Source organism: Artibeus jamaicensis, unplaced genomic scaffold (genome assembly GCF_021234435.1).
Source record: "Artibeus jamaicensis isolate MK-2021 breed Jamaican fruit bat unplaced genomic scaffold, CSHL_Jam_final scaffold_1964, whole genome shotgun sequence".
Taxonomy (NCBI): domain Eukaryota; kingdom Metazoa; phylum Chordata; class Mammalia; order Chiroptera; family Phyllostomidae; genus Artibeus; species Artibeus jamaicensis.
The window spans coordinates 11,857,300-11,929,242 of NW_026522030.1; the positions used below are offsets into that span (position 1 = coordinate 11,857,300).

Here is a 71,943-nt window from a genome sequence, read left to right on the forward strand (position 1 = left end):
GCTATACATTTTTTCTATACGGTTTCCCTTATTTTTAAAAATTTAAATCACTTGGAGTTTCTCTTACATGAGGTGTGAGGAAGGACTCCAATTTTGTGTGTGTGTGTGAAGTATTTTTTTTTTTACCTGAATGGTAGTCAGCTGTTCCAGCACCGTTTATTGAAGAATGTAGATGTCCCCTACTTCTCTGTGTGTTTTTAGATGATGTCGTTGAATAATGAGTTTTGGTATCAGAAAGATCTCTCTGGCTGTCTGGGTTGGTAGGTCGACCTCGAGTGGCCAGAGTGGACTGACAGAAGGTTCAGCTGTTGCAGCCGTGGAGGAGGAAAGGTGAATGCCTGAATTGCAACAGGCACATGGAGGCAAGGAGCGAGGACCGACAGCCCTCCTCTCTCTTCTCTGCTCCGCTGTACTCACCTCATCCAGCTTCCTTTCCTGAGTCTGTAAACTTTATCTCCTCTCAAGGTAGGGAATGAAGCCCAGTAGTTAACCTGGGAGAATCTGGAGATCAGGTTACCGTATTTATATCCTGACTTCACTCTTGACATCAACCTCATGATCTCAAGCCAGTGTCTTGATATTTCTGGTCCTCAGTTCTCCCACTTGTGAAGTGGTGATCATCGTGACATCTACGGCAGAGCAGGCACTGAGGGAGCTTGAGTCTCTTACCTGGTGCCTGGCACAGACTGATGTGTTAGTCAACAGTGTATCAGTTGGTTTAGAAGGAAAGTTTGAACCACTGCTTTTCTCAATAAAACAAAACTCGAGTGCTTCCTTTGGGTGGGCGTGGAGGTCTGAGCCTGCAACACAGCTGCGAAAGGAGTAGAAAAAAAAGAGCTGGGCCATGGGGAAGGACCATCCAAGTCAAACGTTGAAGGCGCTGGTCTAGAAAATGCTTTACTTAGGGAGCCTCTATTCTTTAAGGTATAGTACTTACACAATCAAGCCCAGGAATGAAGAACTACCATTGGTAAAACAAATGAGCTATTAATTAATGATGGTCTGTACTCCTCCCATCCTCATTCCACTTTGAAACATAACTGATTTTTGTTTATGAAAAGCTTTGGTCAAAAGTAGAGCCACAGGTGTCTTTCTTCCCTTCCTTCATATTTTGGGGAGAATGAGATAATAGCTACAGTTGATTAACTCCATCATAGGCACAGTGCGGAGCCCTCTAAATATCAGCTCATATAATATGCTGTGTGTAATCATGTCCAGGTTCTTATTATCACCCTCGATGCACCGATGAGGAAAGAGAGTCCCCCCAGAAACGAAGACGTGACTTGCATGCAGCCACCATTACTAGGACCAAGATTCAAACTCAGGTTTCCAAGACTCCAACATCTGACCTCTACACCCAATGATGAACACATGGATGTCGAGCCGGAATTTTGGAGGCTGGCAAGTCCAGCTTGGCAGATGGGAGAAACTACTTTCTGAAGGATTTAGCACCTTCTATGTATTTGTAAAACAGTCAAGCCTGGAAGGACTTCAGAAGTCCTCTAACCAGCTTCCTCACTGCACAGATGGAGAACTGGAGCCCAGAACAAAGACATGCCCAAAGTGACAACCTTCTTTCCAGAACTCTCAAAACCCTCTTGACCCTTCGTGACTCACTTTCTACACAGAGAAAACTCACTTTCTACACAGAGAAAGTGTAGAAAGTGCACTTTCTGCACAGGTGTCAGAGTTCCTGATTCTAATGTGGCAACTACCTACTCAACCAGGCCAGTCACGGGACTAGAGTCAGAGGTGACAGGGTGATGCCCAGAAGCATTAAGCCAAAGATATGCAAAGCTGAAAAGAGATAGAATAGATCTTCTAGAACAAAGCCAAACTGGATTTAGGATTAAGGTATCTAAAGAAAGGATGTGTCGATCAAAAGTGGCCTGGGGCAGGAAGGGAAGGAGTGTCCGTCTCCAGAGGTACAGAAAAAGCAGAGTCTTTTTTTTCATTCATTCATTCAACAAATAGTTACTACGTCTTAACCACATGCTAGGCACTGTTCTAGGTATGAGGATGTAGGGTGAACAAAACAAAAGATTCCTGTTTTGGGGATGTTCATGTTCTAGGGAGGAAGTCAGACTGTAAAAAAGATAACTTGGAAAAATAAATGACACCTCAATGGGTGACAAGTAATAGACAGAAAATAAAGTCAGCAAGAGGAATGAAGATTTCCAGGTTTGGGGAGGATTGCAGGGTTGGGTTTTTTTTTTAAGATTTTATGTTTTTATTTATAGAGAGAGAGGATTGGAGGGAGAGAAGCATCAATGTGTGGTTGCCTCTCACGAGCCCCCTACTGGGTACCCAGCCCTCAACCCAGGCATGTACCCCGACTGGGAATTAAACCGGTGACCCTTTGGTTCGCAGGCCAGCACTCAATCCACTGAGCCACACCAGCCAGGGAGGATTGCAGTATTTTAAAGGATGCTTATGCCAAGAAGTTGGTACTTGAGCAAGGACTTGCAATGAGCAAATCTGCTGTTTGGATGTCTAAGGAAGAGGATCCGAGGGAGGAGAAACTGCAGATAAAAAAGACCAGAGCTGGGAGACCCAGGCGTGCTGAAGGAGCCACAAGAAGCCCAGGACTAGAAGGGGGTTTGCAAGCGGGGAGCAGGAGATGAGTTAGGAGGGACGTGGGGAGCTAGCTGTCTAGGGCCTTATAGACCACGGCAAAGACATAGTGAAACAAACACTGTTCAGGGGAAGGGGGTCCTTCCCATGGAGACTGGGCCTTCCCCTCCCAGTGGCAGAAATGGGAGCACCAGGCTGTCAGGGGCTGAATCACTTAAAGGGTAAAGGACGGTAACTGACCTCCTGCTTGGATTCCAGGCCCACGAAGTAACCTGCTGGTCATACCCTGGCTTCCCAGGGACAGATCTCCTGGAGGCAGAGAATGCTGGAAACCAGGGCATTGTCCTCACTGCCTCACTTCTACTTTTTATTGTAAATCAATGTATAATGTGATATCATATGGTATAAACCAATACAATAAAACGCAATATAAATATCCATATCTCAGAGACTGTGTAATGTGACTCTGGCCCCACAGCTGAAGCGGCCCTGTGGGGGTGGGGCACAGACAAGCCTAGTCTCTAAACCCACTAGCCCCCCGGACTAGGCCCCAAGGCCATGGTGTCTTCTCTGTAGCTCTGCCACTAGGAGAGGCCGTTCGAAAACCAGTCAGCTGCCCATCCCTTGGCACCATTCTGACTTCACCACTCAAGTTTTTGTTCAAACCACTGTGACTCCCCCAGCCTCAGGTTACTGAACCATGAAATGGTCACTCTACTTCCAACCTCCAACAGTGGCTGTGGGAGCCAGCTGAGATAAAACATCAGACAGACAGCAGGCTCAAAGTCTCCTGTCTCGCCCTTCTTCCCCTGAGAGAGACCCTCAGCCCACCTTTGTTGGACCACCCCCAGCAGGGTCTCCCCAGCCTCCTGACAATTATCCTCACGCCGCAGTAGGCAGATGCCATTCTAAAGCACAGGCCTGACCGTGTCTCTTCCCCGAAGGAAACCCAGCCCCTTCCGTGTGTTCCCAGGAGCCCTCAGTCTCCAGCCCTGACCCAGAAAGCAGACACTCATCCTTCCCCCTCGGGCTGTGCACCCTTCCCTTTGCACATCTCTCTCTGATTAGAATGTGCTTCCTCTTCTCTTCCTGGTAAACTGACAGGCATCCTTTTTCTCTTTTTTTAACAGTATACAATTTTTAGATTTAGAATTATCCAGCTGGACTCCATTTAGATGATCTCAATTTTGTTGCCAACATCCAAAGCATCATAGTCGGGAGTCAGGTGAGCACACGCCCTCTTCTCTCCATCAGGCCTGAGCAGGGTGTGGGCCTTGGCCACGTCCATGTCCTAGAGCTCCCTCACAGCCTGTTTGGCCTGGTGCTTGTTGACCTTGACACCCATAGTGAACACAAGTGTGCCGCTGTCTTCCACCTTCTTCACGGCCCCCTCGGGGGGTCAGGCGGATGTGATGATGCATTGTGGTCAAGCTTGTGTCTCCTGGCGGCACACCTCCAAGAACAGGTGGGCTGCCTTTGCAGCCGCGGTGTCTTTGGCCATCTAAAGGTGGCTGATGTGCAGATCTTTGTGTGTGTGTGTGTTTGTGTGTGTGTAGACGCCTTTCAGCACTGCTTTCGTGGCCTCCAAAGCCTTTGCCCTGGCTTCAGCTTTGGGAGGGGCAGGGGCTTCCTTCTTTGCTTCAAGTGCCAGCTTCGTGAAAAGGGTTTTGCCAGGCACCTGTCACGCGCCACAGTCTCCTCCCCGTCAAAGCCTTTCCAGGCCCTTCTGCTGGGCCAGTTTTCTCTCCCGTTGGCACCAGAGGCGGCTTCCTTCTGTCTATTGTTAAACTGTAACAACCAGGGTGTATTTTCCCCACTAAAACTGCTCGAGGACAAAGGGGCACCATCTTCTCAAATACAACGTTTCATCATTTTATGAACCTTTAAGAAAGAAAAAATGCTGCCAATTACACTGTGACCCACTGCTTTCTATCACAGGGGATTTCTACTTTACACTTGGTGAAAGAACTCCTCTGAACTTAGAGCTTGAGATCATTTACGACTTTTATGCATATTATGTCCATTTACATATGAAATCAATTGATAAGGGATGAGCGTGTCACAGCCAGCACCTGCCCAATAGCGATTACAAGAGCCATTGATTATAATGCCTATCCCAGTTTTAAAGATGTTAAAAGGGGGGGAGGGGGAGTGTCTGAAACTCAAGAAAACTCAGACTATCCCTTTCTCCTAGATGAGTGTTTGGCATACAAAAGATGCTCAATCAAAAAAATATATATGCTCAATCAACGTCTGGCTTGCTATTAGGTCGTGACATGCCCCAGGCGATTTCTACATCGCCCTGGCTGTTTCAGGTGTCCAAGACTTCCGGGAGGACAGGCTGGCACCAAGGCTGTGCTGTAGAAGCTCATTCAGGAGTTCTCCTGAAGGCAGGGGAACAGGGTGGGGCCTCTGGGCAGGTCCTGGTGTCCTGATGGGCGAGAGAACCAGGAATGGGGTGGTGTGGGGCAGGTAGGAGGCAGATGTGAAGTCCCTCAGATCTCCGGATGTTCAGGTGATGGGCGGAGTCAGGCTGACACCAGGAGCTTCAGAGCACAAAGACTTATTAGCCCCGAGAAGGATGGTTTTATGTGCAAACTTTTGGAGCCCGTGTCAGGAAACAGCAATGAATATTGTGCTCTGTGCTCTGTCTCCAGCTGCCCCACTGTCCTCAGCAGGAGCTGAAAAAGGAACTCTGTATTTTTGGATAGTGAGAGACAGGGAAACAGTTATAACCTAAGGAAAATAATTACGCGTTCAGGCCCAGAAACGCCCCACTGTGTCTCCAAGTGAATGTAATTTTGTCTGAACAAGTTGAACTAAATTTAATTTGGCTGATCTTGAATTTACAACACACACACACACATACACAGATCTTTATGTGTGTGGGGGGGGGTGGCACAAAGAAACACCCCCATCACTTGGATTTATATTTTAAGCTTAAATAAATTGGGAAGACCATTCTCCAGCCTCTGACATCGGGCTACCCCAAGCCTCACTCTGTGCACAGAGGAGCTTGTCAAAACTCAAGTGGCTTCAGCTGCCCAGATGCTTGACAACACACAGAGTGGGCAGGGCAGGAGCAGGAGGCTTGGTTGTGTCCTGGGAAGAGCCTGGACTCAGGCAGAAGCCCCACCTGCCTGCTGTGCAACCTCCCCTGGGCCAGTGCACCTTTAACAGCCCACGTGGCCGGGAAACACCAGGTTCCTGGTCCCCCAACAGCGCTTGCAGCTAACCCTTTGGTTGCTGGATCAAAGGGAGAACCAGAGGACTCCAGGGGAAGAACTAGTGTGGTGGGGTGGGGGTGGGGCACATAGGAGAGCTGCTGTTTACTTACCAACCTGTAAAGTAGTGATATAATAACAATCAATTTGACTATATCAGTGTCCATGATGTGAATGGCACCCTGCCTGAGCTTCTGCAAAGACTGACTGAGATCATACCGATGAATGAATGAGGGAATGGGCATCTTGGACTGTGTGCAGGAGTGGTGAATACGCTCGTCCAGTAAACAGTTTTCTTTCTTTTTTTATCCAGTAAATATTTATGAAACACCTAAAATGTGCCCCTTTTTAGGTCAGGTGCTGAGGAGGAAAGGCCGATTCTGAAGGAAACGTCTTCAAAGAGTCCCCAGTGGGGTACTAAGGGATGGGTGGGAAGGGCATCCCCAGTGGAGAGAAACAGTCTGAGCAAAGGAGAAGAGGCAAAAACAAAAGAAAGCAAAAGCAAGCCAATGAAACAACACAAGCCAGCCAGCAAATGAGAAGAAGCTTATCTAGTTCTGGAAGCTACAAGCTGTCCATTGGGGTCAGTGCAAAGTTGAAGGTTGGAAGCAACAGGAGACAGAGTCCGCGGAAGCCCAGATGATGGCCAGTCTTGTGAGAGCGGAAACTGCCATGGAGGGCAGTGAAGGATGGGCAGTGGCAGGTCATTTTCACCTAAAACCATCACTCCAGTCACAGTGTGGAGGATGCTTTCCAAGGCCAAGAGCGGATAGCCCCGACCAGCGTGGCTCAGTTCGATTCCTAGTCGGACGCACGCCTGGGTTATAGGTTTGGTCCCTGGAGTCCCCGGTCAGGGCGCGTAGGAGAGGCAACCAATCGATGTTTCCCTTCCACACTGATGCTTCTCTCCCTTTCTTTCTCCCTCCCTTCCTTTCTTTCTCTCCAAAAATAAACAAAATCTTAAAGAAAAAAAGAGTAGACACAGAGAGGCCATATAAGGAGTTATTGTAACTATTTATCTATTTAATCTTTATTGTATTTTTTCATTCCAGTTTAGTCCCCTTGTACCCTCCTTCCCCTCAGCAATCACCACACTGTTGTCCTTGTCCGTGAGTCTTGTTTCGGTTTTGCTCAGTCCCTCCACCCCCAGTCTCCACACTCCCCAGCTGTCATGCTGCTCTCCCATGAGTCTGTCCCCATTTTCCTTGTTAGTTCAGTCTGCTCATTAGATTCCACATACGAGTGAGATCATATGGTCCTTGTCCTTCTCCGACTTCCTTATTTCATATTGCAATAATTAAAAATATGAAATGGGTTGTTTGTTTGTTTGAAGTGGCAGAGTGAGAAGGAGACGAATAGGAACAAAACCAGATCGTGAACCTAGGGCTGAAGAGAAAGTGACATACTAAAGAAATAAGTAGAAGGTGAGGTTGGTAGGACTGGGAAGTTACCTAAATAAGAGTGGTAAGGGAGAGTAGTCATGAGGGACTCTGAGGTGATGGTGTCACTAAAGACCAGGGACTGCGGAACAAGAGTGTGTTTGGGGGGGTGAGGGTGCTGTTAGGGATGTGTTCAAATGGAGGAGTCTCCAGAACATCCAGGCAGAGACCTTTAGCAGACAGGTTTTCTTTACAGTCCCACTGGTTTTCCCAAGGTTGGCTTTGGGTCACACTCTCTGAGCCCTGGGACAAGAAACACAATTCTGTGGGTTCCAATGATCTTACCATAATCTTTGTTTTAATGAGCTGACGCCTTGTAGTTTAAAAAGTTTAAGAAAATCTTACCTTTTACAACACAGATGGACCTGGAGATTATTATGCTAAATGAAATAAGCCAAACAGAGAAAGACAAATACCATATGATCTCACTTATATGCAGAATCTAGGGAACAAAATAAACTGGAGAAGAAAACTGGAAACAGAGACAGCGACACATGGAACAGACCGACAGCTATTCAAGGGGAGGGGGTGGAGGGGCTGGATGAGAGCAGGGGAAGGGATCAAGCCGGAGGGAAAGGGTGGTGTGGGGGTAGGTGAAGGTGGGCAAGGGGGGGAAATGTGGACGGAAAAAGACTTTGCTTGGGGCAAAGGGCACGCGATGCACTGTGTGGATGATGTTTTGTTGAGTTGTACCCTTGCAACCTGTTTGGTTTTGTGAACCAGTCACCCCAATACATTCAATGAAAAAATAAAAATAAACAGTTGGTAAAGGACCTGCCTGGTATTTCATTTATATCCTTTGCTACTGAGGCGTAGCCTATAGACAGAAAAGTACATGAATCCTAAGTGTACAGCCCCACGAGCATGCCGTTTTGATGGTGTTAAAGACCTTGAAAATTCTCACAGGTGCCACTACTGCTACTCTGCTACTACTTAGAAATAACAATAATGACTAAAGGGCCCTGGCTGGTGTAGCTCAGTGAATTGAGCGCGGGCATGAACCAAAGGGTCGCAGTTCAATTCCCAGTCAGGGCACATGCCTGGGTTGCAGCCCAGTTCCCGGCAGGGGATGCACGAGAGGCAACCATACATTGATATTTCTCTCCCTCTCTCCTTCCCTTCCCCTCTAAAGATAAATAAATTAAAAATAAGAATAATAATGACTAAAGCATGTAAAAATGTAAGTCAGAACCCCCTTTAAGAACTGTCACTGCAGGAGGATAGACTTTGAGCAGTCACGGGTTTGACAGCACCGCCAAGCCTGACCACCCTACTTTACATGCAGTACAAGACCCTTTGAGGGTGACCCCTGCCCGCTTCTTCTCCCTCATCTAGTGCCCACACCACCACCGTCCCCTTCCCAAATCCAGCCCAGCCTCATGAGCCTCAGTGTCTCAGATCCTCCGTGCTCACCCACCTATCCACACCCTTCATGCTTCTCATGCCTTCACCCCCTCCCTCACCAGTCCATCCAGGAAACTGCCTTTTAGGCTTCAAGGCCCGTTCCAATGCTTCCTTTTCTGTGCAGCCTACTCCTGCACCACCTGCATCTCAGTGGTGGCTTCTCTTTTGATTTCAGAACTCTGTAACAGCACAGTTACATGGCAGCTTCTCCAGATGGACTTTGAGTCTTAACTATCTTTTGAGCCCATTGCCATCACTGAGCACTCAAAAAATGTCTGTATCAAAGGATGCATGGATGGAAGAAGGGAAGGAAGGAAAGAAGGGAGGCAGGGAGGGAGGAAGGAAGGAAAGAATATATGAGAGAATTCACTTCTATTCTCAGTTCCTGAGGCTGACAAAATTGTGTGTGCTATGCAGCAACAGGAATCAGAGACCCAGTCTTGCTTGTGTCTGAATTCCACCATTAATTAACCGTGGACCACGGACAAGTCAGTTAACCTCTCTGGAACCGATTCCTTCCACTTTTCACATGTCCTTAATCCCCAAGCCAAGAATTTAGAATTATAATAAATAGAATGCTAACGATCTTGTTCTTCTATTTCCACCATCTCTCATTTGGTCTCCACTCATGTGAATAAAGACTGATGCAAAACATGTTTCTTTTCCTTTTTGCACTCTGAAATATAAATCTGAGAGACAGCAAGGAAGAGAAATAAGAGATGCTAAATTCCTTCTACACATGATACAATTTAAATAATATGGGATTTTAATTGTTCTACGAGAAAGCAAGATCAATAACTTGGTTAGCAACTCTACCTTGGCCCTCTCTCTTCCTCTTCAGGACGAGATGTGCACAGTCTCAAGGGCAAGCTGGCTAACCGCCCTGCATCAGTCATTCTCCTTAATGAGGCCCCTCCATTCAGACCCCGTTTGCTTGTACACAATTCATTTCATTAAACGGTTGCAGCTGCAATTAGGAGTGGGAGAATCCAGGCATGTGTTTGGGTTCGAGATGTGTCTTGTGTGATTTTTCAAATACTTTGGGTTTGGCAGAAGCCAAGACACATTCTGTCAAGTTCTTGTTCCCCTGCGTTTTTAAGCCCATGTGTATGCAAGAGAAATGTGGTCCATCTGATTCTCATTCATTTTCGCTTAACTCAACAAAAAGTTGTCTCAAAATTGTCTCGGAAGAGCTAGAAAACATCCAAGCAGCAAATCCAGCCTCTTTAATGGAAGGCTTATTAGACTCTCTTTCTCTCAACCCCTCGACAGTTTGACCGTCTCCAAGCAGGCCAAGCATTTCATTTTCTTTGTGCCTTTGCATTGCTCTCTAAGCCTGGAATGCCCCTTCCCTTCTACCCCTGTCTCTGACTTGGACTCCTTTTCCCTATGGTCTAACTTGCAAGCACAGTCATGCTCCCCATCTACGGTTCCAGTTACCTGCAGCCAACTATTGTCCGAAAATATTAAGTGGGAAATTACAGGGATAAACACTTCCTAAATTTTAAACTGCATACACTCTGAGCGGTGTGATGAAATCTCACGATGCCGCGCTGCTTGCGTGAAAGATGTGACTCACCCCTTTCTCCGACATCACACTGCTCATTGGTCAATAGCCAGTAGCAGTCTTGGTTATCGGAGCCACATGGTGTCTCCACACTTGTGTTTAAGTCACCCTTATTTTACTTCATAATGGCCACAGAGCTCAAGAGTAGTGATGCTGGGCCCTGGCTGGGTAGCTCAGGTGGTTCCAACATCATCCTGATACACCAGGGTTGAGAGTTCGATCTCTGGTCATGGTACATACAGGAAGCAATCAATAAATAAGTGGAACATACGAATCAACGTATCTCTCCACCTGCCTTGTGCTAACATGGATGGACCTTGAGAATGCTACTTAAAATAAGACAGTCAGAAAAAGCTAAGAACTACGTGATTCCACTCACATGTGAGATATGAAACTGAACCTTGTGGACACAGACCGCAATGTGGTGATTGCCAGAGGGAAGGGGGTGGCAGTGGAGGGACCTAACGTATGGCAATGGAAATGGGTTGGTGTTGGGTGGTGGGCACACAGTGCAATGCACAGATCACGCATCATAGAGATGTACACTTGAACCCTATCTGATCCAATCAACGAATGCCACCCTAATACATTTAATAAAAATTAAAACATAAATCAATAAAATCAATAAATAAAATAATTAAAAAACCAACAGTGATATGGGAAATTCAGATGTGCCAAAGAGAAGCAGCAAAGCGCTTCCGCGACGTGAGGAGGTGAAAGTTTCACTTAAAGGAAGGTGCTAAGATCTACAGGAAGAATGAATCTTCTGTCCGTGAAACTGTGAAGAAGGAAGAAGAACCCCAGGCTTGCTCTGCCGTACCTCAGACTGCAGAGGTTACAGCCACATGCGTGATGAGCGCTTGGAGAGGAGAAAAGGCCTGACATTGGCAGGTGGAGGATGTGAACTAAGAATGTGGTCCGAGGGGGATCTGTTGCACCAGACAGCAATGAGCCTATGTGGAGACTCAGCATGGAATTCCCTGGAACAGATGACACCAAGCTGTTCACTGCAAGCAGGCAGTGGTTACGCGGATGGGAGAATAGGTTTGGATGGGAAGATATAAAAATTACTGGAGAGGCTGCGCCTGCCAGTGAAGAAGCTGCTGTCACATCTCCGCAGAACTGAAGAAGTCGACGAGGGCTTGGTGCTGTCTGTGGTCTCAGGCATCCGCGGGGGCTTTGGAGCGGGTCCCTGTGTGTAGTCCCACAGCCTTCTGAGCTCCCACTGTACTTCACCTGTAACCCCCGCTAGCCTTTATTCTGCTCTGCCTGGGTCACAGTCATTTGTTGAGCCTGGTTAGCCAAGCCCTCCCTGCTGCCTGCTTCAGCGTTAAGCCTTTGACCTTCATTAAAGGTCTTTATAAGAAATAACAAAATTTGGTATTTGTGGTAAAGCTGTTGCCTAAAATATTAATTATTGTGTTTATCTATCAATGTCCCTATGTGGGCTTCCAGGTGAGGAGTGAAGGTGAGGTGTGAGCACCCAAAATCGCAAAGGGCTTCTTCCTCTATGAGGATGAGAGCTATGGGACTCAGCCTGTTCCCTTTTTGTCTCGGCTGCCAGGAAGCTAAGGGGCAGTTCATGTTCAGCGATAGCAGCGATATTGCAAGCCAGCTTCCTTCTTTTTTTTTTCAGGGACTTGGATTTCTATTTCACCGCCAGTCACTTCAAAGTCTTTGCAGAATGGCAGAGAAAAGTAAAAATAATAAGAAGGTATTCAAGATACTTTCATCTGTAGAACAGGTCTAGTATTTAGGAATAGTAAGTTTTGCTTTTAATCTTACATTTTTCATAAACTGTTTGAATCTTTTGCCCTGTGCAAAAGGTATGAGTTAATACAAAATAATTTAATTTTTTTAACTTAAAAATTAGCCCTAGCTGGTGTAGTTCAGTGGATTGAGCGCGGGCTGCGAACCAAAGGGTCATAGTTCAATTCCTGGTCGGCGCATATGCCTGGGCTGCGGGTCCGGTCCCCAGTGGGGGCCATGTGAGAGGCAACCACACATTGATGTTTTTCTTCCTCTCTTTCTCCTTCCCTTCCCTTCTCTCTAAAAATAAAAAAAGAGAAATATTTTAAAAAATTAATTACATATAATAGTTAAAAAGGAAATAATTCTTTATAATTCTGACTGTCCCAGGAACACAGCTTCTGAATCTCCCTTCACAGAACAGAGCACTTTGTGCATAACTGGAATTCAGTACCTGTCTGTTAAGTGGATGAGGGAGTTCACCCAAGTGAATCAAGAAACCAAATTGTGGGGGCCCTTGGCCTTGGCACCTCTAGGCAATCCTGGACTTAAAGCCCAGCTCTGGTTGGCCACGCAGCCCTGAGACCCAGTTTCATCACAGCCCCAGTTTCTTCATCTATAAACAGAGTTTTAATCATGACTGTTTTAGGGTTGTTTTGAGGATTAACTCAGAGACAAGATGCTTAACATTACAAATTCCCTTCTTTTTACTTATGAGTGTTCCCGGGCAAATAAAATACACTGTAAGTTTAAATTTTTTCTTACTGATTTTGGGGGTAGAGAGAGAAATATTGATTTGTTATTCTACTTATTTATGTATTCGTTGGTTGATTCTTGTGTGTGCCCTGACCAGGGTTTGAACCCACAACCTTGGCATGTAGGGAAGATGCTCTAACCAACTGAGCTCCCCAGCCAGGGCCTACACTGTAAATTGTAACTGGGCAACTGCCCACCAGAAGCTGCACTGCTGGGGAGCATAAGAGGAGGGCATGCATGTTCTTTAGAACCACAGAAATAAGAGAAAAATAAGTTAGAAAAGAAAATCCAAGCCCAAAGCCTTCTTCTAAGGAACACAGTAAGCCTTACTTGCTAGTCATGGAAATCTCAGCAGTTTAGGTAGAAGAGATTCTGCTCAATCCCTGAATGTAACACAAGTGATGGAAGAAATAAGTAAACCTCGGGTTTTCACGTCTAAATGGCCCTAGAACTGTGGCAGAATGATTCTTGTCAAAGTGGAATATGAGTACCATGGGACGCAAGATGATTTTATATGGCACATGGAGAAACGTTATTTTCAGTTATGCATTTATTGGATTATGGGTTGAGCCAGCACATCAAAATTGCGTTATGACACATTATTATTTAAAGGTTTTACAGTTTTAAAAGTGGTAGATTAAAAGGAAACTATTCATCACATGAGGACTGGTACAACACACTCATGTCAAAAAATTGAACGTGGCTCTAGAATCATTTGACGTGTTGGAAGTACAACTTGAACATGTGGGTCTTGAGCAACTATTTGTTGCAAGGGAAGCCATGACCCTGAGCCCCTCAGTTTTGGTCCCTAAATGACTTTTCCAAAGATTCAGTGCTCTCACCTACACATTTTCCTCTGGTCGCACTTGGTTTTGCACCAGGTCCCCTACACAGCTTGCCCTCTCCACCTCATGCCTTCCCTCTTTGCTCCCTTAAGAAGAGTCAACCTTTCACCCTTTGGGGCTCTTTGTGTACCTCACTTGCTATGATGACCCTTGTTCCCTTGCATTACAATTTTTGCAGGGCTGTGTCTCCTATGCAATGCAATGCAATGCAAATGTTCATCTCTGTGCCCCGAGTCCCTAGCCTAAAGCATTAACTAATTTTAAAACATTAAGTAACTTTTAAAGCCACTGAGGCCATGCTAGGTTTAGAAATTCAAGGACATGAATACTTATCTTACTCATTTACTGGGGATCAGAGGTCACAAAGAAAACATGACTTTTCTCTCCCCACTGCATTTCTAGTACACCCGAACAAGGCCAGCTGCCCCTGTTATAGGCTTTCCTAGACTATGCACCTTCTTTCATAGCAGTTTTTACAGTTTGCAGTTTTTTGTGATTGTTTGTTTAATGTCTTTCTCCTGGCAATAGACTGTCCAGTCCTTGTGGGTAAGATAACACCTGTCTTTGCTCACCTTTGGTGCTCCTGATGCTGAGCACAGAGCCAGACACACAGCTGGCGCTCCCAAAACATCAGCTCTATAAACAAGTACTTTTTTCTCCCTATATACACACACAGACACACACACACACATACGGTTGGTCTTCTCGCACTTACACTGTTATATAGATCATTGAGTGGGCAGATGGTTGACACAGAGACCAGTGTAAACTCTCCTGTTTGTTTTTCAGGCAGATTACAGCAGAGCACGATGCTTGCCAACCAGAAGAGGAGAAACTCAAAATGGTAAAAGGCGTTTTCTCACTCACAGGGCTCAAAGAGGTCTTGACAAACAACACGGAGCCAAAATAAATTTTTTCAAAGTATACTCCAGCAAAAGAGTATTGACCATGTCCTTTCAAGAATTTTCCCAGCCATCAAGAAAAACTCTAAGGACTAGAACTTGACGAGAACTAAGGCAATCAGAGAATATATTACATACGCTGACAGCTCAGAATTGGGAGAACACCAGACCACAGACAGAAAGAAGAGTCAGTGTTAATAATGAAGGCCAAGCCACTCTGCTTTTGCCTTGCCAGACAACAGGTTTTTTAAAGGATCAAATCTACTTTAAGAGCTCAATTTTTAGCAGAGTCGCAGGGAGAATCAGGAAGAAATGTCTCAGCATTGAGAGCCAGGAGGTTCATTGCTCTTTTCATTTCATAAGTTGAGAATATCTAGGCTGAGGCCATACAGACCGAGTCAAGAACAGATCTGGCCATCCACATGGATCCTGATACTGTACTTCTGAATAACAAGCAACTTGCTCTACTCCCTCCTTCATGTTGGGGCTAAAGAGCCTGACATGCAGACAAAGCAAGTGACTAACCCAAGTTCATGAGTGTTTTTTAGGAGCGCCCAGTCTAGAGGCCAAGCCTTCCAACTGTGTGGAAGGGCTCACATCTGTCCCCATCCTGCTCAGTGGCTACACAAGACCAAACAGCAAGCCTCTGCCTCCCCTCAGCCAGCATTACCAAAGCCGATTAGAAGCCAGCTTTGCCTCTAGATCAGCCATTTGGTGCCACATTCTAGCTCATCTATGGTCTGTATCTCTCAGTGCTTCTCTATCTCTCAGGCACTCCTGAGGCATTTGCGGATGGTGCCAATTTGGGAAAACGTGCGGCGAGCTTCTTGGTACTCTCTTCTTTTAAAAAGTCTCCTGGCTTCTGGCAACGTCAGACGAGAGTCACTGGCTGGTCCCCGAGCTCCTGAAAGGCAGGAACCAATTTTCATTTAGCTGTGGGGCCCCAGTGCCAAGGCTCATGTCTAGTTCACAGTAGGACAGCAAAAAGGGAGGGTGCACAAAAATTACACAGAATCCGAAGTTAAAGCCAGAAAGAAATGTGCTAGAATCCTTGGCCAGGATCTTACAAAGGTACCAACCTCTGTGGGCTTTAATATTCCCAACTGCAAAATAACACGAATACGAACCACCTCATAAAATTTTTTTTTCATCCTCACCTGAGGACACTTTTCTTATTGTTTTAGAGAGAGATGGAGGGAGAGAGAGAAACATCGATCTGAGTGAGAAGCATTGATTAGTTGCCTCTCGTACGCACCAGAACAGTGATTGAACCTGCAACCTTTCAGTTATGGGACAACGCTCCAACCGAGTCGCACTGGCCAATGCTCAACCACCTTACAGCATGGCTCTGAGGACAGATGCAATAACAATGAGTATAGAACCCTAGGCCCACAAGATGCTCCCTTCACCACAGTCTTTACAATGACCAGGTCCTTCATCAAAGCCGAGGCAAGGAAAGGATGAAGAAAGTCAAAGTTCAAATTGGTTCCTTTCTTAGGAGACAAGCAAGAAATAGTGAAAAGGGAACAAATGTGATTACCCATCCTGGGAGCGGTCAGACTTTCCTTTGCTATTTATTGTCAGTGCTTGGAGCCCTGTTTTAAAGCCAGCCCTGCCTCGTCCCAACTTCTGCTTCATCTCCCAGTGAAGTCATTATGCTGGGCTAACTCCCTGTCTATTGACACAGAGAGCCTGTGAGTCACAAATTCAACAGAATGACTTTGCTGCAGTGTGATTGACTGGAAAATGTTCCCTCATCTAAAAACTTTTTTTCAAGCAAATGGACATGCTTATTTTTGCAACATGGAGTGCAGGCTCTTTATTTATTTGACGTTGGTCTCTGCGACATTCCAGCTGGCCCAGGGAGGGCTCACAACATTCAGGACTTGCCTTCTGAAGTTACATACACTTTTCCCCCTCCTGTTCCTTCTCCCTTCCTGCTGACTATTATATCTAAAGCAAACAGTCCCTGCACAATGGTTAGATTGCACTTGAATTCGGTGTTTACTTGACATTTACACACTGGCCGTGCTGGACAGCTCAGTCATTCCAGAACACGAGCTCAGCCAGCGAGCACTGTGTTCGACTTGTGCTCAACCCCAAGCAACACAGGTCCTGAAGCTGCCAGGTGGTGTCTTGAGAAGTTGTTTGTGCTGTTAGGTTTTACTGTGATGCCCGAATTAGTGCATGTTAGTAGGGAGGAGGCATCAGAGTGTCTTCCATGTCCCCAGGAAACATCTTCCTTCACCGCACAGGGCAGATTGGCTTTGCTGACACCGTACTTTCTCCCTTTAAATCCGACCCACGCACTGCCACAGTATTCATTCTAAAACAAACCTCATCAAGTCCTGGTGCTACATCTCCTTAGCACAGATCACTAATTTGATGAACTGAATCTCCAGTTCTTCCATTTCCTCCTCTGTATAACAGAACTGATAATCCCTACCACACAGGATCCTTGCAGGTGGAGCATAGGCAAAGAACCTAGAAAAGGTTGACAGTGCTCTGACAATGTGGGTCTTCCTCCCCTCCTGAGGCCCATGACTCTGGCTTCAGGAGGAAGAGAGGCTCAGGGGTTAGTGTCAGTTTAATGCAGGGGAGGAGGCTTGAACTTGGTGGGGGGGCCAGGACATGTATTTCTTAATCCCAGCTTGCCAGTCTGTGGCAGAGAGAAGCCACCTCCACTCCTGAGGCCTCTCTTTCCATATGTGTGAAGTGGAAGCCTCCAATTACAAGCTAACATTGTACAACTTCCATATCTTCAGGGTCTAGAGTCCATGAAAGACTGGCTAGCCTCGAAGCTGATGTATGTAAAAACCAGTATTTAAAAGGCCTACCAAAGAACATGATCGTAATCCTCAGTGCTGGGCAGCATGTAAGGAAACCAGTATCTTCATACCTTGCTGATGGGAATACAAGTTTTTTGAGTAACACGTTAATGGTTGGTAATGTTGACCAAGTAAATCAACTTCTATAATTTGAGCCTAAAGAAATAAGCAAATATGTCTAAGGGTACACATAAAAATTTTGTAATAGTGAAAACTTAGAAAGTCTAAATGTCCATCAAAAGATTGATTAAATACCAATAGAAAATACTATGACGTTTAAATATATAAGATATATGTATGTATTAACATGAATAGATGTCAGTGGTACATGGCTGCGTAAATATAAAAGCAAATTTATAAAACTGCGCAAATGATAATTGGCGTTTTAAAAACAAATTTTAATATTTTTATATATGCATATATATAAATTCTGAAAATTTATACACCAAAATGTCCTACCTGGATTGGTAAGATCTGGATTATTTACTTGAAACACAAATTTATTGACCGATTTGTTAAAATAAGCAAGTATTAATTTTTGAAATTATAAAAAATTAACTTTATAAAAAGTAAAATAAAAAAGAAATACTGGATTTTGGCAAGACCATGTTGTATTAAACAATGTGTTTTCTTTTTTTACTTACTGATTTTAGAGAGAGAGAAACATCGGTTTGCTGTTCCATTTGTCTGTGAGTGCCTTGGTTTCTTCTTGTATGTGCCCTGACTAGAGATCAAACCCACAACCCTGGCATATCCGGATGCTGCTCTAAACAAATAAGCCGTCCAGCCAGGGCACAGATGTGTTTCCTGATGCTCCTCCTGAAATTTCATTCAAGTGACGGTAAAGAATATGAAAAGACAAAACTGACCAGGACAGAGCGTGGGAGCTGGGAAGCAGATGAGCAAATTGGCCATAAACTCAGGTCAGAGGAAGTGGAAAATGAAGCAACTGACTTTAAGGTGCAGGGTCCTTGGAAGTCCTAGGAAGTAGAGACACCACCTTTCTCAGTAAGTAAGGTACATGTGGGAATGAAAACAGGATTATTGATTGAAAGCCTATATAAGCAGCAGTTGGAAAATCCACCCATCCATCCAAGCAGTTAGGCACTAAAATTCTTCCCCAGCCTGGGGCATCTGAGGGACTACTTTTCCCCTCAACTTGGGCAGAAGATCAGAGATTTAATCTCTGGAGAATGGGATGGAGGGTCTCTGGAGTCAGGGAAGCCTCGCAGAACTGACGGGAGCAAAGAAAGACAACTGAAAAGCAGGCTGCAGGAGGGGTGGTGATGCCTCCTCCGCTGTGTGGGTTCCCTTGCTTACTTTGCTGCACGACCCCAGCTAGCCCGTCAACCACTCTACACTGTAGTTTTCAACTGTAACTAACATAGGGTCCACTGGCTAAACAAAGATGTATTATACACCGGCTGTAGACTGGCAAACCACGTTAAGTTCTGGAATGAGAGGAAGTCAGGCAGGGTCTTCACCCCTTGAAGTCTGCATTCTAGGGCAACAATGAATGAGAGCACCAACCGCAGAGGGGAAATAACTTCATGTATATAAAGTGCTTAGCACACTATTTAGTTCACTGTCTGATAATCGTGGCATTAATTATTAATTCAAATGTCCACGCTTCTTCTGATTCCCCAAGGGAGAACACAGCAGATCCTTCCAATGCTCTTCCAGGAAAGACAAGGTTAGAACTTGGCCCACGTCGTCAACCAGCATATAATTCTTCAATGATGAACTTGACTTTGAAGTGCCCCTCTGTCCAACCTAACTCTTGACTGGATCATATATTTTCCTAGGCTTGACACAACCTAAAAAAAGGCCTTTGCAAGTCACAGCACAAAACTAGAAAGTGTGAGTCCCATGTCAGTTTATACCTGGCCCTACTTTAAAGTATCCCTGTGAGGTTTTAGGTGAACTTGGTCCTTAGTTGTTGCATCTGCAGGGACTCTGGGTTATTAAGGGGAAAAGAAAACACTATGAAAAAGCATTTTAGTCTTCAAGAGATATTGCATCATCTCCCAATATTTTGGAACATTTCAAGTTTATCAAACTGGGACATCCAGGGCAGGTTTCATGGCTAGAGGGGAGAAACTAACAACAGTCGCTCTCATATCCATTATCTCACCTCATCCTCAGAACAGGTAGGTGAGGCAGGCACATTCGTAGCCCCATTTCACAGACAAGGACAGTGAAGAGCAGCTAGATGACAGAACTGGCAGAGGGCCTGGAATCCAAATTTTGGGGCGGCAGTCTCAGCCACTTCCCCCCAGTCTCTGCACTGCTCTTCCCAAGTCAGTCCCTCCTCTCCCAGAGCCCATGAACTCTGACAACACCCCCCCCCCTTCACTGAGGTACAGTTAGAGGGCGCCAAGAATTAAACTCAGACAATGGCATTCTAATCTGCACGCAGCTCAAAGACAGTGTCTTGTTAAAGAACCCAAAAGGAGTTTCTATTTTTATGGAAAACCAAGTTTGCTGAATGAAATACAGAACCCTGAAATTCAATAGTTCAGTGTTTCTCATTAAACACTTCATTCCAAGAGCTCTGCTGGGTGAACGTAGCAACCAGAAAAATTCATCAGTAACTGAAGGTATAGGCTGAGTACAGTCTTTGCATGTATTATCTCCCTGAATCTCTGCTATAATGCTAGGAATTCCAACAAGATTAGGAAACTATTTCAGGGCTTCCTCTTCTAAGAAGCTTCTGATCATCCATTGATATAAGAACTATGCTTGGCTTTATCAGCTTTTAAAAAATGCATTAAGCCCAGTATGAGACATTTGAGCGCTGCCTGAATTTTTTTTTTTTTGCTTTTTCCTTCAGTATCGACACTGGCCACCCCTCCCAGCACTCCCCCCACCAGCCTGCGTGTTCGAATTGATTCACAAACGCAGTGTTTGTGAAGGAGTCAGCCACAGGGTAATCAAATGCATTGTTATTATTAGTTTTTTAATCATTTCCCTGGCTCAAAGTACATAATGTCAAACTGGCAAAAATACCCTATCCTCTTGTCCTGCCCACAAACTGAGAAGAAAATTAAACACAGAATTGTTTGTTTCTTGTTTGCATTTCTCAGGGTGTGAAGCATTCATTTTCAAACCCCAAAATCCCTACACTTTCCATAGTGCGAAAATTTCACCTCCACTCTGACTGCAGCCAAGGAACAGTTTTTCTCAGGAGGGCAAGGCTGGCCTGGTCTAAGAATCCGAGGGGCAGAGGACGCTAAATTCAGCAAATAGAATCCGTGGGAGTATAATGTCTTAGCTTTCCTTCTGATGCTAGTTCTCCTGAAGAGTTTCCTCAGGCCAGGAAAATCAAGGAGAAAATTCTAGCACCGGGTTTTGTCTGCCGACTTGCCATCTTGGCCAGGTCATTTACTTTTTAAAGCTGTATTGATTTTCAAATGCATACAGTATGCAGTATTCTTCTTGTGGTCTTAAAAACAATCATAGAAAAAGGAAAAAAAAAACCATACTAGATAAAGATGGTAAATACCAGACCCTAAGTTCTTTAAGAAAACTATCACTACTATGTATCTTATTCTTAAAAGATATTACTATGTACTATGTTACATTTAAAAATAAACAACCCGAGAAGAGGGGTTTTGTTGTTGTTATTTTTTGTCTTGGGGTTTTGTTTTTTTTAAATCTTTTTAACATCTCAGAACAAGCTGAGGACACTGGAGAGTTGAATTTAACACAATACTGTTGGAACAGTTCAGAAACCTTTAAGATAATCCCATTAAGTTTATACTTTTAAGTGGCTTAAACAATGTATTAGGCCTAAATCTGGGGGGCTAAGAAGATAGTGATCAAACCTAAAGGTTCACAAAAAAGATTTCGTGTTTGAGAACTGATTTTCCAATGTCTGAGATTCATTTTCTGCTCCAAAAACTCAAATACCCAATGTTTGGGTTTTGAAAGGCAATGGATTTGGCCAGCAAGAAGAGTTGACTTGTTCTCCACTCGGCTTTAGTTTGGCTTTGGGTTATTTTTGTTTGTGTTTTCTAGTCAGTTTTATTACAATGCCCTGGCCAGGCTGTTCTCCTGCTTTCTGTCCAAATGTTCTGAGAGGCCGGAGTTACAAAGGACTTTTATCTTCAGTCTCATTCACAGAGCTTTTCGAAGAAGGAAAAATCGGATGGAGGAAGGAAAGGGATGGAGAACAATACCAAGCCAGCGAACTGGCAAGCAGAGAGAGGTGTTATGGACGACCAGGGTTCCCCGACGAGTCGTTCCATCCAGGCAGTTCTGCTCACTCCCTTCACTCTACAATGAACATGTACTGGGCGTTTATTCCAAAGACGCTACAGTGGAACACAAGCCACAGATGAGGACCCAGATTAAGTGGTCCACTGGGCAAATGGCACAGCGGAGTCACCACACAGATTTATTAGAGCTCAGAGGAAACAGGACCAACCTGGGTGGAACGAACAGACCAAGGGACAGTTCAGAGGGCTCCCGAGGGGAGAGAAAGCATTTCAGACGGTAAAAAACAGCCAGTGAAAATACACATTGTGTACTGAGAGACTCGAGAGAAGAGTCATCCAGTGAAAGTTTAGGGAGGGTGGGGTCCGTCTCTAGAGATCATCCTGTAAAGTTTGTCTACAGCCAGAGTAGGAGGAGATCTAGGTCCTGCTCCCTCAGGCTATGGGTTGCCGGTGGGGAGGAGGTGAGCAGAAGTGAACCTTGGTGATCTGTGAGCAACATGGATTGGATCTGGATCTCTAGATCCAATAGTCCCTCAGGGAAATTCCTGAGGGACTATTAGGAGGGAGGGGGAGGAGGGGAGGAGGGAGAGGAGGAGAAGGAGGAGGAGGAGGGAGACAAAAAAAAGTTTGGAGCTTAGGGCAGTAACTAAAAGTTCTAAGTGAGGAGTGCTTGAAACAAGGCAGCTCAACTTATAGTAGGAAAAAGAAAGTAGAGATATTTAGGGGTGAAACTTGTTGAACTCCATGGATGCTTGGGTGCCCAGATCAAAGAAAATGAGGAATTGAGGGAAATCTAGGTTTCTAGCTTGGGAAGCTGGGGAAGAGTGATAAAATAACGTGGGGAAAATGACGAGAACAGTCTGGGTGAACTGAGCTTCCTGACAAATATGAGGATTAATGAGGGTTGAAAGGAAAGACAGGCTTCCTGCTAACAGACTGCTCAAAAAAGGAAAGGTACTATTCAAAGTACCTTTTTTTTCCCCCAAAAAAGGAGAGGTATTATTCATTCAACAAACACTGAGCATTACCTTGAGCTGGGCAGGCTTCCCTACTAGGACTTGGGGATATAACAGTGAATAAAACAATAGCTGCTGTCCTCGTGAAGCTTATGGTCCCCTGGATAGTACTGGTGACAGTAATATATATATCATGTATTGACTGTCACACCCTGTGCTAAACACTTTACTTGGGAGACCCCATCTATAATCCTCATCGCTTTAAGAAGTAGGTTCTATGGAGACACTGCAGCAAAGAGGGTTGCCTTGCCCTGGTGAATACCCAAGGCCCCTCCCCCTTATAACCTAACAGGTGTGCTGAGACAAAGAAATGGGGCCCAAATGAAAGAACAGAGCAAAACTCCAGAAAGAGAGCTAAGTGATGAGATAGCCAACCTTTCTGATGGAGAAGTTAAAGCCCTGGTAATCAAAATGCTCACGGATCTGACTGAGCTTGGTTGAAAAAAATCAAAGAACAAATGAAGGATACCCAAAGTGAATTAAAGCAAAATATTCAGGGAACCAACAGTGACAGGAAGGAAACCAGGACTCAAAGCAACAATTTGGAACAAAAGATCCAAAATTGGTGGATCTTTTGTACCTACTATTGCAGTGTTTCAATAGAACCTACTTCTTAAAGCGATGAGGATTATAGATGGGGTCTCCCAAGTAAAGTGTTTAGCACAGGGTGTGACAGTCAATACATGATATATATATTACTATCACCAGTATTGTCCAGGGGACCATAAGCTTCACGAGGACACCATCTGTTGTTTTATTCACTGTTATATCCCCAAGTCCTAGTAGGGAGCCTGCCCAGCTCAAGGTAATGCTCTGTGTTTGTTGAATGAATAATGTACCTTTCCTTTTTGAGGAAAAGTACATCAGCAGGAAGCCTGTCTTCCCTCTCAGCCCTCAAAACATCCAACCAGAACAGAATGAAGAAACGAGAATTCAAAAAAGGGAAGAGAGACTTATAAACCTCTGGGACAACCTGAAATGTTCCAATATCCAAATTATAGGGGTGCCAGAGGGAGAACAAGAGCGAGAAATTGAAAACTTATTTGAACAAATAACAAAGAAAAACTTCCACAGTCTGGCGAAGGAAATAGATTTCCAGGAAGTCCAGGAAGCCCAGAGAGTCCCAAAGAAGTTGAACCCAAAGAGGAATACACCAAGGCACATCATCATTAAGTTATCCAAGATTGAAGATAAGGAGAGAATCCTAAAAGCAGCAAGAAGAAAGGAGAGAATTACTTACAAAGGAATTCCCATAAGACTGTCAGCTGATTTCTCAAAAGAAACCCTGCAGGCAAAAAGGGGCTAGAAAGAAGTATTCCAAGTCATGAAAGGCAAGCACCTACATCCAAATTGCTCTATCCAGTAAAGCTTTCATTTAGAATGGGAGGGCAGATAAAGTTCTTCCCAGATAGGGTCATCATCACCAAGCCCTTACTATATGAAATGTTAAAGGGACTTACCTAAGAAACTGAAGAAGATCAAAAACTATGAACAGTGAAATGACAACAAATTCACAACTATCAATGACTGAACCTTAAAAAAAAAAGGAAAAACAATGAAAACAAAAACTAAGCAAACAACTAGAATAGGAACAGAATCAGAGAAATGGACATCACATGGAAGGTTTTCAGTGGGGAGGGGGAAGGGAGGAATGGGAGTGGAAGGTACAAGGAATAAGAAGCATAATTGGTAGGCATAAAATACACTAGGAGAGGCTAAGACTGGTATAGGAAACAGAGAATTGAAGGAACTTATATGTACAACCTATGAACATGAACTAAGGAGGGGGGGTTGGGAAAACTGTAATAGCATAATCAATAAAATATACTTAAAATACAGTTTATAAAAGTGAAATAAGTGAAAACTTATAAATAAAATATACAAAGAAGTAGGTACTATTAATATCCTCCATTTTACAGAAGAAACAGGAAAAGCGAGATCATATAACCTGCCCAGGTAGAAAGCAGCAGAGCCAGAACCCAGACCCAGGAAATCTAGAGCTAATTCCCACTTTCTCAACCTCTGTGCAAGACTGAGGTTAAAAAGAGGCTGGAGTTTACAATGAGATGTAAGTGGAAGAGAAGTTTTGCTACCTCGTGAAAGCCCCTCTCACAGTTATTCATCAGTAGGTATTTCATTTCAAACAATTTGTATATGTAAAATTATCTGTTACTTTTCCCTCTTTAAAGGCAGCTCTTCTTAAAACACACACACTCACATTACCAAAAAAATAAATAAAATAAAAGCAGGTCTTCCTAAGTCCCCTGCAGCCAGGTGCTTGGATCCAGCTGCCAGTTCTGGGTGCAGAGTCCCCCACTGAAACCTTTATGCGGCCTTCTCAATCTATCACACCCTCCACCGCTCCATAGTAATCCCTTAGCGCTAATGGTTTCCATCACGTCTTATGCCAACAAATGCAGTTTGTACTGAAAAAAAAAAATCTGTAATTTCAAGGATGTTAATAATTAACTTCCCTTCCACAAAACTTGTAATATCAGTTTGCTGAAATAAAGTCACCAGTAAGTGTTTAATTCTTCTTTAAAGGGTGTCTTCTGTTATTATTAGAGTACAATTTAGTCATCAAAGGTTTACTCATCCTCATGTTTATAAATTATATAGGGCAGGGATTTAACTCTTCTGGACCTACCTGTTCTGAAAAGAGGGAGGGTCATAACCCTGTTGCCACAGCAGGCACCTGCGGTGAAAGATGATTTGTGAAGAGCTCCCTACCTCTTTTAGAAATGAGGCAAATACAGAGATTTCCCTCTGTGATGCAACCAGAGGAACAACCAGATAGTTGCCTGCCACGAAGCGGCACTGGCTTTCTTCCTCCAGCAGATCTATTGGGAAACTCAAGTTCATCTTTTTAAATGGAGTTTCAGAATCCTGTCTTGATTATATGACATAATAATAGCAGCTTTCCCATTCATCTGCCTAATATTGTATTTCATTGTGGTGGTTACTTTTATTAAGGGGCAAAGGTTACTGCCTTAGAAAACTTAAAACAAAGCAGAAAAACACCTCATACACTGGCTACCTAAGTTGGAAACTCCAAATCCTGCCTTACATGTTTACATTCTGAGGGTGATGGCTGCTAATCCAGGGCTCATGCAACTTCCCTGAGGTTTAGGAACCCTGGCCTTAATGGAAAGTTGGTAACTTTTCCATGTAATCCTCAAATCCTAGCATCCCGAGACATTTTGGCATCACATAGACGGTGTGTGTGTGTGTGTGGGGGGTGTTAACAGGTGTTTTCCTTTCTTGATCCCTGTTTTTGAAAACAGAATTATCTTCTGAGTTAAAGTAACTGGCCTGCTCCTATGGGGTGGGGTGGAACCCCTCTAGGCCGAGGGAGGGTGGGTCATGGTTTTCATGCCAAAGCACGCCCCTCCCCCCAGCTGCGGGCCTTTACAGCCCTTGGCTTATGCCGAGTGTAAGGATGGAAGTCATCTATAAGCGAGTCCAATTCCCTGTTTAGCGTTGGCAGGGTGGGCGTGAATTCATTCGGAGAGAGATGCATTCCAAGAATGCTTCTGTGGTCGGTAAGAATTGGAAAAATCAGGGATAACAAATATTCTTAGGAATCCTAAAAGGTACCATAATCTCAAGATTCAAACAAGTGACAACAACTTGAAGTACTAAGCAGGTATACTTCAAAGAAGGTGAGTCACACTCTGCCCAGGGCTGGAGCTGGCCCCTTTTCCAAGACCCTCTCCTCCCTTTTTCCCCCTCTGGACTGACACCCGGCGTGAGTTGCAGCATTTACTAGCGAGGGATATCGGTGGAAAGAGCGGGCGGAGCCCTCGGCACGCCTGAATCCAAACTAAACACCTCGCAGGCGGACGTTTAGCAAGCGATACCGAACACCGCGCTCACGTTTTTAAAAAAGGCACTGTTTGCAGAGAAGACATTGGACGAAAACATTTCCCGGCTGGAAAATTACTGATCACAAACTAAACGGGGAGTGGGGGTGGGGAAGCAGAGTTATAAGCCTGAAATGACGATCACCGTTTCCTCTTCACTTCCCGGTGGACGGAGACGGCAGCCGCCAGCTCGGCGGGCCCCGCGCGAGAACCGGAGTCCTAATGTATCGCTCCGCTTCCTGGCTAAGTCCCTTTCAGTGAGGTTGACCGCTCGGAGCCTCAGTCAGGGGAGCGAGTCGCCGTTTGACCTTTATCTCGCCATTTCACCTCTTTATGAGTCAGTCTGCTCATCCATAAAGTGGAAAGGTGAGTGAGTGGCTGACAAAATGCTTGAGATTCCCTGGTCGAAAGGTGTCAATCCCCGCGCCGCGCAGGCCCTGTGGCCCGCCCCCACCCCCACCCCCCACAGTAAATCTTGAACCCTTTCACTCGCTTCCCCGCTCCCTTAAATGTCAAAACCTTTACTCCTTTCCCCCATGCGGTCTCTCCACGCCCTTCCCAGGCGCGGAACAAGCGCCCCCCACCACCACTCGAGTTTTCTCAAGCTTCCAGTCTTCGTTACACGGTGCTGGGCACCCGCCGCCTCTCGATACACTTTCCCTCACCCGCCAGAAGAGCCCGCGAAGAACCACGCGAGGCCAGGCCAAGCGCCCGCATTGGCGCTGGGGACCAGAGCCCGACTCCCGCGTACGGGAGGGAGGGACGGAGGGCTGCATGAGTCACTCGAGTAATCGCGCTTTTCTCTAGTGCGCAGTGTCCAGCGTGTTCACCAACCCCTCCGACCCACCGGCCTTCTGAGCCCCGGCCTTCGAACCTAGTAACTACCCTGGCCGCACCGGGACGGGACCTGCGCCGGGGACTCAGAGCCCCGCGCCAGGACCGCCGCCGTCACCGCCGCCGCCGGCGTCAGAGCGGCTCCCGCCCGCCAGCTGCCGGGCTGGCGTCACCGCGGGAGTGGGCCCCGCCCGCGCCCCTCCTTCCCCTCCAGTGTCCCTCCCTCCCCCCGCCCCCACGTGCGCCAAGTTTGTTTATTTAGCTGTCATGGCAACGCGAGTGGGGCTGGGGGGAGGGGAAAAGAAAGAGAGAGGCGGGGCCTAGAGGCGCGCCGCAGCGAACAGCCGGTAGGAGGCGGGGGAAACGGACGGAGCCAAAGTTATAAGTAAGGAGTGCGCGTCGGCTGCCGGCAGTTCCCCTGCCGGAGAGAACGACCGCCGCTGCGGGCGCGCGGGGAGCAGAGGCGGTGGCGGGCGGCGGCGGCGGCACCGGGAGCCGCCAAGTGCCCCTCCCCGCCCCTCTGGCCCCCCACCCATCCACCCACCCGCCTGCGGCCAGCGCCCATGGCCGCGCGCGCCTCGTTCAGCCCCCCGGACTCTACGCCGTGCGCCGCCGCCCAGTCCTCAGATCCGCGCCACCGCGGCCAGTCTCACCTGGCGGCGCCGCCCGCCCGCCACCCCGGCCACAGCCCCAGCTCTCACAGCGACAGCCGCGGCGACCGCGACAGCGGTGGGGGACGCTGCTGAGTCGAAGACAGCAACCCGGCCACCGGACTTACTCGCCTTGCTAATTGTCTTATTTTTATAAGAATTTACGGCTTTTCTAAGAACTTTTGTATACAAAGGAACTTTTCTAAAAAAGAGACATTTCCCACTTATATTTAATCTAAAGAAGGATCTTGGGCAACTTGAGGTTTTGGTTTTGGCTTCGTCGTTTTTTCCCTCTTTGTTGACTTTGGGGTTCGCGTACCCCCACATTAATGAGGTAGGTGGAACGCAGGGCGAAAGGAGGGGTGAGGGCTGGTGGGGCACACCGGAATGGCGATCGGGAGTGGGTCCCTTACTCCTGCCTTCCTTTGCGCCCCACCCGGCCCACAGGCAGCCACCTGGCGAGTCTGACATGGCTGTCAGCGACGCGCTGCTCCCGTCCTTCTCCACGTTCGCGTCTGGCCCGGCGGGAAGAGAGAAGACACTGCGTCCAGCAGGTGCCCCGAATAACGTGAGTGTTGCCCTGGGTCGTGGGGAGCGTCCGGTGGGCTTCTGTGGGTAGGGTGGGGATGGGCGGAGCCCTGGAGTCACCGAGAACCCTAGGGCCAGGGGAAAGAGTTCATAGGGCTCCGCAGCATTCCCGGGATGGCTTCTGCGCTCTTGGCTCAGCTGTACATGCGTGTGGTCTGGACAGCGCGAAGCCTCCGGGGGCGTACACTGGGTCCGCACAAGTCCCCTATCGCGCAGGCGGCAGGGCAGGCGCGCGGGCCACCAGGCGGGTCTGAGAGCTTGGCGCGTAGGCGTCTCCGTGGCGAGGGCACACCGGGAGAACCTCAGTGTCCCAATTCCGGGGACGGCGGGAGCGTCCCAGGATCTGGCGGGGGAGGGACCCAGGCTGGCGAGCCGCGGCGCTCGCTCACACGCAATCGGGCAGACACAACTTATCACTGTTGTTGCCGACGCACCGCCTCTCCTCGGACCCGGGTGTGGGCCGAGATTGGAGCACTGGCACTGGAGTTCCGGGCGCTGCCTGCCCATTCCCCAGGATTTGGCGGTGAGGTCCTCCGGGCCAGCCAGTATGTCGGGTGGCAGCTGGAGACTACCACTGACGGTCTCTCTCTCGCCCTGTCCCTGCAGCGCTGGCGGGAGGAGCTCTCCCACATGAAGCGACTTCCTCCTCTGCTTCCCGGCCGCCCGTACGACCTGGCGGCTGCCACCGTCGCCACCGACCTGGAGAGTGGCGGGGTCGTTTGTGGTGGCAGCAATCCGGCACTCCTACCCCGGAGAGAGACGGAGGAGTTCAACGATCTCCTGGACCTGGACTTTATCCTCTCCAACTCGCTGTCTCATCAGGAGTCCGTGGGCGCCACCGTGTCCTCATCGGCATCAGCCTCATCCTCGTCCTCCCCATCGAGCAGCGGTCCTGTCAGTGCGCCCTCCACCTGCAGCTTCAGCTATCCGATCCGGGCCGAACCGGGTGTGGCACCCGGCAGCACGAGTGGCGGTCTCCTCTATACCCGGGAGTCAGCGCCCCCTCCCACAGCTCCTTTCAACCTGGCGGACATCAACGACGTCAGCCCCTCGGGCGGCTTCGTGGCCGAACTCCTTCGGCCCGAATTGGACCCAGTTTACATTCCGCCGCAGCAGCAGCAGCAACAGCAGCCGCAGCCGCAGGCGCCGCCGCCGCCAGGTGGCGGGCTAATGGGCAAGTTTGTGTTGAAGGCGTCGTTGAGTGCCCCTGGCAGTGAGTACGGCAGCCCGTCGGTCATCAGTGTTAGCAAAGGCAGCCCGAACGGCAGCCACCCGGTGGTGGTGGCGCCCTACAGCGGCGGGCCCCCGCGCATGTGCCCTAAAATCAAGCAGGAGGCCGTCTCCTCCTGCACCGTCGGTCGGCCCCTGGAGGCCCACTTGGGCACCGGACCCCCTCTCAGCAATGGCCACCGGCCGCCAGCGCATGATTTCCCTCTGGGGCGGCAACTCCCCAACAGGACTACCCCGGCCCTGGGTGCCGAAGAACTGCTGACCAGCAGGGACTGTCATCCTGCCCTGCCGCTTCCCCCAGGCTTCCATTCCCACCCGGGGCCCAGCTACCCACCTTTCCTGCCCGACCAGATGCAGCCGCAGGTCCCACCACTCCATTACCAAGGTCAGTCCCGGGGATTCATAGTTCGGGCTGGGGAGCCCTCCGTGTGCCGGCCCTCTGGGGCCCACTGGATGTCGCTCACCCCACCACCTTCTTCACCCCTAGAGCTCATGCCACCCGGGTCCTGCATGCCTGAGGAGCCCAAACCTAAGAGGGGGAGAAGGTCGTGGCCCCGGAAACGGACAGCCACTCACACTTGCGATTATGCGGGCTGCGGCAAAACCTACACGAAGAGTTCTCATCTCAAGGCGCACCTGCGAACTCACACAGGTAGGAATACAGAAGGGGCAGAAAGGAGAGGAGGGTGGGTTGGTGGCCAGCCCCACTCGCTAACTATGGCTACTCCTTGGGGGCCTCCCTTGGGATGTGGGGTGCAGTCTATCTCTTCCATCTGGATCACGGGAGAGAGCTGCAAACGGCGCCGACTTTTTTGCCCAGGAGCCTTTTGCCTTTTGGATGGTATCAGTGCTTAAATGTGCAGTTTTGTCAGGCCTTTGAAGGGCAGGGAGATTCCAGGCTGAACCTGGGCCTCTGTCCTAGTTTAAGGAAAGCACTGTCCTTGTAATCAAGAAATTATACTTTGCTGTGGAAATGCATGATGGGTTTTTTAAATCCATTTTTAACTTTCTAGACCATTTGCATTGGCTGATTCCTTCCTAGATTCACTCTATTTTTAATTTTAGTCTTAAGTTAAGCTTTATTTAATTTCAAGAATTTAATGGTTCTGATTGCTGAGATGCTGATTTAGGATTCTCAGCTGCAGAGAATTTCCATATCAGTTGAAGTAGTAGGTACCCAAGGTCATGTGGGTGTAGCATTTAGTGAAATAACAGAAATTGGATACAGGAAAAGTAGTCTCCTGTGGCTTTTTTAGACTCAATTTAGTGGGGTAGAAAATTATGACTTGGTTTAGGCCAAGAAGAAACACACTAGCAGGCATAACTTTTCATTTTATTTCTATCACTGTGATATCTTGATTCAAAGGAATGAAAATGTTAGTCCTGTAGAGGTGTAGGCTAGGTGGTATTTGTGTTTTCGGTGCTCAACTCTTAATGCCCCTCTAAAAGAGAATGTGCATGATGTATTCTTATGAACTAGTATTCAATATGGCCTTCAGGAGTATTAAGAAATTCCTAGATCCTTTCAGAGTGGGATACTTGGAGAGTTTGTTTTAATATTGGGGCTCATGTTTTTTGGGGACAGACTCCAATTTTTTTTAATGGCCAATTCTTAGTATTTCTTAAACTTTGTATTTTTATTATTGAGGTGAAATTCTCATAAAATGAAATCCTAACCTTTTTGAAGTGTACAATTCAGTAGAATTAAGTACATTCATAATGTTTGACTATAACCCTCTAGTTCCAAGACATTTCACCACCCCAAAGTAAACCTCAAAGGAGCTGAGGCAGTCTACCCCCAGCTCCTAGCAACCACTAGTCTGCTTTCTGTTTCATTGGACTTAATCTATTCTGTATTACCATGTTTTCTTGGATAATTGACTCGCTTATCATTATGTAATACCCCTCTTTATACCTGATAATTAACCCTCGTTCGGAGTTTTTCTGATTTTCTTCCCTGTTCTGAAAATACTCCAGCTTGCTTTCAGCTAGTATCAGCATTTCTATAGGCCTTTTGGCATTTCATTTGTTTTAGAAATCTCATTTTTTATTGAGTTTCTGGAGGTGATGTTGGTTAATCAAATTATGTAGGTTTCAGGTGTACCGTTCTGTAATACATCATCTGTATGTTTATTTGGCGATGGCTTCAAGGGCTTTATTTTCCTGTTACAGGTGAGAAGCCTTACCACTGTGACTGGGACGGCTGTGGGTGGAAGTTTGCTCGCTCAGATGAACTGACCAGGCACTACCGAAAACATACCGGGCATCGCCCCTTCCAGTGCCAGAAGTGCGACCGGGCATTCTCCAGGTCGGACCACCTTGCCTTACACATGAAGAGGCACTTTTAAACCCCGAGAAAGTGGATATGACCCACACTGCCAGAAGAGAATTCAGTATTTTTTCCCCGTGAGGGAAGGAGCCCAGCTGGAAAGCACTACAATCATGGTCAAGTTCCCAGCAAGTCTTGTGGACAGATAATCAGGAGACAGGAGGAAACCCAAAGACAAATCAAAGAACAGAGGAGGGGGTCTGTGACTGGATCTTCTAAACATTCCAATTCTAAGCCCAACTTGAATATTCCTGGACTTACAAAAACACCGAGGGGGTGACTGGAAGCTGTGGATGTCAGGGTATAAATTAGATCCGTGAGTTGGGGGCGGGGGGGTGGGGGGGAGACCAGAATTCCCTTGAATTGTGTTTCCATGCAATATACCTATAAAGATCACTTTGTATTCTCTTTGCCTTCTAAAAGCCATTATTATGATATTAGAAGAAGAAGTAAGTAAAAATTCAGGTACAGAAAATAGACTAAATGATGGTGCTTGGTGAGTGGTGAGTCTTGGTTCTAAAGGTACCAAATGAGGAAGCCAAAGTTCTCACACTGCTGCATACTTTGACAAGGAAAATCTATTTTTGTCTTCCGATCTACATGTATGACCTAAGTCAGGTAAATAGACCTGGTTTACTTTAACCTTTTTATGCAGACAGTCTGTTATGCACTGTGGTTTCAGATGTGCAATAATTTGTACAATGGTTTATTCCCAAGTATGCCTTAAGCAGAACAAATATTTTTTTTCTATATAGTTCCTTGCCTTAATAAATATGTAATATAAATTTAAGCAAACTTCTATTTTGTATATTTGTAAACTACAAAGTAAAATGAACATTTTGTGGAGTTTGTATTTTGCATACGCAAGGTGAGAATTAAGTTTTAAATAAACCTATAATATTTTATCTGAACTCTGTTTTCGTTCTGTTCTGTTTACCCCTGAAAAAGTACGTAGCAGAAATGTCCATTTAAACACAATGGGTAGGGCTCAGCAGATTAAAAGAAAGCTTTAAAAGGCTACTTAGTTTTACTATGGCTACCACCAATGCGGTGGGGCTGAACAGTGGGTGCTGGAGATCACAGATTTAAATTTACCTGTCTCAGGTTGCTCTTTCCAATGTACTTGAGTTTTCCTTACCTGAGTATGAACTGACCGGTAGAAAAAGCTCAATCAATCATTCTTCAGTTTGCTCAGTTTAATATGAAAGTATTCATAAAATAAATATACACATTCCAGTTTCGCATTTTAAAAGATCCTTATGGTTTCTTAAAATTAAATGAAAATTTAAAATATAAAAATCTGTCTCTTGGAAGCCTGGCCTTGCATTCAGAACAATTTGTGTAACAAAAGAAACTTCCCCCAGCTGGGAACCCTAAGAAGTAGTTCCACAGTGCCCTCCTGAGGATTAAAGTACTCATTTATGCATTTATCCTTAGTGTGTGTTACACATAATAGTTACAGCCATAAACCCTACTCAGGTCAGAAGCAAAGTTTCTAGCAGATTGTTTTTAAACTTCAGTTCTCTGAAGACGGCCAGCCCTATTGTTTCAACAAACTGAAATCAAAGAATTAAATTATTCAAAGTCACAAAACTTAAGTGTACATTTACGTTGTAAATGATGTTTTTGCAAGCTCGTGGCATATTTCTGAATTACTAAAGTGTAAAACTGCACTGAGACTTTCTTGAGGTAGGTCTAAGTCTGACACTAGTCTGTGGCAGTCACAAAAATGGAGAAGAAAAGCATGTGTGACAGTTGTTGACGCTGTTTGTGTAATGGGGATGTGGGTGACTAATTAACATTGTCAAGTGGACAGAAGCTGACTGGCATTTTCTTTAGATGCTTATTAACCATCCATTATATCTACAGTCCAGAGGTACTTGCACTGTGGGTGTATTTTACACATGGAATAAAAAATAGCAATTCATAAGAGGCTCATGGTGGACCAACACAAGGTATTTTCCTTGGCTTTTAAGAGTACCGGTATGGCTCAGCTGATTGGCCAAGAGGCCATTACTGGTCAGGGCACATTCCTGGGTCGAGGGCTCTGTGCTCTGTCCCCAGTTGGGGGGTGCTTGCCGAGGGCGACCAGTCACTGTTTCTCACATCCATGCTTCCCTCCTCTTCCTTCTCCTCTCTCTAAAATAAAAATATTTTTAAAAAGACTCTAACATAACAGGAAAACATGGCATGTGTCTTAGCTTAAAACAAAACAGGTGCACCAATAGGGTGGAATTTTATGTGGCCTAGAACATATTCAAAGCATTCTTAATGACATGGAAAAATGCTCATGGTATGTTAAGTGGAAAAAGTAGGATATAAGACTATAAACAGTATGATTCCAATTGTATAACTTGCCGCGTGTGTGCATTGAAGGAGAGAGAAGCAATAGAAAAGGGGAAAGACTGGACCAAAATGTCAAAATATAAACGCTAGTCTTCTCAGTTTAAGCTTTCTGTAGTTCTCAAATATTCTAAAACAAGTATTTAAAGTGGAGAAACTTTTTAAAGAATGCACATCTAAGTATTTAGGCTTTAATTTAAAAAGAGCAATGAAAGCTGCTTAAACAAGGAGGCTATATTTGAACACATTTTTCTTCGTATTAAATTATGGTTGTAGTTCTTATACTCTGCCTTTATCTTATCAAAGCCTTCTGGTAGACAGTGGGTGTATGAAAAGTATTTATTGGATGGTTGTTGCCATCTTCAGATTGTCTAAGTGCCTATTACCTCAACTAGAAGAGACATAAAAATCTCAAGACATTTTAAATTTATTCACATCTTTATAATATGATGGGGGTCTGTAACTTGCATTAGCTTTTTCTAACCTGCAAGAGAGCTTAAATATTCAAAATAAGTGAGGAAGATTTTCCAAAAATATAACAGGACAAACCTTTCAGCATGCACAAATAGCTAAAACTATTTAGTACCAATCAGTTCCGAGCTCCTGAGTATATACACTGTCATTACTGCATTACAGAGCCGTTTATCCTGTGTAATAAAGAGCACCTAATAATTGAGCTGCCTGCTTATTACATTTTCCTTATAAGATTTAATTTTATATGTCCTCCATTTTAACTTGTGTGCACACACAAACAATTAACAGTGTTTTCTATGCATCAGCAGACTTTCCGTCTATCTCTCTTCCGACAAAATGCCTTCTTCAGAACAATGTTCTTTCTACCTGAAACCCTGTTTGACTCAGACAACCCTGTCTGGGTTTGTTAAAATGGGAACTGTCATGGTCTCCAGCAGAATGGTCAGGGGAATAAGTTTTTTCCTTTCTCAACTTGTTCTAACTTTTAGAAGGCAATATTATTTTACATTTGGAGGTTAACAATTTTTACATATAATTTGGTTACATATTACAAAGCCCAGATGAGACAGTCCTTAGGCTATGAAAGCAAGTCCACAGGGAAAATAGTAAAATAAGCAGTGATGGTACCTGGTGTCCTTTGATCCGTGGGAGTATCTAAATTTAGCAGCCTATGTCAGCCACCTGTTCTGTGTTCTGGCTTCAGAAACTTTATTCAGCACAACACCGCACCTACGTGAGGGAGTTTACAGTCCACAGTCTCTCTCCTTCTCCTCCCTCCCCACTTCTCTCTCTCTCATACACCCATAAGCACCATCAAGTCCCACACAAAGCTTTTTGTGTATTCTATTATTTATCAGCTTATTTACTGTGTACTTTATTTTATGTCATTTCATTTTCTCGTATTTTCTCAGCACCTTCCAGAGGCCATTCTGTAGTGGCATGTTTGCTAAACTGAAGCTGAGTCTGCCTCCTAAAGTTTGTTTATGAAACTGTGGCTCATGCGCAGTCATTCAATAAGATTTCATAGAAAACCACCACGAACTCTACACAATGAATGCTGTGGAATAGAGTTCTTTTTGTGCAAACGCAAAGAACCTACTGTTATAATCACAGTGCTGTATGAACATAGTTTCTTTTTTTTCTTCACATTAAGTGAAACTAAAATGAGAGTTGAGAACAATACCTTTTGGAAGTGTTTACCTTAAGCAGGACAGAAATGTACATTTCTCGTCATCTCCTGAAAAACAAAATTTTAAACCCTTAGGAAGTACCTAAAGCTTCAATGTCTGGTCATGGTCAAAACGTGGGGGAAATCAACTGCTAAAATAGCATAAACACGGATCCTTTCAGGCCGGTCTCCGGGCTGCCAGGTAACTGGGGGAGAGAGGAGGGCCCATGGGGTAGGGACATCAATCGAATTGCTTCTCTGGAATCTTGCATGTCGGGAGTTTATCTCTTAAATGCCGTTGATAGAATCACTTTTTCGAATCGCTTCAGTCTTCTAGGCACCCAAGATGAGTCAGCATGTTGCAACCGGTCCTCCCAAGTGTCCTTCACCACTTGTTCTTAAAGGAAAAGGAGGAAATAAATAGAGATCTAACTTAATAATGACTACAAAAAGTACATCCACATTTTCAGGATCCCTTTGACATTTACACCTAACAGAACAGATTTCACTGGCACAATACAATAATTATAATGACAGCCAACAATGTGAGGACCATTTGCCATCCTTTTGTGTTTCTCTTCATGTCTATGTTGCATGCTATTACCTAAACAGAGTAAGAGACAAGCAAAGTAGCTCTTTATGGAAAAATAGGTAGGTAGGTAGGTAAGTAGACAGGTAGATAAATAGATAGATAGATAGGTAGATAGATGAAAAGAGTCAACTTCAGGTAGAGGTTTGACAGTCTAAACTCAATTAGGGCAGCCCTGGCCAGGTAGGTCGGTTGGCTAGAGCATCGTCCCGATCAGCCAAGGTTGCAGGTTCAATCCCCATTCAGGACACATATAAGAAGCAACCAATACATACACAACTAAGTGGAACAATAAATCAATGTTTCTCTCTCTCCCTTTCTCTTCCTTCTCACTTCCTCTCTCTCCCTCTAAAATCAATAAATAAAATTCACCTTGACCCATGTGACTTAGTTGTTTGGACATTGTTCCTCAAAGCAAAAGGTGTCCAGTTCAATTCCCAGTCAGAATCCATACCTGGGTTGCAGGTTGGATCCCGGTCTGGGCACAATAGGTAACTGATCCGTGTTCTCGGTCACACTGATGTTTCTCTCCCTCTGTCTTCTTCCCTTTCCCCCATCTAAAAATAAACAAATCTTAAAAAAAATAAATAAATAAAATAAATAAGTAAAATTTAAGAAAAATAAAATTAATTGGGGCAAACCATCAAATCTGTCCAATTCAGAATGTCTGGAGCTGGGAGAGTGAGTGTGATTTTAACGCCTGTCTCACTTGTGACACCTGGCCCCGCACTCACTGGTACTGGGTCAGCCTCTGACTGAACGGCACCCAGGCCGCCATGACACCCAGCCAATGCACTCAGACGCTGTACTTGCATACCCACTTACAAGCTAAAATGGGTAAATAACTTTACAGGGAAATTGAAGGCATCTAGTCACACTCACTGAAAGCCAGAGAGATAAGTGAATCGTTGCAAACCACGAAGCAGAGCCTCTGAGACAGGACAAAATTGGAAGGGAAAATTTTCAGTGAGGACAAGCATGCCATTTGTCAGACCCGAGCCCCTTACTTCTACGCAACTCTTCGAGGTCTATGAAACATTCATTGCAATTAATCCTCGCAGCAAAAGGTAAGGGTGGGATTTCTCTCTCATCCCCATTTTACAGATGACTGAACTGAGGTTCCCTGTGTAGGTCTGCATTTGTTTCGTCCTCGTTTCTCATCTTGTTGACATACTCAAAGCTCCTCTAATGCTTTTGTCATCAGTCTGCTGGGCAGGTAGGGCTGCAGGCAAAGTAAATACACCCCAATTCAAAAGGATTTGCTAATATCCAGGTTCTTCCAGTAAACCTGTTCGAGAGTCAAAAGACGCAGACTTTCTGTCTCCCGTTCTGCGTGCTATTTCTTTTGTCTATGCAGACTGACAGGGAGTGTCCTTCAGATATTTCTTGAGCTGGTCACTATGTAACGTACTGATCTATGCTTTCAGTGTTTATTTTTTGTTTTTGGTTTTTTAATCCTCACCTGAGGACATGTTCATTGATTTTAGAGAGAGAGGGAGAGAGGAAGGGAAAATGAAAAAAAACATCAACGTGAGATAGAAATGGCAATTGCTTGCCTCATGTATGCAACCTGACCAGGATGGGACCCGCAACCTGGGTACGTGCCCTGACCAGGAATTGAACTTGCAGCCTTTTGGTGTACGGGACAATGCTCCAACCAACTGAGCCACCCAGCCAGGGCGAAATGCACTTTTAGTTAAGAAAAAGCTCTTGTTTCTGTCCTCACCTCTGGCTGAGCACATAATCCGCCAGGTCAAACAGATCTGGTCAAGCCCCTACCCTACTTCCCCAGGGTCCCTGGGGCCTAGTGGATGAAGATTTAACATGGTTACCCCTCTGCTTTTGGCCCCCAGCTCCTTGTCTGGTTCCTCAAGCAGCGGACCATTCCTTAAAGGGACGGGCCCTACTGCATTACTCTTGACCCCCAACACATTATGCCTGTTTCAGCCTTTGAGCTTTTGCTTATAAATGTTGGCCTCTGCTGCTTCCGGAAAGACCCATAGTCCTCTCACAAGCTCCTCTATAACCTTCAAAGCCCATCTCCTAAATAGCCCCCTCCATTTCACTTGATTTAGATCTTTTGTTAAACTCTTAGCTTTCTATATTACAAGATTTTATAGGTCTGGATCCTCCAAATGGCACGTGCTCCTGGGAGGCCCAGGGAGCTTTTCTTTTCTTATTCTCCTTTCTTTTTATCTATAGATTTGAGAGAGAGAGAGATACAGACAGACAGACATAAATTTGTTGTCCCACTTATTTATGTCTTTATTGCTTGACACTTGTGTGTGCCCTGACAGGGGATCGAACCTGCAACCTTGGCATATTAGGACAGTGCTTGAGCCAACTAAGCTAACCTGCAAGGCCTCCAGGGGAGCTTTTCGTATATTTTCTCGAACTCTCATAGTTACTGAATTTAATTGAATTAATCACTTATTTAGCTCGAAATCCTGGAATCTATTTTAGGTGATTCTCTGCATTAATTCTGGAAAGAATTTTATTTGGGTTTTTTTTTCTATATTGGGGGAGGGAGAGAGGTGTCAGTTGACTCACAGGAAGCAGTTAGGGAACCACTGGGCATGGCGGTCAGGAAGCCAGACTTCAGAAAAAGGAAATATTTTATTCTTCTCCTTAGATAACTCATGTGCCTTTCAAGAGCAAAACTGTAAGTGTACTGTGAACATATGACAAATAATTAAGATTTTTTTTTTTAAATCACTTTAAAAGCTTACATAAAGGCATTTCCCACTCTAGAATTCTGGGTAGGCTGGTCCGCCCGAATGAGGAAGGGTCATCCATCAGCCCAAGGTCACATCAAGTCAGGATCTGAATACACCAACCAGTGCCTACATCTCACTTAACTGGCCAATAGTGGATGGCCAAGGGAAGCTTAAAAGGAAATAAAAAAAAAATTAAAAACACCGTGCAAACAAGGGTCGTCTAAAAGGAAAATACTATATTCAGTGAGACATTGTGCTCTGATGTCCAAAAACGCATTGCTCTGTTCTCTACAGTCCTTCTGTAGTGTGGTGTTACCAGCCACTCATGACGGGTACTGTTCATTCACTATCGTGTCCCTCTGTAAAGAACATAGGAACCACTCCAGAAAAGAGTTAAAATATAATCCTGGCTTTGTTCTGCTTTCTTTTGTCATGAACTTTCATTCAAACATATATAATCTGCTCAAGGGCCTATGCTACCAGCCTGTGTACAAAGGGGAGGGGGGAAACCAAAGATGAGTGTTTATAAATATGTGTGTCCACAGATATTCTTTCCTGGGACAATTGTTCCAGGAAAATCTGCATCCTAGCCCTAGTAAAAACTGTTTACCTCTTTTGGAAAAATGATGGTATAATTGTTGGAGAGACTCACCCACATTAACTACAATCCTATATGCCATTTTTTTCTCCCTACAATTTTCTTGATTGCTTATTATTTTAGATACATCCAACTTGTTTATCAGGTACAGGTTAAAGCATGTAAAACACGCTATTCAGGTTTAGCATGAAGGTTCTGGCCTTATTCAACAAAATATCACAAACTTCTGTTGGAATGAAAGATTCTGGCAAAACAGAGCTCCACCCACAAACCAAGTCCCCTTCGGTTTTTATGATTCCAAGATTGCACACCTAGCTAGACCAGGGGAACAACCCGATTTTGTTTCAGGCAAAATGAACTTTATAACTAGGGAGCAAGACTGACTTCTCGAGAATCTCCGGGTACCAAGCTTCTAGAAACAGAGGAGATTTTGCCTAAGGGATTCTTTGCATTAAAGACTTTGTTAGGCAAAGCCACTCTGGCCTCAGAGTCTGATTTGCAATTTGTGCCTTTGTAAAAGGATTAGAAGATGACTATTGTTTCATGTTTGGATCACAATTTGCATTTGGAAACATGTGACCTCTTCCAGCTTTGGAGTTCTCCTTTATTTTCACTTTCTTGTCCTGATATACAATCTACAATGTGTGTTAAAATTTGATAAAACTGCTTGGCCTAATGTTTGCACTGATTAAGGGGCTGGGATAGATTGGTTTTCACTATCAGTGCTGGAGTCTGCTTGGGCTCCTGCAATACTAAGCCTGTCAGTAATCTTTTTAGCAACTGACAAGTAATCTTTTTAGCAACTGACAAATAACATCTAGGTATAGGGACACGCATGTCTCACTTCCTTAATTAGAACACTTGGCACTTAAAAAAAATATATAAAAACTCCTCTACCTCAGTACATATTTGAACTCTTCTGTCAAATGTCTTTCTTCATAAAAAAAAAAAGTCTGGGAAAAATTATTTGAGGTTTCTAATAACAAAACTCTCAGCTGTAGGTGCTATTTAACTACCTGTCCCACGGTAAACAATTTTTAACATTCACTTTGACCACACTCCCAGGCTGGCAACATAAAAACCTGGAATAAAAAGTGCGTGAGGAGGAACAATTTCTTAGACTGTAGGTTTTGGACGTGTGGTTGGTTGGTTTTCTTTTTAACTCTTCCATTGCTCATACTTTTCTTGTCATCAAGCACAGGAAAGTATTTCTTGTGTGTCAGGATGGATGAACGTACGTGGAACTTGGGAGTTGCTGGCTGAGTGAGCTGGATGTAGAGGAAGAGAGTCACCCTCACTGAACACCTAAGGTATGCCAAAAATTTTGTTATATGTTTAGGAATTTGTTATCATGCCCATTTAGTAGTGGAGGAGACTGAAGGCCTGGAGGAGTCAGGTGACTTGCCCAAGGCCACGCTGCTGTGATGGGAACCCAGATCTACCCGACTTCTAAGCTCAGCCTCCTTCTGCCACATCACACTGACTCCCAGACAAAGGAAAACTTCCTTCACGTGGGGAATTATCTGCTCATCTCCTTGGAATGCATTCTTTTTTTTTTTTTTAACCTAAACAGAGGATCTGTTTGGTGCACAGGAAGCTCTTGGACAAAATTAAACTAACCCAACCCTCTTTCTAATAGGAAACGTAATCTTACCTGTCATCCTATCAGAAATAAACCCCAGTTGATGACATGCCCACGCCTTTCCCTTCCCCCTCTTCTCCCTCCACAGGTGTGCATCTCCTAAACTCTAAGCGTCCTCCCCAGACTTGCAAACCAAGGGAGCAATGGGCAGCATCAGCTCATCCCAGGCTTACCCCTGAACATGTCTCCACAGCCCCCTCTTCTCTGACTTCCCAGTGAGCCAAAGCAGCCCCACCCAGGCTCTCCTGTTGCTTCTTCAATGCTCAGCCCTTCCTTGTTTCACTGTCCTCCACTGTAATAAATGTACCCTCAACATTAAAAACGATATATACATCACATTCCTCTCTGCTCCCATTTGGATAATGACTCAAGAAGAGGCCGTTTGTTTTTGCACTGTAGCACCCCCGGAGCCTCTGTAAAACTGTCACGAGTGAATAAGGCTTTGCTTTTTATTCCTGCATATTTCATTCATTGACTCCAAGACACTTGATACCTGTATTCCATTAAAATAAAGACTAGCAGCCATTTTGATAGTTGGGCCAATTGGAAGTAAGCCTAAAAACAGTATGCATCTTTTGCTGGGGATCACGCATTCTGAGGCCCCCTTGAATGAAGAAAGCAGAAGAAAAGGAGTGGTACCTTGGAGTATAGTGTTTCTCTCTTTCTCTCTCTTCTTTTCTCTTTCTGGAGTGTAGCACTTTGAGCCCACATTCTCAGCCATGTCCCACGAAAAACGCTGCCTCTTTGCCATCTTCCAAACTGCTCTGCCAACATTCTCCCTATTGCTCCCAATATTTAAAGAGAATCCATTTTCCCTTAAATGGGATCTCAGCCTAAAATAGATCTGTGTATGTGCCGTAGGGCATGAACAAATGACTCAGATCTCAGAGGCAGGGAAGGCCCTTCAGAGCAGGGAAGCACCCTTTGGGAGCCAGTGAGGGCTCCAGGAACAAACGAGCGACCAAGCTGAAAGGAGTTCCAAGGGACATTGCACCTGAAGGTTCCTCTGCAGAAATGAGAAAGCTGAAGCCCAGTCTCCCAATTATGCTACTGCAGAACCTCATTCCAGCCTAAGACTTTTCCAGACCCTCATCCTCGGCCTGCACATGACGCCACTGATTAACTTGCTAAGCAAGACCCAGGGGTTAGGTTTATATCCAATTCTTACCATCTAATAGGAGGGCATTGGTTAAGTAAGCCCTAGAAAGTCCTTGGAATGAACTACCATGCTCCGTTAAAGTCGTCTGGTAAACAATAAATAAGAGCCAACATTTAGTAAGGTTTACTACATGCTGTCCCTATACTCAGTATTTTACATGCCTTTTTCCTCATTTAGTTCCCAAAAGAAACCTAGGAGGCAGGAGATATTATTTTCTTCATTTTAAGGATGAAGAAACTGAGGCAAAGAGTTTAGGTAACCTGCCTTAAATCACAAAACTAGTGAGTCACGGGATTTAAACCTGCTTCCACCAGCAACCATGTTCTGGAGCCTTATACTCTTTACACACAGGAGAATGTCCAGCCATTAACAGGAAAGCCTATCTAGTATGATACAACTTGGTACAATATACCTGTCTTTTTGTGGTTGGGGGTATATTTGTATTGGCAAAATTCTAGAAGGACCATTCAATATCAATTCTTGGAGCAGGCTCCCATGACCAGATTAAAAGAGCCATCCCAGCCCACCCCTGTTGTGCTTTACCTTTTTAATGTGCTTCACTTTTTCTCATGGTAGTTATCAGTACCTGGGATATAATACATAGTGTACCTACCCATTTATTGTCTAGCTTCTTTCTAGAGTGAGGGATAGGTCATGCCTTTAAAAAGTGCCTAACATGTAGTAGGTGCTCAATAAACATTTGTGGACTTGGATGTAGCAAACGCTTAAATGTTAGGTTGTTTTGTTTTGTTTTTTTTTAATCTCTCTCTCTTGCTTTCAAACAGGAACAATTTAAATTCTCAATATTTCAATGGGTTATTAGTTTTTTTAAATATGACCTCTGAAATTCTCTGAGTTTAAAAAAAAATAACTCCATTCCACTTAAGGATCAAGAACCTAAAGTGGTCTACTCGAAAATGCAAGCAGTTGACTTCGGTCGTGCTGGACAGACACCTTTGCAAGAACAGGAAGTTCTTTTGATGCAGAAAAGGAAACCATTGGAAATCTACTTAAATAAACTTGCTTTGAGTCAAAAGAGACTCATTAATGTTTCAACTGCTAATCCATTTAGTGCCCTATTCACCCAGCCGGCTTTTCTGAGCACCCCCTGGGTGCTTAACCTTCCAGCCATCAGGCTCAACCGAACAACAGCAAAAGACAATGGATTGCAGATGAAGGGATTGACTGCAATTTTTGAGATGAATGAATGACCTCCTATCTGGCTAATGTCAAAATAAAAGGAACATTTGAAATGAACTGATATACATTAGTAAGATTTTATCCCAATAATAAACTCTCTAAAAGGAATAGGCCTCCTATGAATGGGAGTCTTGTCCTCAAGTCCCATGGTCTTGACCTTCTCTTGTATTGTTCTACTCAAGGGTGGCAGTTTGAGATTTTTCGTTCTTAGCCATGTCCTTCTGAAGGGTGACTTTTGCCCCATCCGCAGCTTCAAGAACCATCTACAAGTCAGGAGCCAAGTATTCTCGAATTCCATGCTGAGGAGGGGGATGCCTTGGTCAGCCTCCTCCCTCCCTCCCCAAACAGAACCAAGTTCCTATACAAAATTCATAAATTCTTGGCAGGAAAGAAACCCTCCCATTGGAAGGAACAGATGTTCTACAAGTAACTTTTGCCATTATACTCTGTTCCTAATATGATAGTTTTAAAGTGTGGGGGGATGTTAACTTTTTTTTTTTTTTTTGAAATGTCAACATGTTCTGGGCAGCTTTTCCATCTCCATCTGTGGCATACACATCACCAGTCCTCCCACCGCCCCTTTTTAAATTTCCAGAGACTAGTTGGGAACTGGAAAGATATTAAAATCTTTCCAAAGCGGAAAGTTCAATTCAACAAGTATGCTAATGTATAACCTAATGCAAAAAGTAATAGGATGTTTCCCGCCCTGTTGTAAATCTCAGAAACATTCTTTCCCTTGTACTCTTAGAACTTGCAGTGGTCTTACAATACTTTCAACGGGGTAATGATGACCAATTAACGTGCAGGGGTTGTTACTGGAAACGGAATTCCATGAGAGTAACCTATTCATAAAATTCTCTTTCCAAAAAAAGGAAAAAAGCTTCAACCCCAGATTCAAATTCAAGAGGCTACTAGTACAGCCATTTTCACTTCGTTATCACCTCGTTAAACTGCCCACCTTAAATGCTTGTGTCCCAGGTGACCGCAGGGAAGGGTCAAGGTTAGTGGATGCCACATACCTCGCCTGGGAGTAACTTTAGAAATCGTGACTTCACCTCTGTTGGTCCGAGGTGGGGTCCCCTCCCCCGGGTCAGTGATGCCCACTTGCAGCTGCTTTGGCGAGGGCCAGAGCTCCTGCTGGCTGTGGCCGGGCCCCAAACACGCTGATCAAATTCGGGTTCAATGTCAGAGTTCAGTGAACGAGCTGGGTACGGTGCAGAATCCGCAGGGCAGAAAGAGAGGTGACAGCGTGGGCGGGGTGGGGAAGTAGCGGATGGACATTCAAATGTGACGGGGATTCTGGAGTCCCGGCTTTCCGGTAGGGTTTCCCCTCCTCTTCTCTGGTCGGAGCCAGACGAGTCTAAATCCCCAGGTCCCTAGTGGGACCCAGTGCTGGGACCGCCACGTCCACCCGGGAAGACCTGGTCCCTGGAGCCTTTTGCTGCCCAAGTGGAGATGTAAGTATACGCGCGCGCAGGGCGGGGCGCGAGAAGCACCCGGGCGGAGAGCCGACCCGGGGCCACGCCCCTACAACTCGCCAGGTGTCCATGCTGGTCCCGCGGGGCTGGATCCGCCTTCTCCCGCATCCTCGCGGGGAGGCTGGTCAGCGCTCCGGGTTCGGGGTGGTTGGGGCCAGGGCAGGAACCAGAGCTGCGCCCGAAGGCACCGGGGGCCCCTGGGCTTCCACAGCTGGAGGCGGGCGCGGGGCAGCAAGCGGTCTATAGTGCCCCCCGCCGGACAGCCTGGCGCAGGACGGGTCCAGGCCGCAGGTCCCCAGCGCCGCACCTCTGTGTGGGAGACGCGCGCCCCCTTCCTCTCTGCTGTGGTTGACCCGGTGTTACCGAAACTTAAAATCAGATCCAAGTGTCTTTTCATCCTGGCTCTGTCACATCCTGGCTTCCTGCTCCTGGGAGCTCTGCACTGCTGCCTCCCTTTAGCTAATGTGGTTAATATCCCCAAACAAAGTTAATGAAATAAAGCGAGAGCATGCGCTCAAGTGTCTGGTGCAGAGTAAGAGGTCAATAAGTAGCAGGTGTTGTTGTTAGCTGATTAGACTTTGGAACTTTGAATGGGGGTCTCCCTGAAGTCTCTGCTCTTCTATGGGTGGGGCGGTGGCTGAGGGGAGGAGAGAAAGGATGGCTTTTGCCTCTCCTCTAAAGCGACCCTGAGCACTCAGCTGGAAACCAGCCTTGCTGTGCATCATACACCACCTATAACTGTGCACTCAGCCGTCCCCTGCTTGAACCTAATATCAGCATTGCAAAATAGGAAAAATCATACCTGACTGAGAGTGACTGCAAGATAAGAAATACAGAGCTGCGGCTGTGTGCTCCAGGCGGGCCTCATCCCTGTACCCCTTCCCCAGCCAGCAGGTCCCAGAATACTGGTACCTGAAGCACAGGGCAGGTGCTGTGCAAGGCAGTCAGCAGGCCCCGGTTCCGGTATCTTACAACACGTGGTAGGTGCTCAGTACAAGCCCCGCCCACTCCCAGCAATCACTACACCATTTACGGGCTACTTACTACGTGCCTCTAGTGCTCCTTGTACGTATCCCATTCTGTAACCTGGACTTTTTGGGCTGCAGGGGGCTTCAACTGCTGGGGTCCTTCTACCTCATCGTCCCTGGAAAGCCCCTCTCACAGATGCCTCAGATCCTTTCTGGAAATTAGGAGTGTTAGTAATATTAAACACACACTCCTGACCTGGGGTAATGGAATGGACAGTCAGTTCCTGACGGTCTGTCCTGCAACCTCAGCTACCTCATCGTTAAGATCTGGGGCAATAGCACCTTCTGGAAGGGACCAGTGTGAGGATGAATGGATATGTGTGTATGACACCACCAAGCACATAGCAGGTATGCAGCAAATACTGATACACTACGATTAGTTCCAAGCACAAAGCGGGTACCCACACGAATATTTGTTATATTGAACTGGGCTTCCCCCTTTGCTGTGTTCTTTACCTGAGAAAACTACCCTTCAGGGGTCTCCCTGTCTTTAACTTTGTCAAATGTCCTGCCCTGTCACCTGCTGTTCCTGCCTTCTTTCTAGAGGCACTTTGCCTGTAGGAAAACTGATGGATCCTCCCAGAGTTCAAGCTTTTATTATTGCCTCTTTGAAACCTGTTCAGTGAGATTTATTTCCAGTTTCCTGAGATAGAATTCAGCATGGAAATCTATTTTTGTTTTCTTCTTGGCGGTCAGTGTGCCTTTTATTGAGGGTGGGGTGGGGTGGTAAAAGTTATTTTAAAGCCATCCCGAGTTACACGAGCACTTCTGTAACAATAGTTTCTGCCAGCAATCCAAACGTGATTCATTTTGTGGATGTGTGCTGGGGTGCCAGCAACTCCAGGTCTCTGTCGCCGTGGCTGACGTGTTTAGCTCTCAAACAAGACATACTCCAAATGGGGGGCGGGGGGGAAGTGTGCAATTTTTATACGGGCCTTAGCAGTTACATTGCACACTTGTGTCTATTATATCCATTTAATCCTCAGCGCAGCCCATTTTCTGGATGAAACTCACTGAGTCAGGGTGACTGACACAGGGCTCATTCCCATGACAGTTGCCTCTACAGCCCCGCCTCAACCCCAGGCCACTCTCTCGGGCTATGACATGGGGCTTTTCACTGGCCACCTTAACAAGCATTCTTAGAGACTCTTTAGAAATGATAGGACATGGACTTTATTAATACAGAGCACTAAACAAATTACAGAGTTTTCCCATTTTATGACAAGGTATGCAACAGCAGTTACTTTACCAAAACTATTCATTATGGGGCCATTTGTTTAAAGGTTGCCCTGGTGGCTTGGAGACACTGCCTTTTGCTCTGTGACTCACAGGAGGCAAAAATAAGTTACTATCAGGTGATGGTCATACTTAGAAGCCGAACTAAAAATGAGAAAGTTTTGTCATCCTTGGGGGTTGGGCAGTTGGCTCCACTTTTCAAACCAGTAAGCTTCACGCTCTTCAACATTTAAGATTTTCTTTGTGTCATACATGTTTCCCTTTCAAATCTATTCAAACATCTGCTCAATAATGACAGTGGGCCAATTTCTGTGCTTGGCAACACACAAAGGGATATTATATGGGCTCTGTGGTCCACGGTGTGAGAGTCTGGTAGGAGAGATGCGTGTAGTAAGTGCATCCAGCAGACGCCTCATCTGCAGAGTGGGGATAATCATGGGAGCTTGTGAGGCCAGGCCGTGGAAAGCATGCGTGAGAAGCAGCTGCCAAGGACCTGACCCAAGGCAGGCTGTCACGAACGTAGGGCTTGCATGAACCCCGTTTTCAACACAGAAACTGAGGGCCTGAGAGGGGAAGAGATTTGCTAGTTCTCAGCAGAGCCAGGATTCAAATTCAAGGATTCGGTTCAAAGCAACTTTGTATTTCCTCTTCCAGGCCAGGACAACTCATCAGAGAGCCTTCGCAGACCTTCTCTTTAACTGCTGTCTGTGCAGAGTGGGGTTTAACGGATGCCCAGGTGTACACAAGCTCTTTGTCTTGGTTCTAGACCGTGTCAAATGCGTTCCTCATTCTCCACTCTATTTCAGTTTTCCGCAGAGTTCTACAGGAAGAGAAGCATGACTTCCAGTCTGTTTATCCTGGAAGTGAATGGGAAACAACTTCCCTCACTCCCTCCCAAAAGGATTGATTTTCATTTAGTCAACAAAATACATCCGGTATCTCAATTCCTTGAGAATGCAACAAAATTTTTTATTGTTTGTTTCTTATTTGGCCTTAGTGAGGAATAATTGTACATCAGAAACTCTGCCCATGTTTAACGTATATGATTCAATGAATAAAGACATATACACATGTGATTCCATCACCACAATCAAGGTAATACATGTATCCATTACCTCCAGATATTCCTTATGCCCCTTTGTGTGTGTATAAGAACACAACATGAGATCTATCCTTCTAACAAAGTTTTACACGCACAACGTCACAGTGTTAACTCTGCACTATGCTGTGTAACAGATTTCTAGAACTTACTCATTTGTATAACTGAAATCTTATACCCATTAAGCAATAACTCCCTATTCCCTTCTCCCCGCCCCCAGCCCCTGACAATCACCAATCTGTTTTCTGCAACTATTAGTTTGACTATTTTCAATACTTTATACAAGTGGAATCACGCAGTATTTGTCCTTCTGGGCCTGGCTTATTTCACGTAGCATAATGTCTTCCAAGTCCATCCAGTTGTCAGAAATGGTAGGATTTCCTCCTTGTTTAAAAAGATTGAATAATATTCCCTCGTGTGTGTGACATTTTCTTTATCCATTCATCTGTCATCTAGCTGTTGTGAATAATTAATGCTGCAATAAACATGGGAGTGAAGATATCTCTTTGAGAGTGTGATTTCAATTATTTTGGATACATACCAAGAAGTGGGCTTGCTGAATCATATGGGAGCTCTGGTTTTAATTTTTATTTTTAAAGATTAAAAAAAATTACTTTTAGAAAGAAGGGAAGGGAGGAAGAGAAATGTCAACCAGCTCCCTCTTGCACACCTCCAGCTGGGGACCTAGCCTACAACCCAGGCATGTGCCCTGATGGGGGGTCAAACCAGTGATCCTTTCAGTCTGCAGAGCAACACCCAACCCACTGAGCCACACCAGTCAGGGGTCTAGTTTTAATTTTTCTGGAGACCTTTTATGGTGTTTTCCTAGAGGTGGCACCATTTTATATTTCCATCAACAGTATACAAGTGTTCCAATTTCTCTACATCCTTACCAACACTTATCTTTTGGGTTTTTAAAAAAATAATATGTATACTAACAGATGTGAGATGATGTCTCTTTGTGGTTTTGGTTTGTGTTTATCTGATGAGTCATGAGGTTGAGCACCTTTTCATATACCTGGTGGCCATTTGTACGTCTTCTTTGGAAAAATGTCTGTTCTATTCCTTAGCCTGTTTAAAAAATTAAGCTGGTTGGGGTTTTTGTTGTTGTTGTTATTATTTTGTTTATGCTATTGAACTGTAGGAGTTCCTTGTATATTTTGGGTATTCACCCCTCATCAGATAAATGGTTTGCAAATAATTTCTCCCTTTTCACTGTGTCGATCGTCTCCTTCACTGTGCAGAAGTTTTTATGATGTGGTCATGATGTGCTCCCATTTGTCTGTTTTGTTGACTGGGATTTTGGTGTCATATCCAAGAAATCATTGCCAAGACCAATGTCAGGATTATCTCCTATTTTTTTTCTAGAGGTTTATGGTTTCATATCTAATGTTCAAGTCTTTAATCCACTTTGAGTTGACTTTCATGTATGGTGTAAGATAGGGCTCCATTTCATTCTTTTGCATGTGGGTATCTGGTTTTCCCACACCAGAAGATTGTCTTTTCTCCATTGTGTATTGTTGGCACCTGTTTGAAAATCAGTTAACTGTATATGCATGAGTTTATTTCCGGGTTGTCTATTCCATTCTGTTGGTCTGTATGTCTGCCTTGATGCCAGTAATATATTGCTTAGGTTAGGAAGCTCTGTAATACATTTTTAATTCAGGAAGTGTGATGTCTCCAGCTTTACTCTTTCACTCAAGATCACTTTGGCTATTCTGAATCTGTTGTGGTTTTATATTAATTTTAAGACTATTTTTGTATTCATGTAAAAATTCCACTGGGATTTTGATGGGGCTAGCATTGCATCTATAGATAATTTTGGGTCATATGGGCATTTTAAAAATATTAAGTCTTCCAATCCGTGAACATGGGGCATCTTTTCTGTCTTCTTTAATTTCATTAATGTTTTGTAGTTTTCAGTGTACAAGCCTTTCGCCTCCTTGATTAAATTAATTTCTAGGTATTTTTTAAAATACTTGATGCTATTAAAAATGGAATTGTTCTCTTAACTTTTCTTCCATTGTTACTGTATAGAATACAATTGATTTTTTGTATGTTGATTTTTGTATCCTGCTGCTTTACTGAATTTGTTTATTATTGCCAGCAGCTTTTGGCAGAGTCTTTAGAGATTTCTATTTATAAGATCATGTCACCTTCATTTTATTTCTGTCTTTCAGATTTGGATTCATTTTATTTCTTTTTCTTGCATAATTTCTCTGACTAGGACTTCCAGCACTATGTCATATAGAAATCACAAGCATGAGCACCCTTGTCTTGTTACTGATCTTAGAGGAAAAGCTTTCGGTTTTTCACCATTGAGTATGATAGTAGCTGTAACCTTGTCATATATGGCCTTTATTATGTTGAGGTAAATTCCTTCTATACCTAGAATGTTGAATGTTTTTATCACTAAAAAGGGAATTTATCATTTCCAAGGGACAATGCACACCTACATAAAAGAGACCATAACTTGCATAGAAGTCATGTGTGGAATTGCAGAAACAGCTATAAAAGTAATGGCATCATTACAGAAAGATTAAAATAGAGTCCATTTCAGGCACAGAACAGGCTTTGTGAGCTTTTAGCAGGAACTCCATAGACTAAATCTGCAATTAAAAGGAACCTCCTCTGACTTGTGGCCAAGATGGGGGTGTAGGTAGACACACCGTGACTCCTCGCACAACCAAAAGGACAACAAATTTAAAAACAAAAAACAATCAGAATTGACAGGAAATCTAACTGTATGGAAGTCCAACAACCAAGGAGTTAAAGAAGAAACATTCACCCAGACTGGTAGGAGGGGTGGAGACAGGCAGCAGGGTGGAGAGGACTCTCAGCAAGGCAGTGGCTGGCATATCTGGCAAGGTGGTCGCTGGCAGACGGAGTGGTCCCACATTTGTGGGCAAATAAACCAGGAGAAACAACTGGGGAGTGAGACAGACGCAACCCAGGATTCCAGCACAGGGAAACGAAGCCTCAAACTCTGATTGAAAACACCTGTAGGGGTTGAGGCAGCAGCGGGAGAAACTCCCAGCCTCACAGAAGAGGTTGTTGGAGAGACCCACGGGGTCCTAGAACGTACACAAGCCTGCCCACATGGGAATCAGCACCAGAGGGGCTCAATTTAACCGTGGGTAGTGGAGAAGTGACTGAAAATCAGCAGAGAGTGGAGCAAGCAGCACAGTTCCCTCTCAATCCCCTCCCCCACATATGGTATCACAATGTAGTGATGAGAGTTGCCCCGCCCTGGTAAACGCCTAAGGCTGTGCCCCTTACTATGTAACACGAGCAATGAGACAAAAAAAAAGGAAAAAAAAAAAGGCCCAAACGAAAAAACAGATCAAAGCTCCAGAAAAAATACAACTAGCGATGAAGACGTAGCCAACCTATCAGATGCACAGTTCAAAACGCTGGTAATCAGCAGGCTCACAGAACTGGTTGAATATGGTCGCAAATTAGAGGAGAAAATGAAGGCTACACTGAGTGAAATAAAGGAAAATGTACAGGGAACCAACAGTGATGGGAAGGAAACTAGGATTCAAATCAACAATGTGAACCAGAAGGAAGAATAAACATTCAACCAGAATGCAATGAAGAAACAAGATTTAAAAAAAATGAGGAGAAGCTTAGGAACATCCAGCACATCTTTAAACATTCCAGCATCCGAGTCATAGGGTTGCCAGAAGAAGAGGAACACCAAGAAATTGAAAACTTATCTGAACAAATAATGGAGAATTTCCCCAATCCAGCAAAGGAAATAGACTTCCAGGAAGTCCAGGAAGCTCAGAGTCCCAAAGAAGTTGGACCCAAGAAAGCACACACCCAAGGCACATCATCATTACATTAGCCAAGATTAAAGATACGGAGAGAATCCTAGAAGCAGCAAGAGATAAGGAGGCAGTTACCTACAAAGGAGTTCCCATCGGACTGTCAGCTGATTTCTCAAAATAAATCTTTCAGGCAAGAAGTAGCTGGAAAGAAGTATTTGAAGTCTTGAAAGGAAAGGACCTATATCCAAGATTACTCTATCCAACAAAGCTATCATTTAGAATGGAAGGGCAGATAAGGACTTCCCAGATAAGGTCAAGTTAAAGAAGTTCATCATCACAAGCTCTTATTAAATGAAATGTTAAGGGGACTTACTTATCTAAGAAAAAGAAGATCAAAACTATGAACAGTAAAACACAACAAACTTATAGTTATTAACAACTGAACCTAAAACAAAAACAAAAACAAACTATGTAAACAATTAAAACAGGAACAGAATCACAGAAATGGAGATCACATGGAGGGTTATCAGTGAGGGAGTGGGAGGGGAAGAGAAGGGGAACAAGGTACAGAGAATAAGTAGCATAAATAATAGGTAGAAAATAGGGGGAGGTTAAGAATAGTACAGAAAATGTAGAAGCCAAAGAACTTATATGTATGACACATGAACATGAACTAAAGGCGGGGAATGTGGGTGGGAGGGGGTGTGCAAGGCGGAGGGGAATAAAGGGGGGAAAATGGGACAATTGAAATAGCATAATCAGTAAAATACATGTAAAACAAAACAAAACAATAAAAGGAACCCCCTAGATGTTTTGATGGTGATATGTTTCAAAAACAATATACATACAAGGAAGTAAATATGCTGGAATTTATTACCACGTTCACCATTTTATATCTTATCTTTTGAAACACTGTTGTATTACTACATCGCATCGTTTCACCTGCTCCTACTTTTCCAGCTTCCTCTCTGGGCATTTTTAGATGATTCGAACAAGTGTTGACTGAAGATTGATTCCAAGTTCCCCTTTCCTAGGAATTCAGACCTCCTCCTTTAAAATAGAATTATTAATTTTTAGAGAGAGGGGGAGGGATGGAGAGGGAGAAGGGGAGAAGGATGGATGTGTGAGAGATACATCAATAGGTTGCCTCTCACGCGTGCCTGACTGGGGACCTGGCCCACAACCCAGGCATGTGCCCCGACCAGGAATCTAACCAGCAACCTTTCACTTCATAGGCCGGCACTCGATCCACTGAGTGACACCAGCTACGGCAAGATCTCCTCTTGATAAATGATGGGTAGGACATACTAGTCATGTTTAGCACAGAAAGGACCATCCAGCTGAGGTGAGGGTGGAGATAATTTCTAGAGACTATGATAGAAATGATGCTTTCCATTTACCAGAAGCATTTAAATAGGATAATCAGTGTTTCATAGGAATACACTTCTGGGACAGAAGCAAATACAAAGATTTTTAAGTATGTTCTTATGGGAAAATTACCTTCTCTGAACCCCAGTTTCCTCACCTGTAAGATGGGGTTAATATTCACATGGCCAGTGTCTTACAAAGTCTTCATGAGGTAATGTATATAAAAGAAGCCACACACTGGAATATAGCGGCCATCTGGTGGTCAGGTCCACAGTGAGAGCAGCAACAGTACTAGCAATGACAACCATTTTTTCGGCACTTACTCTGTCCGGGGCACTGGGCAAAGCATTTGACACACAGCATCAGGGAGATTTTCTAGACAAGCGTGCTTGTATGGGGCTTCTGCAGTTAGACTGGGTTTCAATCCTGGATCTGTCACTATAAACGGAGCAGAGACTTTAACTTACCTCTACCTTGGTCTGTAAAATGGGGATAATAACAGTACCTTCTGCGCAGGGTTTCTGAGTAACCCATATAAAATTCTTAGTATTATAGTGTCAGTTGCATTATAAATAAGAGTGTGGGAGCTGTTTGCTACTATTAGCTCATTCAATCACCCTAGTCTCCATTGGAGGCTAGGAATATTATTCTCATCTTTAAATGAGTTGAGGTCAGGGAGACTGAGTCCCGCCTGCTCAGAGTTTCATGGCTAGCCCTCTGCAGAGCCTGAACTTGACCTCAAGACCAGCCAACTCAAAGTTCCTTGCATGGCCCTGGTTGGTGTAGCTCAGTGGATTGAGCGCGGGCCTGCGAACCAAAGGATCGTGGTTCAATTCCCAGTCGGGGCACGTGCCTGGGTTGCAGGCCAGTTACCGGCAGGGGACACATGAGAGGCAACCATACATTGATGTTTCTCTTCCTCTCTCCTTCCCTTCCCCTCTAAAGATAAATAAATAAAAATCTAAAAAAAAAAAAAAGTTCCTTGCATGTTGTTAACAGCCTCACCGGGGCCATGTTGCACGACTCCAGGGTCCATTATCATCACATTTTGTGTACAGGCATACCTCGGAGATGCTGCAGGTTTGGTTCCAGACTACGCCATAAAGTGCGTATCACAATAAAATGAATCACACAGCATTTTTATTTCCCAGTACCTATAAAATTATGTTTTCCTAAAGATTTTATTTATTTATTTATTTTTTAGAGAGGGGAAGGGAGGGAGAAAGAGAGGGAGAGAAACATCAATGTGTGGTTGCCTCTCACGTGGCTCCCACTGGGAACCTGGCCTGCAACCCACTCATGTGCCCTGACTGGGAATTGAACCTGCCACCCTTTGGTTCGCAGCCTGCACTCAATCCACTGAGCTACACCAGCCAGGCTAAAATTATGTTTACAGCATACTGTAGTCTGTTAATTAGTATGCAATAACATTATGTATAAAAAACAATGTAAATCCTTAATTATAATTACTAACCATTATCTGAGCCTTCAGTGAGTCATCTTTTTGCTGGTGAAGAGTGTTAGTAAGGGTCTTCAGTTTGTTTTAAAAAAATATATCGAATCTGCAAAGTGCAATAAAGTGAAGTGCAATAAAACGAGGTTGGCCTGTACCCAGGACCCCCTGCAGGATCTTGCATTGTCCATGACATCTTCAGATGAGCAGTTTGAATACGGGACAAGCACCTTTCTGAAACCAGAATTCACATAGTGATGAATGTGAATCAAAGCATCCCTCACCTTCCTTTTCTCATTGCTCCCCAACCAATGAAAAATGTTACAGCACCCTTCTTCCCATTGTACACCCTTATCTGTATTTACACATACACTGTTTATTTTATATTTATATTATTTGTAAGCTCATATGTGCCATTATATGGAGATAGATGTGCACAGGAGTTTAAAAACATGTGTCTGTAATAAACCACAATTCTATACATTTGTGTGGGGGATTTTTGTGCCTGCACTTTACAAGGTTGGAACTATCAGAGGCTGTGTTCGCCGGTTGTATGTGCGTGTGGCTTCAAGCTCTGAACTCCTGAGGAGTCGATGGCTGTGGTTCTTCAAAACCCTCACCGTGTGGCAGCTGGCTTCTGTTCTCATGGCACGGTCAGGAAGGGGAACTGTAGCCTGACACCAGAGCAATCACAAAGGATTTGGAGTTAAACAGACCTGGACTAAAGCCTGCTGTCCGCACTTTTTACTGTTGCCTTCTTCTTAACAGCCATGCGAGGTGGTGCAAATTCCCCAATCCCACAAAGCTTCAACTTCCTCCTGTATCAAATAGGGATAAGGTATTGTTGTGAGGATTAGGTAAGCATGTGCGAGGTATACAGTAGATGCTTAAGAGATTCTATTACTATAATTATTTTCATGAGTCAAAGAACAGGTTGGCCAGGTTCTAGGCCCTGGAAAGTGTGAGTCCACCACCACGTTGGGTTTTCATTCCGATTGTTCCCATTAAGCCACTCTAAGCCTGGTGGTCTTTTCTCCTCCTGCTGTCTGCCTTATCCAGGGGGACAGGTCGGAGCGGGAGAGCCCTAGGCTGTATCTTTGAGAGCTGGGAGCACGTGATCCTCTTTTGTGTGTCCTTTCCTGGGGACATTACATAGGGAATCAATGAGTCACCCTTTCAGTGACCAAGTCAGTGACAAAAATCCCTTCATCAACCATTTCTTCCCCATCTGGGGTTCTAAACTTGGGATGTGTGAGCTCCTTTGCAGGAAGCCTTCTGTTCCCCTCGGTCCATCTTCAGCCAACACAGCTGGGCCTACCAAGACTGGACACTGCACCATCCAAACAGGGTGACATCCTTCTCCTCCAGGGGACAATTGGCAATGTCTGGAGACTTTTCTGGTTGCCATAACTGGGAAGATGCTGGTGGCACCCAGTGGGTGAAGACTAGGGATGCTACTAAACATTCTGCATCACATGGGACAGTCCCTCACAGCAAAGCATTATGGGGCCCCAAGGGCTCATAGTGCCAAAGCTGAGAAATCCTGATCTAGAGGGAGGCAGACAAGGAGCCTCATGACCTGAAACCTCTAGCTGCTGCCCCAGGTGCCTTGGCATGCACCCTGTTTACGGACAGAATGCTCGAGGCTATGAGAGGTTCCATGACTTGCCCAAAGTTATTGGGCTGTCAGGGACACAGTTTTCTGACTCTGAGGCTCATTCTCTCTTAGAGATATGCCTCTTCAAGAATTTCTCATAATTGAGGTTTATGGTAACCTTTTGATATAAGATGTTCAAGCCCAGGCCAGGTAGCTCAGTAGGTTAAAGCATCGTCCCCACACACCACGGTTGCAGGTTTAATCCCTGGTCAGGGCACATATAAAAATCAACCAATAAATACATGAATAAGTGGAAAGATAAGTCAATCTCTCTCTGTCTCTCATCTATAAATAAAAAATTTTTTAAATATATAAATAAGACCCTTCAAAAGACCACCTGAGCCACAAGAAGGAGGTGATGGTTCTCCTTTCTTTGAGTTGCTCAGAGCACTGACTTCCACAACTTCCCCGTTCTCAACTCTGAGATGACGCAGCACGCTCCTTAGCCAGGCACACAAGTCCTTTCAAGTTTAGGCCCCACTCAGGTCTCCAACTTCATCACAACTCTCGCCTCACGCTTGTTCTGAGCATTTCCTCCACACCCCACGTTCTTACTCATAGCCACACCTGGGTTCACTGTTTGTCAAGTGAGGTACCCAGTTTACTTGATGATTATACCAGACAATTTGAGGGGGGTAAACGGATGACCGTTTTTCACTTGAATACTTGGGTGTTTATTTTAACGTGTATCAGGAAAAATGAAAGTAGCAAGCAACCCTCACGATTTAGTGTGTCTTTTAAAAATCTATGCATGTAAATCTTAGAAATAGTCAATTAAAAACATCGGTAGAGGTGGTAGTCAGATGTAATAAAGATCATGAAGGTGGTGTAGGTGGAGCTGAAGTGTGTCTTTGCTTCAGCTCTTTCCTTGTCTTTGTTTTATTTTATTTTTTTAATTTTTCGGTTACAGTTTACATTCAATATTATTCTGTGTTCGTTTCAGATGTATAGCAAAGTGGTTAGGAAATCATGTCATTTACAGAGTGCCCCCCCCCCAGTATTTCAACTACCCACCTGGCCCCATGCGTAGTTATTGCAATATTACTGAGTGTGTTCTCTATGCTGTAATTTACGTCTCAGACTATTTGGTAACTACCAATTTTTATTTCTTAATCCCTTCACCTTTTTCACCCAGCCCCTCAGCTCTCTCCCCTCCGACAGCTGTCAGTCTGTTCTGTGTCTCTAGGAGTCTCTTTCTATTTTGTGTAATTTTGTTCTTTGGATTCCACATATAAGTGAAATCGTATGGTATTTTGACTCTCTGTCTGACTTATTTCACTTAACATAATACCCTCTTGGTCTATCCTTGCTGTCACAAAAGATAAGATTTCATTTTTTATGGCCAAGTAGTATTCCATTGTGCAAATGTACCACAGCCTTTTTATTCACTTGTCTGTTGATGACCATCTTTCCCTGTCTTAATGCCTTTCCCCGCCTGGTCTTCCTGTCTCCCTAACTCGTCTCCCCATCTTCTCAGCCATCACACCCTTGCTGAGCTAATGCCTGCTCCTGCTTGAAGACCCAGCTCTGGCTTTCATTCCTCTAGAAGCTTCTCTGGCTCTCACCCCCGCTTCTAGCCCTAGCTGGAGGTGTCTCCTCTGTGGATTCCAGGAGGCAGGACACACGGCTAATTTAATTCTGGAGCAGAGCTGCTAGCCCAGATGAAGTAGGAGCCCTTGAAGAACTTGTTGAAGAACTGGCACAAAGCACACTGCTTGTCACTACAAAACACACCGCTTGTTACTACAAAACACACCGCTTGTCACTGTGGGCCTTCGCTGGCCAGTTCAGCCTGTCCTGAGAAACGAGCTCCTGACCTGAACAGAACCTCAGCAATAAGCCAAAACTTCAGAGCAATTCAACTTCATGTCTGCCCTCACCCTGGACAGACACCTAATGCCATATGGTGTTGTACCCCAACCTCTTCTGTACAGGTTGTTGCTTTGTGCTCCAGAGTCTCTGAACTGAGGACTGGGAGCCTTCAATCTGTTCACGTTGGGCCAAATCCCTCTGCCTCTCCTAGCCTCGGTTTCCCCATCTGTAAAATGGGAGGGAGGAGTCATACCTGCCTGCCAAGGTGGCTGTGAGTTTTGACCTGAGTGAACGGCTGCAGAAGCACTTTGTAAAACCCTAAGTCACTTTTGAATGGATGAAGGGGTTGTTATTTTTAAGCTCCTAAATGAGGACACCTGGGTGCTATGGGGTTTTCAGTGTGATACTGTGTAACTAGAATAACCGGATTGCACATTTATGCATCTATACATACATGCGTGCACACACCCTGATTGCAGAATGTAGCTTTGAGGCCTCTCTCGGAGCCAGGGCACGCAAGAAGCTCAGAGAGGACAATGAGGACTCTACAGCTTAGAAGGGCAGAGCCTAAGAGGAGAAATATGTGATCAAAATCCAGAAACAGTTCCTTCCCTTCAGATATTCAACGGCACTGGCTTGAGCAGCTCCTCCGAGCCAGGCCCAGACAATACAGAGATAAAGGCTATGTCTCTGGCCTCAGCAAGTATCTCTCCTAGCAGGGGGACCTCCGAGTGAATCGGCCGCTCCAATGCTGAGTGGTGAGGGGACCACAGACATTCCTAGACATAGCTCCCAATCCTGGGGATGCAGAGCTCACTGCAAGGCAGATGAGAAAGGGTTTGTTTTAAGATGAAAGAAATGAGCGCTGGCTGGTGTGGCTCAGTTGGAGCATTGTCCAGTAACTGAACCCGGTTCGATCCCAGTCTAGGTGCGTAAGGGAGGCAACCACTTGATGCCTCTCCCTTGCATCAATGTTTCTCTCTCTCCCCTTCCTCTCTCTTTAAAAATGTCATCGGGTGAGGATAAAAAAAGTGAAAGAAATGAAATACTACTTTACTAATCATCTCATACTGGATTCACAAGGAAAACATAATGTTTTTATTTTCCGGAGGTGTTTTAAAATTGCCAAAGTGTTTGGAAAGAGCAACGGCTTAGCTCTCAGAGACGCAGCTAAATCGTGGGGCCTCCTGAGAGTGTGAGTCATGTCTAGTTCTGTCCAGCATCACCCTAGTATCGAGCAGAGCACTGCACAATGATTGGGGGTGCTGATAAAATGCCAGGTTAACATCAGCACACCTGGACAGCCCGAAAACTCTGCCTGGCCAAGTCCACAGGGCCTGGGGGTCAGAAAAGGATGGGAGGATGCAAGCTGGCTAAGAGTCGGGAAGTCAGGTGTAATAGTGTGATGAAGCCTGATGCCAGAACTGTCTGCCACTGGGTGGAAAGTGACGAGGGGGTTCTGCACAGAGGAGGACCTCGATGCCAGTAATGAAAGCAGCTCCGCTCTTGCCAACTGGCCTCCTCTGAAGCACATCCTTGAGGCTACCATCTGAGGCCCAGAGAAGCCAAGCCCTGATTTCTCGACATTGGGTCCCTGCAATTCACATCCACCCAACACTTTGAGCTCCTCTAGACCAAGGACCAATTATTCGTTATCTCCAAATCTGTGGAACAGGGCAGTCCATGGCGTGGCTGTTGAATGACTGGAAGATTGGGATGGTATCCCCATCTGCACGAGAGCTGTCAGGAGAGTACCTGCAGCCCTGAAGCCCCGCCTTCCCAAGAGCTCCAAATGGCTCTCATTTAGAGCTCACTCACTCAATTTATTTGCGCATTTCCACTGGGCACCTCTTTTTCTTTTTCTTGTTAAAATTGTTAGTAGTATGAGGGGGCGATATATGATGCCTACAAAAAACATATATGCTACACATATGCACTTTGAAATAGAGTTAAAAAAAATGAATAGCATAAGCCACCACCCAGCTTAGAAACCAGAATATTTCTAGTACCAGCTGGGTGCGTAGGTCATCCCGTACGCACCCAGACCAGGGATCGAACCCGCAACCTTTCAGTTACTGGACAATGCTCCCACCGAGCCGCACCAGCCAGGGCTCATTTCTTTCATCTTAAAACAAGCCCTTTCTCATCTGCCTTGCAGTGAGCTCTGCATCCCCAGGAGTGTGGACCGGCTGGGCCGGCCTTTCCAGCTCACCCCGTCACAGAGCCTGGTAGGCCATCCCTCATGGCCACTCTCCTGAACTCTCTGTTCATTGAATTCTTTTTAAAAAATACAGATTTCACTCTGGATTATATGTAGGAAAACAATCCATTATTTCGTTTCGTTATTTTTTGCTTCATAAAAAGGTGTCATACTCTATCAGACCTTATGCAGTTTGCTTTCTTTACTCAGGAGTTCTGTGTTACTGTTGGGGCCATGGTCACCTCTGCACAGAGTCCCACTTTGTGAATATATCATCATTGTTAACCATTCGTCTGTCGATGGGCATATGCTCATTTCCAGTTGTTTTCCGTTATTTGCAATGCTGCTGTGGGCATTCTGTGTGTGTGTTCTGGTGCACACGAAAAGGGCATCATGGAGGATATATTCTGGGAAGTAGACTGCTAGGTTGTCAGGTTTGTGAATGTCCAGGAGCTGGTGAAGTATATTCTGGGCCTGGAGTTCAGAACTCTCTGTGACGGGGTCCACAGTACTCTCCAGCCTTGCTCCCAGGACCCCTGCCAAGCCCACCCTTCTGTGTGTCATTCCCAGAATGCTGATGGACCCTGCATGTCCTCGTCTCTGGGACTTTGACTGTGCCTGCAACGCCTTGCCTACGACTTTTCCATCTCTCTTCTCTCAAAGTCCAGCTCAAAGCCCCATCTACCTGCCTGGTGGCCGGTCTCCTCTGACTTCTGCATGTTGTATTAGGGTTTGGGGAGGAAATGACCAACGTCAATCCTTGGGTCGACAGCCTCCTGGTATCATGATGTTAGAGAGTGTTTTCATCTCTCTGAGCCTCAGGTCTGCATCCCTGACACAGAGGGAAAATGCTACAACTGCTAAATGCTTACCGAGGCCAGACTTAACAGTTTTTACATGCATTCCTCAGTGAGTACACTGTGGCGTCATGTGACAGCAGGACCATTCACTTTGGAATTAGGTCATCCTGGGCTTGAGGACTAAATGAGTCAAGGATATAAAAGACTTAGAACAATGCCCGGCACCTAGATACGTGCAGTCATTTCTAGCTGTTGTTAACACTTATGCCTTTATGAAGGAGTCACTGTTTCTACCCCCGATTTACAGATAAGGACACGGAGGCACAGAGAGATTAGATTATATAGCTTGCCCAAGATATGTAGTCCAGTTAGGATTTGAACCTTAACAAGCTCCAGCCCCTAACTAGTCTGCATAATGGAAGTTTGAAGGCAGGAGGCTAAAGAGAAAGTATTAACATCAGAAACTATTTTCTTCTTTTCTGTCTATTGGATATTTGGTCAGACCCCCTTGACTTGGGCCTGAATCTGTATTTTCTGTCTTTGAAAGTAAAAAAAACTTTTTTTTCTGGGAAAACCTGACTATTTCTGCATCTGGTACCTTCCTGGTACAGCGGAGGTAAAAGGGTGCGTTTAAATGATCAAAATTGTTCATTTAGGGGGAATCTGCCTGCCAGGAATCGTTGCCTCCCTCTGTCTTTCTCTCACTTAGACGACATTTAAAAAAAAAACAAACAAGTTTATGATGTAAGAAGCCAACACTATAAACTTGTTTTCCAATTCACTACCAACTGTCTGGTGAATCATAATGCTCCCTGAAATGAGGTCTGAGTGAGGATCATCTCTATGGGCGAAAGCTTAGACTCTAGGTTTTAATGTGGTAAACTGGTAGCTAGAAACTTCAGACCATTTGCCTTTTGAAGAGTAAACGCCCTGCTCCACGCTGCCCTGGCCTTTTCATCAGGGTACCCTAAGCGTTCACCAATAGGATTTGGTGCTCTTCGAACTTTGCACTCTCTAAGAGGCAAGGGTTATTGTGTTTTACTTTTAATTGTGATAAAATAGACAAAACATAAATTTTTTCCATCTTAACCATCGTTTTAATCCTCACCTAAGGATATGCTTATTGATTTTAGAGAGAGGGGAAGGGAGGGAGAGAGAGGGAGAGAAACATGGATGTGAGAGAAAAATATCCATCAGTTGCCTCTGGTACGCCCCCGGACCAGGATGCAGCCCAGGCATGTGCCCTGACCAGGAATTGAACCAGTGACCTTTTGCTTTGCAGGATGATGCCCAGCCAACTGAGCCACACCAGCCAGGCCTTAACCAATTTGACATGTTTCACGGGCACTGATTACCCTCACATTGGTGTGCGGGCTTCACCACCTCGGTCTCTAGAACCTTTATCTTCTCGTACTGAAACTCCATCGAATCCATTGTACAGTAACTCTCCACGTCCCTGCGCTCCCAGCTGTGCTGCTTTCTGTCTGTGAATTTGACTTCTCTGGGTACTTCCTGTAAGTGGAATCACACACTGTTTGTCTTTTTGCGTCTGGCTCGTTTCACTAGGCATGATGTCCACCAGTTCATCCATGTTGAGTCAGAATTTCCTTCCTTTTAAAGGCTAATATTCCATTGTATTTTGTTTTCTCTTGAGCCATTAATGGATCATACCATCTTGTTTTTAAAAGATTTTATTTATTTTTATAGGGAAGGGAAGGGAGGGAGGAAGAGAAGGAGAGAAACATCAATTGGTTGTCTCCTGCAAGCACCCTGACTGGGGACTGAATCTGTAACCCACGCATGTGCCCTGAGTGGGAACTGAACCAGTGACCCTTCATTTTGCAGAACAACACCTAACCTTGTGAGCTACACTGGTCAGGCAGGTTGGACCACCTTTTAGCTACCATAAATAATGCTGCTTCAACTTGGGTGTACACATACCTAAGATCCTGATTCCAGTTCTTTTGGATATATGCCCAGAAGTGGAATTGTTACATCGTGGGGTCGTTTTCTGTTTCGTGCTTTGAGGAAACACCGTACTGTTGTCCGTGGTGGCAGGAGCACTTTACATTCCCACTAACAGCGCACGAGGGTTGTAGTTTCTCAGTTCTCGCCAACGCATTATTTTCTATTTGTTTGTTTGTCTTCAATTAGCAATGATCATGCCTCAGATAAACCTCATTGGCTCCATTTCTGCCACTGTGCAAAGCTCTTTTGTTTGTCCTTATAGTGGCTCTCCCATTGGGTGTGAGGCAGTATCTCATCGTGGTTTTGAAGACATTACATTTTGTAAATTTGACCACTCGGTGTGTCTCTTATATGGTCCGGGTCCTCCATGAAGTAGGTGCTGGGTGGGATCAGACATGAAAGGGTTTTACTGAGAGACGCACCTGGGAGGGAAAACCTGGAGGGAGCAGTGGGAGGCTGGGGGAGCTCCAGGGCTGGGAGAGGGATTAAAGTTGTCCGTGGAGTTATCTCAAGAAGCAGAACAATGTTGGATGCAAGTCTGACCCCAAGCGAAGGAGACGAGGAAAGAAGCTGGTGTGGAAGCATCCTAGATTGTCACGTAGTCTAAGGAAGGTTCAGCAAGGTTGTTGGGGAGTCCTTGAACCAATGTTACCTCTCAAAGGCATGCAGAGTCTCCCAGGAGCAGGTCAATGGCTGGGAATAGCCCGAGGGGAGTGCGGCCAGTACAAACACAGCGATGGATTTCAAAGCAGCTCTGGGTCAATTACAGTCAATGATTGTCTCTGCAGTTGGAAGTCTTAAGTTAAATGAGGTCATACTGGAGTAGGATGGGCCCCTCATCCAAAAGGACTGTGGTCCTTATGGAAAAGGGGGATTTGGACACAGACATGCATACAGGGAGAATGGCACGTGGAGGAGAAGGCAGAGATGGGTGGTGATTCTACAAGCCAAGGAATGTCGAAGATTGCAAGCAAACCACCAGAAGCTGGGTGAGAGACGAGAACAGATTTTTCCCTCGGAGCCGGCAGAAGGAACCAATCCTGCCGACGCTTTGATCTTGTACTTCAAGTCTTCAGAACTATGAGACAATCAGTTTCTGTTGTTTAAGCCTCTTTGTGGTATTTTGTATGGCAGCCCCAGCAAACTGATTTCGGAGAAGAAACCAGGTTATCATGATAAACATATTGAATATTTGCATTTTAAGGAGCATCTACCCCAGTGTGTGATTACATTAAAGAAAATCATGTTACTAGAAAAAAAATAGTTGCTTATCAGGAGATTATTCTGATGTGGCAATACACAAATGTTTCCAAACAGCTGGTACCTTGTAAAAGGAGGCTCTTGTAAACAGGATATTCCTGTTGGCATGGAACTGTATATTTGCTTAAAAAAACAGTGCCCAGTTTCTGCAACATTTGACCAATGCAAACAAGGAAATATAGCTGGAGAAATTAGAAAATGCATACATTGTAGAAAATCCCCAGGACATGAATGGAGACAAGACCAGCTAAGGAGTGACAAAAGATGTCTGGCAAACATAGAAGCTTGCCCTTTGAAATGTTTGACATTTTCCTGGAAAAGTCACACTCAGATACATTGAAAAGGGAAAGAATGTCAGAGTGAGAAGGGAGCTTAGAGATAATCTGTTTTTACTGGTTGCAGAAACCGGAGCCCAGAGAGAGAAAGGGATTCGCCCAGGGTCACACAGCCTGCAAGTGGCTGCTGGGAATCCTGAACCCACCTTTCCTGACTCCAAGTCGTTGAGTCTTTCCCTCTCTGCCTTCCTTTCCTCTTTCATTCTTCCACATCTCTCTGTGCTTGGTTGCTGATTGAGTTGCTTGAGTGCATTAAAGAACCTCCCTCTCTTCCTGGCAAGTGAACTCTCCTCGCTGCTCCCATTGTCCCTGGGATTTCAGCAGAACTGGCTTTATGCTCTTTCCCACTGACCAGAGAGTGTCTGAGAATTCTTCCAAGTTACGTCAGTGGAGCTTACAGGCAGGGTGGCATCCTTCTCCCTGAGACCTTCGTTTAATGCCCAGCAAAGTCCTCCCTCCCTGGTTCTCTCCATCCCCATGAAGATCCCCCCAAGGAAACCCTTGATCTCATGACAAGTGGGACACAGGGGCTGGGGGAAAACTCCATCCCTGCATCTGGCACATACTACACGACACACTGAGCTCTCACAACACACGGCCACAAAGCCCCTGGAGGAACAAGGCAAGCTCCTACAGAACTGGTGTGGGAAAATGTGCAGAAGGGGAGGAGAATGGCTCCACCCTTGGGTTTGAACCTGGCTCTGTCCTAACCTTGGGCAGGTGCCTGAACTCCAAGCTTCCATTTCAGCCGCTGAGCACAGGCTGTTAGGAGGATTTGATGAGATGATGAGCTTGCCAAAGGGCTCGCTCCGGTGCTTACTTCTTAATATCGGCTGAGTGGCTGCCTGTTGCTGTTTTTTACAGGAAGCTCTGCTTGCCTAGGCGTCTGATTACTTCCCACTGCCAGGACTCTGGGTACCACTAAGACTAAGGCTAGTGCGATCTGACAGGCTGGTGTGACAGCCTCCTGAAGAATCTCTCTGCCTCCATTCTCTTCTCTTCACTCCACCTGCCCTCCAACGTGATCTTGCTTGAGCGCCAATCTGTTCATGTTCTTCCCTCTGCAAGAAGCTCCTTTGGCTGCCCTTCACTTCCAGGACCAAGTCCAAACTCTGAGGCTTGGCACACGAGTCCATCATCATCTGTACCTGGCAACCCACCGTGTTCCAGCCTCATGAATTTTTTCGTTGCTCTCTCAACACCTGTTGCTTTTTCACCCCTCAGGTCTTTGCATACATTGCCGACACCTCCTGGCGTGCCTTTCCTTCTCGTCTTGATCTAGTTCAGTGGTTCTCAAAGTGTGGTCCCTGGACCATAGCAGCTGCCCCTCCAGGGAGCTTGTTAGAAATGCAATCCTTGGACCCTAACCCAGACCTCCTGAATCAGAAACGCTGGGCACTGGACCAGCACTGAGTTTTAACAAGTCCGCCAGGCAATTCTGATGCATGTTGAAGTTGGAGAACCACTATTTAGTGAAAATGGACTCAACCAAGCTCAAGTGGTGTTTTATGATGTCCTTCCCAAGTCCCTGCCGCCCTTCGCAAAGCACCTCAAAGTGTTCAGAGAACCCTGAAGTCACCTCATAGCACTTGATCGCAGTCAGTGGCTGCTACTGTTATCTCTTCACCTTTGTGTGCCCGCCATTAGCTGGGAAGAGCCTTGAGGCCAGGGACCTTGTCATACTCTGTGTCTGCCCCGATGCCCAGCATAGGACCTAAAGTTTATGATGAATGTGCTGGTGATAGATATTCATGTCCCGGAGATCTGTAGAACTTAGATTTGCCTGTGTTTACAAAGCGCATCCAGCTTTGTGACTCTGGACCAAGTTCAGGAGCATGGGCTGTCAAGGCCTCTTGGAGTTTCTCACATCTGTCCAACTGGGATGGATGAACTTTGCTTCTCTCCCATTCCCACATTCAATCCCTATCTCCCTCCCCCCGACCCCACCAATGGTTAGAAATTCCTGGAACTCTCGTGTACTGATGCATGCTGTTCTTTACTATACCTGTGCTAGTTTTTTAATTTTTTAAAACTTTTAATTGTGGTAAAACACAGATAACAAAATTTATCATCTTAACCATTTTTTCAAATGCTCACCTGAGGTCATGCTGGTTGATTTTAGAGAGAGGCGAGGGGAGGAAGAGAAATATCGATCGGTTGCCTCTCGTACTGGGGACCAAACTGGCAACATAGACATGTGCCCTGACCGGGAGTCACATCCACGACCTTTCAGTTTATGAGGCAGTGCTCCAACCACCTGAGCCACACCCACCAGGGCCCATCTTAGCCACTTTCAAGTGTACAGTTTAGTAGGGTTAAGTAGATTTATCCTGTGCTATTTTTAATGGGGAAAATGATTCAGATGACATGAAGACAAGCGAAACTGGCAATCCAAAAATACTCATCACATCCATAGTGAGGTCTGGAACTCCAAGAGGTACGCGTGCTCCACTTCAAGAATGACAGTCACAGCTGACATCGACTGCGTGCTTCCTGGGTTCCAGACACCACGCTCAATGCTTTCTGACACATCCTACTGAATGTTTCCACCAACTCTAGGAGACAGGTATTGTTTCTGCCTCCGTATTGTGGAAGAAGGAACAGACGCCTAGAGAAATAGAGTATCTTGCATAGGACCTAGAAATCCCTGGATTCAGATCTCAGAGCCGCTATGCTAACTGACACTTCTGGCATGGCCCGAAGCCCAGGTCCCAGCCACTCTTGAGATACTAGCCCACTGTCTCTCAGGGGGACAGTGGTCCCTTTTGCTTCCCAGACCCATTCTCAGCTAAGTGGCGTTTGCATCTGTGGGGCATGAATGACCCAAGCAGTCTTCTCTCTGATCAGACTGTGTCACTGGCATCCAGGCTTAGCCCTTTCTCAGCCTCATGGAAACACAGTTCCTTATTTGAAACGGGACCAGAGCTATAGTCCTCAATCTGCCACTTGGCACCTCTGCAGCCTAAGACAAGTGGCCTCTCTTGCTGAGTGAGCCTTACCCTTTTCAGTTGTAAAATGGGAATGATCCAGGGTCCCAATCTGTCACCTACAGTCGTCCAGGCCAGCTGTGTCTCAGAGGTCAGCATGTGTCAGATTTTAGAAAGGGAACAAGTGTACATAATGTGTAATTCTATAACACCCCACTGGAATCTGGATAGCACCCCCAAGTTGGACACACTACTATTTTTGCTACAAAAGTATAAATATCACACTGAACAGGATAAAGACTCATGGTATTTCGAATTAGATTTTACCACCAGAAATGTTACATAAGCATTTTCATTTTTAGAGTTTTCTGGCATTTGGAATTGAAATTTTGGATTCATACCTGCCTCACAGGGTTACCACAAGGACAAAATACTCTCAAAGTACATGTAAATACTTTAAATTTTTAAAAAAAATTATTGATTTGAGAGAAAGAAAGACAGACCCCTTTGTTGTTCCACTTATTTATATGTGGATTCTTATATGTGCCCTGATCAGGCATTGAACTTGCAGCCTCCGCTTATCAGGGCAACACTCTTGCCAACTGAGCTATTCAGCCAGGGATCATGTAAGTAGTTCTGAGCTCAGGTTCTATCTCCTTGGAGGAACAGAAGGAACTTAACAGAAGGTAGCCCTTTGCTTCTTCCTCCCTTTCTAAATCCTACACTTTCCTCAGGCCCCTTCCAAATGATCTTCTTTGATGTTCCTGCTCATAACCCACCTCCTCAATGTGCTCTTCCCAGACCTTGCTTTCTTCCCATCCTCCCAACTGGAATCTCTCCAGATGTGCAGTCATTCGATGTCATCCTCTGGCTTGGAAATGGCACCTTGTACATTGTTCCATGAACTGGCCTTTGACATTTTATTAGGGCTGTTTGAGACGGCTCCTTCTGAAGTTTGATACTTTCATGCTAAAGCGTGGTCACACAGCAACTCAAGTTTTTCTAGAAAAATGAGCACAGCACCTCCTTTCCAGAAAGCCCACCCAAAATAGCCGTCTCTCGCTGGCTGAGGGAGGGTGAGCTAAGAGGTGATGCACCAGCTGGGCTAATTCTTAGTCTTCTCCGGATTGGCCAAGGGTCCCTAGGGTCCAGCCCTTCCCATAGTCAGAGTATTACTGCACCATGTTTTGCGAATGACACTGGAACACACAAAAATGTGGTGAGGGCAGAGGCGAGGCATCCACCGTGTACCCACGTCAGCTTGGAGAGTGCTGTTTTGCTGTTATGACGCTATCGTACCATGGAATGGAAAGGCGCTTCCCTGATCTAAGCCATTATTATGTGGGCCCTATTCTGGCCACAGACATCACGTGGGTAGCCAGGCCTCCGCTGTTATTTCAGCCTCAGGGGTGAAAACATTGAACAGTGGAATCTTTTTTGTTCCTGGCTCCAGCTTGGAATGCAGACTTTGGATTCACCGTTGTTTGTCTCCACCTATCACCACACCAAGCAGAAGGGCCTCCTGAGGCGCATCTACTCTCCTTCCTGTGTCTCTGGCCTGTTCACAGCTGGCACTCTAGCTGCATCTTGGCAGGGACCCAAGACCCAGAACATTAAGGAACCCAGGCAACCGCTGGGGACATAGTCCTGCTCTGTCAGGGGCGAGGCTGGTGGAAGGAACTTCGTGGCGGAGGTGGGAGCTCAGCTGAGCTAGCCAGCCTGGGGTCCCTGTGGGCAAGTGGGGAAGGGGAGGCTGCCGTGGGGGCTGGGCAGCAGCCAGCAGCAGCCTTCAGTGCTTGCGCCCCTCGTGGCGGTCGCAGGAACTGCAGGCTGAGGTCCTGTGTTATTGTTGATTTCTCCAGCTTTGATGAGGCGGGAGCGGGCTTCTTCAGAGGAATGCAGACCTGTCTGCACCCGAAAACCAAAACTGAGTCCAAGGGGCGTGGCCGGGTAGCTGGCAAGAGAGGCCCCACCTCACCTGGGCGGATACTGGCATCTGGAATGAGGCCTGGCAGAATGGGCCAGGGAGGTGGCTCCAGGCCCAGGGCCAGCCACGCTGCTTTCCCACGTGCGCAGGCGTTCGCTTCCCCAAAACCAGACTCTGAGGAGGAGGGGGAAGAAGCCTCTCTGGTAGAGAAAAGCTGGGGGCTTCCCCTCTGTGTGCACCGACCTGCGCCAGGAGGTGGCTTCTCCAAAGAGCCCACGTGGGGCTTTTGCAGGGATTCCAAGGATTAGTCCTGAGATAACAGAATCAGTAGGACTCAGTTCGGCTTCCTGGCTTAAAGCCTTCTTTCCCAGGGCTGCTGCCATTGCCCGCTGTCCTGCTCAGTACTAGCCACCACGTTCTTGTGGCTATGGGGCAATTGGAATGTGACCCTGATCCAGATTTCAAAACTTGGTACGAGAACAAAGAATGTAAATATCCTATTAAGAAACATCTTTTTGTATATCGAGTTTAATAAAACACGTTGAAATTAATTTTACCTGATTCTTTTCATAAAAAAAAAAATGTGGTTACTAGAAAATGTAAAATCACACACATGGCTCACACTGTATTTCTGTCACCAGTCCCACGTGACAAGCTTCTTTCTGGCCTCAGGGCCTCTGTACTAGCTCCTCTCTCTGCCTGGAGTGCTTTTCTTTCCTCGGGACTTTCTTGTGTCTCGTTATTTGTATCCCAAGTTTCTCACACCTGGCTACTAACCAGTCCCATTTCACCTCCCTTTCAACACATTACCCAGTTTTATTGTCTTCATGGCACTTAATACTCTTTTCTGTATGTTTACTGAGCCCCTCTTTATCCTTAGAATGGAAGCTCCTTGAGCACTGAGGCCTTGAACACTCTGGTCACTGGACCCCTTGGTGCCCACAGGAAATACTTGTCAAATGAATGTGGAGAGGCTGGGGGTGGGTAGGGGCAGGGGATCCTCCAAGTGCCTTTGTTTGCCTTCAACATAGGGCAAGCCACAATTCTAGTCTGTGTGCCTTCAACGGACATTCTCATGGACCCTTTGTTTTGCCTTTTCTGCTCACTTGCCCTGGGAAATGGAAAAAGCAAATGTGAATTTGCATGTTGTAACAGTCCTTTGTTTTTTATTTTTTTTCCGTTTGTAATTGAGCTTCCAGGTTAAGAGTTCAGGCTTGAGCTACAAAGGGTTTCTATTGTCGGTTCTGCCTGTCAGTCAGTCCTGTGACTCTGGACGGGTCATTGTCGCTCTCAGAGTCTCAAGGCCCCCGAAGTACTGATCATGAAGAGTCCTTCCTGCCAAAATGTGAGGATTTGGGTGTTTGGATTAAGGGCACTGTACCCCGTTTTGTGTCCCAAAGCTGGCATGGCAAAGTCTCCATTGACCAACTATCCAGAGTGTTTGGGGCAAGACATGTCCTGGTCAATTTAACTTTCTGGCTGAGGATCAACTAACTAGAATATTAGAGAAAACAGGAATAGTTCATGAATCTATTTTCCGGCTCTAGAACACAATTACTTCTTAGAAAGGACAGTAAACGGCACTGCTGTTTTCCTCTCAAAATTAACAGTGGGTGCTGGGGTCGAGAGAGACATCCCCTTTGGGGGCCCTGGGCTCCGTTAAGCACAGCTGCATGACTTCAGTCACGGCATGGCCTTCAGCTGTAGGCTATCC

At 45.4% G+C, this 71,943-nt stretch overlaps 1 protein-coding gene across 2 annotated transcripts; it reads left to right on the top strand.

Moving 5' to 3' along the window:
* Positions 1 to 27,645: 27,645 nt before the first annotated feature.
* On the top strand, positions 27,646 to 32,929 carry KLF4 (KLF transcription factor 4). Of its 2 annotated transcripts, XM_037152790.2 has the most exons (5): positions 27,646 to 28,205; positions 28,319 to 28,439; positions 29,066 to 30,074; positions 30,177 to 30,341; positions 31,862 to 32,929. In XM_037152790.2, the coding sequence occupies exons 1-5, from the start codon at positions 28,201 to 28,203 to the stop codon at positions 32,035 to 32,037; spliced, it is 1,476 nt and encodes a 491-aa protein (XP_037008685.1). In that variant the 5' UTR covers positions 27,646 to 28,200; the 3' UTR covers positions 32,038 to 32,929. The 2 variants fall into 2 exon arrangements, with proteins under 2 accessions (XP_037008685.1, XP_037008684.1); XM_037152789.2 differs by having other exon boundaries at positions 29,066 to 30,341.
* The last annotated feature ends 39,014 nt before the right edge of the window (positions 32,930 to 71,943 follow it).

Bases quoted from the DNA above. Each gene is read 5' to 3' on its own strand.
- KLF4 (XM_037152789.2), top strand. The intron at 28,440-29,065 runs GTGAGTGTTGCC...CTGTCCCTGCAG, and splicing joins CAGCAGGTGCCCCGAATAAC to CGCTGGCGGGAGGAGCTCTC. The intron at 30,342-31,861 runs GTAGGAATACAG...TTCCTGTTACAG, and splicing joins GCACCTGCGAACTCACACAG to GTGAGAAGCCTTACCACTGT.